A 72,089-nucleotide genomic window follows, 5' to 3' on the forward strand; every position below is an offset into this window, starting at 1 on the left:
CTCGGGGCAGATAGCGCTGTGAGAAGCCTCAGAGCAGACAGCGCTGTGAGAAGCCTCAGAGCAGACAGCACCAAGTGGTAACTCGGGCTGAACTGCATAGAGTGGCAACTCGGGCTGAACCGCATAGAGTGGCAACTCGGGCTGAACCGCATGGACAGGCAACTCGGGCTGAACCGCATGGACAGGCAACTCGGGCTGAACCGCATGGACAGGCAACTCGGGCTGAATCGCATGGACAGGCAACTCGGGCTGAACCTCATGGACAGGCAACTCGGGCTGAACCGCATGGACAAGCAACTCGGGCTGAACCGCATAGACAGGCAACTCTTCTGGAGCAGACTGGAGGGACAGGACCCCCTCTGTAGCAGACTGTAAGGGCAGCGCCCCCTCTGGAGAAGACTGTAAGGGCAGCGCCCCCTCTGGAGAAGACTGTAAGGGCAGCGCCCCCTCTGGAGAAGACTGTAAGGGCAGTGCCCGCTCTGGAGCAGACTGTAAGGGCAGCGCCCCCTCTGGAGCAGACTGTAAGGGCAGCGCCCCCTCTGGAGCAGACTGTAAGGGCAGCGCCCCCTCTGGAGAAGACTGTAAGGGCAGCGCCCCCTCTGGAGAAGACTGTAAGGGCAGCGCCCCCTCTGGAGCAGACTTTAAGGGCAGCGCCCCCTCTGGAGCAGGCTTTAAGGGCAGCGCCCCCTCTGGAGCAGGCTGTAGCTCAGGAACAGAGACAGCGGCTGGAGACTCAGGACCGGACACAGTGGCATTAGAATCAGGACCGGACACCGTGGCAGGAGACTCAGGACCGGACACCGTGGCAGGAGACTCAGGACCGGACACCGTGGCAGGAGACTCAGGACTGGACACAGTGGCAGGAGACTCTGGACCAGACACAGTGGCAAGAGACTCAGGACCGGACACAGTGGCAGGAGATAAAAAATAGAAAAATGATGCTGGGGAGAAAGTGGTAAATCAGCCAGAAAAAAACATGAGATTGATTGATTTTACATCAAATATAAGTCCATTTATTACAATACATTCAATACACCAAAAATAAATAAAATAAAGTAAAATAAAATGAAATAAAAATATCCTGAGGGGAAAATGGAGAACTAATATAAATTAATAAATGAAAATCTGCTCCTTGAGAGCTTGAACAGAGGAATATGGAGATAGATGTGTTCACATCATACTGAATCTAAATCATATCTGCAAATATATGTCCCTACATAGGGCTAAAAAATTGTAATGCCCAATAGGGAAATATCTGAATAGGTAACCAGCTTGGTCCAAACACAGAAATACTCAAAAATCAGTGTCTGTGTGTAATGGTAAATATACCTCCGTCCGGACGGCATTGTACTTAGGGAGAATATATCCCTCTGGGAAATAGATCTTACCCACATCAACGTTGGAACGAGTTCATCGTGGGAGTAGAGATGATATGCATGGTGTAGTGAGTTCACACGGAATAGTCCATTGATTGAATGATGTATACTCACTTCTTCTTGCCGTATCACAAATCAAGACAGGTCTCTACCCAGATCGTGTAGGTGCACCTACTAAACGTCCTGTCCGGAAACTTGTATAGTGAAACACAGTTCCTGCTGGCTTTTGGTTCCTTGTTCCTCCGTAAAGTAAAAAAGTCCTTAGTTCTCCAAAATAATTTCAAACGACTGGTAGCTGACGCGTTTCGTCCCTGAAGCGGGACTTTTTCAAAGCTTACTCTGCAGTGCCTTGGCTGATCTTAAATAGAAGTTCATGTAATCAAGGTAATTAGAACCAGCCATATATAATTACTGATGAATTATCTCTATTCTCTCCTAGATTCAAAGTCATTTCCTCCAATGTCCCCATCGTAAAGTAGGAATCAAAATACAGTTAAAAACATGTATTACACAATAGATATTGTTGTATGTCTCATCTCACATTTAATTACAAATAAAAAATGTAGATATACTACAATACTTAGAATAAAATAATTGAATGGTACAACCAATCTCATGATGATCACTGAATAAATATAACCTCCTGAAAATACATCAATACCTGATAAAATCCAAAATACATACCAATTAATATATAATAAAACATAATATAATAATTGAATACATGTATGCAAAAATGTTCATACACCTGGACAACTATAGAAAATTTTTATATATTGTGGGAGAAGATATATATTGTGTAGGAAGGGAGGGAAAAAGGGGGGAGGGGGGAGGGGAACAATATCGCCCCACATAAGGGTACCATATAAAGCATAGCAAACAGTCCAGGGAACTCATTGGATTAATCTAGGCTATGGTGATCTAAAGCTTCATTGAGTCCTTTCAGACTAAGGGTTCCCAGTTTGAATATCCAAGCCGACTCACTAAGACATAGTTTGGAGTGGCAGGAGACTCAGGACCGGACACAGTGGCAGGAGACTCAGGACCGAACACAGTGGCAGGAGACTCAGGACCGGACACCGTGGCAGGAGACTCAGGACAAGAGGCAGATGATGGCACCTTGGCGCAAGAGGCAGATGATGGCACCTCGCAACAGGAGACAGAGGCTGGCACCTCGCAACAGGAGACAGAGGCTGGCACCTCGCAACAGGAGACAGAGGCTGGCACCTCGCAACAGGAGACAGAGGCTGGCACCTCGCAACAGGAGACAGAGGATGGCACCTCGCAACAGGAGACAGAGGGAGTTGGCGCCTCAGGACAGGCGGCTGGAGCTGGCAGATTGGGTCTCTTCCCAGAGAACAGGAATGGTGGAGCATAAACAGATTTGAAATGCAGAGAGGAAACAACAGGAGATGGTTCAGTAAGCTGACGTGGTCTACGGATAGGACAGTCCTGCAAGAATTGTGCATTGCTGGCACAGTAGAGACACAACTTGTTTGTTATTCTGCGTTGTCGCTCCTCTTCGGTCAGATGGGGGCGTGGACCACCTGTGAACTGGGAATTAGTTACCCCATAGTTCTTAGAAAACAGCAAATTTTTGGAAGCATTTTTAAGAGGTGCTATTTGCACAGGTTCATCAGCAGAGAAGATGGATTGAGACAGATCAGCAGCTTCTGAATTAGGAGAGACAGAATCTGACAGTCTCCTGAGTAAGTCCATAAGCAAAGTGGAAAATTTAGCCAGCTGGGAGCGTAACAGGATTATGTCCATTTGTAAAGCCTGTAGCTGTGGCAATTCAAAAGCTGGTAAAGCAGACATGTTTCATAAGTAAAAGAAAAATGAATTGCAGAACAAAAAGGTCCCAGGAAAAAAAAACTTTCACCTGACTCCTAAGATGTTTTTTGGGCTGGTTATACTGTCACTGGACATCAGAGGTACTGCTGCAAACACATAAAAAGAACAAATACAAATAATAAAGTCCAAAAGGTAGGAGCTGCCAGGTGCATCATGACAAGCTCCTTGCAAAAGTTCACATCTCGTTCATTTTGAAGCAAAGACTCAATGTAGGTCTTAAACCTTGGATCAAGCACAGTGGCCAAAACGTACTGATCCGAGTTCAAGATCTTAATAACTCGAGGATCATTGTGAAGCAAATTAAGTACTTGATCTACAAGGCCAACATACTTTGCGGAATTGCTTGCTTTCATCTCCACCTTCAGTTTCTCAAGCTGCTTTTCCAATAGTCTAATTAAAGGAATGACTTGGCTCAAGCTAGCAGAATCTGCACTTATTTCACACGTTACAACTTCAAATGGTTTCAGCACCTTGCACAGCACTGAAAGGATTCCCCACTGTGCAAGAGTGAAATACATCCCCCTCCTTTCCCAATGTCATGGCTTGTGCAATATGCTTGGATGGCTTTGCGCTGTTCCTCCATCCTCTGAAGCATGTACAGGGTGGAATTCCACCTAGTTACCACCTCTTGCTTAAGTTGGTGGCAGGGCAAGTTAAACTGTTCTTGGAGCTGCTACAATCTCCTACATGCTGTGGCAGAATGCCTGAAATGGCCTGAAATTTTACGGGCAACCAAAAGCATCTCCTGCACCTCATGGTTATTTCTTAGGAAGCTCTGCACCACCACGTTGATGGTGTGAGCAAAACAGGGAATGTAATGGAATTCACCCAGCTGTAATGCTCGCACTATATTGTTGGCGTTATCAGAAATGACATATTCTGGGGAGAGTCCAAGTGGTATTAGCCATGTATCAATCACATCCAGGGCCGCCATCAGGGGGGTACAGGGGGTACTGATGTATGGGGCCCGGGCTCACCAGGGGGCCCGCTGACCACCGATGAGCTGTTTCATCACTGCTGTGTCCTCCCCAGCGTCCCTGCTGCTGCTGCTGTGAGCCTGGCAGTGTCAGGCAGCTGTGAAACGCGAATTTCATCTCCGATCCATGTTTGACAGCTGCCTGTCACTGCCAGGCTCACAGCAGCAGCAGCAGCAGGGACGCTGGGGAGGACACAGCAGAGATCGCAGGGGAATGTTGGCTCCGCCCATTTGAACATGTGACCAGCCTCCTCTTCCTGTCACATGATGGTGTGACTTCACATCACACAGAGGGGCTGCATCAAGCAACTTCTGTTTCATTCTGGACAGTGTAAGTAATTTTATTTTACTTGTAGGCACTCATCTTAAGCCATTAGTTCACACTATTTATATTTTATATGGGGTTTGTCCTATTATTTTGTTACTTGGTAGTTTCACTTCAATATTAATTTGAAGTGTTAATTTCTATATGGATATTATTCATTCAATATAGGATGTAATATGTCCTTTTGATTTATTGTGTGATAATGGTAGGATTAAGGGTATGGATATTATGATACATTAGGCAGATGTGCTAATGCAGGGGTCAGGGAACTTTTTTACCTTTTACCCCCAAATATATTTAGATACGCTGACGTTACCCCCTTGACTTGAAAGGAAGGAAATCATATATTATTAATTATTGGAATTCAAAATTTTATTGAATCTATTCAAAATTTCTTTGAAAGCGTCAACTTCAAAACTTCAGGTTTTGGAGAAATTATGTTGCTTCATTTTTGATACGAGAGCATCAATATTGGGGCATTTTGATGTCAGAGCAATTTGGATACAGTCTTCAGCATCCAATCGATTTCTCTGCTTTGTTTTTATGTTCTGGAAAATCCTTGTTCGCAAAGGTAGGTTGTTGCAAAAGGCAGCAACTTTTTGACTGCCTCCTCATGTGCAATTGTGAATGCCTTTGCAGCTGTTGACATCCAAAAATATGACAGATCTGCTTTGTTTTCAAATGCAATACGTGCTTCATTATTGCATCGAAGCTCAAGAAGTGCCTCTGCCAACCCTGGAGGCTCTTCTGGTACAACAGCAATTTCACATTTAAAGGGGTCTACAATCCAACTGACAGCATGTGAATCGGCAGCATTACCCCCAGGAATTTAATTTTTACCCCATTTGGGGTAATTTACCCCTGTTCCCTGACCACTGTGCTAATGTATCTCTTATTTATTTTCTTCACTAGGGTAATTTTGTTAATAATTAATTTAGTTGTTCACTATAGGGCACTGTATAGTATTAATAGGTTTATTTCATTTTTCTCTTCTATCTACACTTTATATTTATGGAATATTAGGATTTATATAGATTGATATGCCTTTCTAAGGGTAATATATTACTACTGAAAACGTTTTATAGAAATTATCCATTGACTTCAGGGTGATCAGGTTTGTATTTTTTTATTTTTATTTTTTACTGGATCACTCACATATGTTCCATTCCTCTAAATGTGAGGACCCTTTAAAGCCTCACATTATAGTTCTAATGCTTTGCAACTTTCCTCTCATTTAATTTTCATTATAATTTCAATGCCTTGATATTTACCTTCTTCTCATTTGCTGGAAATGAAACATTCAGTGTTGAACAGCATTTTCAATTCGTATTTACAAACATGTGGTAAGAACAGTTGTCCCCAAGCGTCGCTAGGTATGATGCAAGTAAGGGGGTGGACCTATTTCTATAAATAGCCAATAGAAGGATCGCCTCGGGCTGCCTTGAAAAAGACACTAGAGAAACGCTCGTCGGTGAGACAAGCTCGCCGCCGACTCCGTGCTATATAATTAGACTTTTAGGCAGGGTTTGACAACAGAATTACCATTGACAGTTACCTTAATTTAAACTAATAACTTCCCCCACTGCTAATTGAATATATCATGTCACAAAAAAGAATTACTAAGGGGACTTGTTTACTTAACAGGAGCCTGGGCTACGTGCTTTTAGCGGCTATTTGTCGCTATGTTAACAGTCATTAATATTTTTCAGATTCAGCATATTTTTCTCTTTTAATTATTTCGCTAATCTTGTTTTTAATAAATACATTCTTTTGCAATTTGAGTATTATATTAATGCATATCATTAAAGCTTTTTAGCATGTTATATTATATCCAGGACCTTTTGAGTGCCCTATTAGCCGCATTTTCTTTCTTTCTCTAAGATTATTTTAGGATTTCCAACAAGCACAGTGTGGGGAGGATAGAGATAGAGTAAAGTGCAGGTCTGTAAGGAAACACATATTATTATGTACTGTGTCCACCATAACAGAGAAAGTAAAAAAAACTAAATACTGTGCATAGAAAACCCTTGTCCACCACACACAGCACCACAGCTCATAGAGAGGGAGACATTTACTGTGCTTGCGGGGAGAGGAGAGGGGGACATTTACTGTGCTTGCGGGGAGAGGAGAGGGGGACATTTACTGTGCTTACGGGGAGAGGAGAGGGGGACATTTACTGTGCTTGCGGGGAGAGGAGAGGGGGACATTTACTGTGCTTGCGGGGAGAGGAGAGGGGGACATTTTTTTGGGGGGAGGGGAACATTTACGGTGATGAGGGAATGGGGATGAATGTACTGTGTTGAGGGATAGGGGGCGCATGTATGGCGAAGAGGGAGGGGGGCACATGTATGGGGAGGGCGCGCATGTATGGGGAGGGGAGGGGGGGCCCCGCCAGATTAATTAGTACTGGGCCCCACAGTTTCTGATGGCAGCCCTGATCACATCTCTTAGTTTACGTAACAAATTGTCAGCTATTTGCCTGTTAGTGAAGCCGATGATACAAAGAGTGGCCTGCCTGTGACACTTGTCCACATATCTGTGGTTAAGTGGACATAGGGCAGAATGGCATTTTTCAGCGCAATCTCTACATTTGTACAACACTTTTTGGTATAATTGTGGAATAGCTTTACGGGAAAAATGGTGTCTCGATGGAATTCTGTAATGCGGACACAAAACCTCAATTAACTGTGAAAAACCAGCTGTGTTTATTGTGGATATTGAACGCAGATCTAACACTAACATGGCAGCCATGGCGTCTGTGATTCGCTTGGCGACTGGGTGACTGCTGTCATATTTGCTTTCCCTAGCAAATGATTGTTTCACAGTTAATTGTTGAAATGTAGGACTGCTCTTTTTCTTGGCCTTCCTCTGGGCTGATGATTCACCCCCAGCAGCAGCAGTGGGACTAACGCTTTATTCAGAGGAATCAATTAAAGTGCAGGAGTCATCCACCCTTAATAAGTGGGATGCAGGGCTAACTCCGGGCGCTACTGAGGATATTGATGAGGATGGTGTTGTGGGTGTATTTTGTAGCCGTCGGGATGTCAGTGATCGGAGGGTCCTAGCTGATGATGGGGTGCTTGTAATTTTTTTGGAAGAACTTTCAGCTTTTCCCAACACTTTGCCATGAACTCTCGTTAAATGGCATAACGTAGACGAGGTTCCAAGGTGGTTAAGGTCCCTCCCTCGAATGACTGTGACTTGACATACACTACAAATGGCTATACAATTGTTGTCTGGATTTGGGTAGAAATAATTCCACACATAAGAAGTGGATTTTTTTGTTTTATGGCCAGGCATGACAATGGCCTTTTTCTTGTCACGTGCCAGAACTGCTGCTACTGGTGCAGGACTTACACAAACAACGTCATCCTCATCAACATCCTCATTAGCGCCCTCATCGCCTACACAAATCTTCCCCTCATCCTCTTCTAATTCCAAAGTGGCATCCTCAATTTGTGTATCACCGGCTACACTCGGGCTGTTCAGACACGCATCAGCAGAATTGCTGAAAGGGCCCTTCTTTATGGGTACACAAACAGAATGCTCACGATTAGACATACCACTGGTGGATGGACTCTCCACAGGGATTGTTGTCATTTCTGATTCAGAGCATACATTATCCTCTAATGCCTTACTGTTTTCTTGCAGCTCGGCTTTCACGCGTAACAGTAGTTGTACACCACTTTTAGACTCCAAATTACTTGGTCTTGCTTGGTCACGAGAAGAAGGCTCGGTAACATTTTTTGATCTGCCACTAATAGCGAAAGGCGAAGGCATCATTCTTTCTTTGCCACTGCGTGTGTAGAATGGCATGTTGGCAATTTTATTTTATCGGCAGTTAACTTTTCCTCAGTTACACCTCTTTTTTGCTTCAACACAGTAAAAAATTTTTGGGTGTGTGTTTTTTTCCCTGATTTAAAAAGACTATGTACTTTTACTTCGCCTTTACCAGATGACGTACTAGGAACATTACCATCAGGACTGGTGACAGAACCTGGTTGCTGATTCTGCTCATATGTGGACTGCTTTGAATCCATTTTAATGAGCCCAAACCACTTGTAGTGCAAGAAATAAATATCACTTTTGACAGCAAGAAAAATTATTGTTTCACACTGGGGAATATGTGACACCACAAAGAACTTGTAGTGCCAAAAATTGTATTAGATAGATACTGCTGACAAATATCACTTTTTTTTGACAGCCAGAAAAAGTCGTGTAAAACACTGGGGAATATGGGACACCCCAAAGCATTTGTAGTGCAAAAAATTGTATTAGATAGATACTGCTGACAAATATGACTTGTTTTTGACAGCTAGAAAAATTAGTGTAAAACACTGGGGAATATGGGACACCCCAAAGCACTTGTAGTGCAAAATTTTTTAAAAAAAGCCTCCTCTATCCTCCTCTCTTCCTGCTCTAACAATTGCTAATAGAATTGGTATTAATAATAGACTTGTATAGAATAGAATTGAAACAATAATGTGTACAATTATTGCACTGTCCCTGCGCTAATATAGCCTGTGACCTAACCCTGCTCTCTCCCTCTGTCAAATGGCGATGGATTGCTGTGGAGGCTGGTATTTATGCTTTTCAAATCTCGCGAGAACCGAGCTCAGAAATTCGAATACGTCACAATGACGTTTTGCCTCGATTTCGATACCGAAAGGGCGGGAGAGTACCGAGCGTGCTCGGCCTGGTACTCAGATAGTCAAAGTTCGGGTGGGTTCGGATCTCGGGGAAAACGAGCCCGCCCATCTCTAATTTAATATAGCCTATAACTTCAGATTGTATGCTGTAAGATGGGGGTTAGATTATAATGATGAAAAGGTTGCTAGGGTAGGTTCAGACGGAAGACCTTTGAGAAAAATTAAATGTGCCAGTTTGGAAAATCGGTTCAGAACAACACAAATGGTGTTAAACCCATGACTGACTGGCAATTTGGTGATGAAGTCTATAGAGATACTTGACCAGGGTCTGTCAGTATTAGGTAGCGGAAGCAAAGGACTAGAAGGAAGCTGTCGAGGGACTTTATGCAGAGCGCATACATTAAAGGCCTGAATATATTGTACATCTGAGAGGATAGTGGACCACCAGTAATAACTTGAGAGAAGAGAAAGGGTTTTTTAAAACCAGCATCTTTGGCAAATTTGGAATTGTGAGCCCATTTAAGCTTCTTGATATGCAGATGACAACTCAACTAAGAGAGTCCCACAGGGGTGGTCCTTGGAGATGTTCTCGTTAGGGCAAAGATATTGGTAGGGTCAAGAATGAAAATAGGATCAGGAGTTGTTTGGAGGTCCAAATTGTCAAAAGAGCGGAGTGAGCATCTGCCCTCGAGTTCTTGGTACCGGGCCAGAAGGTCGGAATGAGTTTAAACCAGGCAAATAATAGAGACCACCGAGCCTTTTGTGGGTTGAGACATTGAGCTGATTGGAGATTGGTGAGGTTCTTATGGCCAGTTAATACTGTGACCGGGTCAGTGGCGGAACTACCATTGGTGTGGCATGTGCCATGCACTGGGGGCCCATGGAGATAATGGGGCCTGCTGCATGGCAGATGCAGAGGGTCATGGGCCCCAGTTTCCTCCTCCCCGCCTCCATGCACCGGGGCCCACAGCTCGCTAGTTCCACCTCTCCCTGCCTCTGGACCAGAAGGTGACACCAGAAACTCTTTGTCTCCAATACCATAGTTCTCTTCACTTGGAGTACATCTTTTGGAAAAGACTCTGCAGGGGTTGAAATTTCCCAGAGGTGTCCTTTTGGGAAAGGATTGCCTTGATTCCCACAGAAGTGCATCCACCTCCAAGAAAAAAGGCTGTTATTGTTCTTGCTGCACTACAACAGTAGCTGAGGAAAATGTTTTTTTAAAGGACTGAAAGGCCAGAACTTTGAAACCCCCAGACTTAGGATGGGCACCATTGCGGGTGAGGTAGGTGATGAGCGCTATGAGTGATTAGAAGTTCTTGATAAACTGTCAGTAGTAGTTGTCAAATCTGATGAAGCATTGTATCGCCTTCCAGCCCAGTGATTTGGTCTCCCATTTCTAACCTAGTTTCTCTTTCAATCTTCCCTGTCTGCTTGTGACACTTACCTTAGACTAATTTTCAGTCATTAAACCACCACCCTTACCTTAAGTCAGTCTCTGACTATATTGAGGTATCATTCTTTTTGTGCCACCAGCTATCCAATAAGGCGAACATAGGTGCCACTTCCTGGAAATACAATAGATTCCCTATTTCTCCTATTTTAGGTGAACTACTTAACAAAGGTGATCTTAAGATTTTCTGGATTAAATAAAAAAATAAATAAATACTAACCTCAACCTTAACATAATAGTTTTAATGGTACAGGTATTAACCAGTAAGTAGACTGCATATAAAGGGATAAATGACAGTGTAAATATATGCAAAAACAATGACAGTGCAAAAATTCAATAGGCAAAATCAATTAGCTTTATTTATCTCTACAAAACATAATTGCACTGCATCTAACACTGATACATTTCTCTGCAGCTGTCCAAATTAAAATCATTTTCATGACTCATCATGCTTTACAGCTCCACCCCACAGCAACCATACGGACCCACAACTCCAGCTCTACATCACCTGAGATATCTATCTACAGATGGACAGCAAGACATCACACACTGCGTTCCACAGAGACAAACAGCTAAATATAAATGTGTGTCTAGATTTGCTTATTATCATTTAAAAAGCTTATTATGTAAGCAAAATCTATACAACTTCTCATCTATATCTATCTATCTATACCTACTTCTATATTCAGCTAAATATCTGTACACACATTAAGGCACTACTTGGTCCTTGAGGTTCAAAATTACCATTACAGCTCCCATGAGCCATTTGTAAGACCCCTTTTCTCTTTCGGGTGAAAATTTTGGTTCCATAGTCTATTTGTGCACCCTCCACATTCTCCAGATATGTGATCCTTTTGTTCTAAGATTATCCCTTTGTTATAAGTCTGAAAGTGTAGACTGGTCAGGAGGGAAAGTGAGCACAGCAGGGTGTGGAGGCAGGGCTGCCACCAGAAATTGCGGGGCCCAGTACAAATGTAACAGGCAGGGCTCCCTCCTTCCTTCTCTCACCCCACCTTCATTTTTAAATTATTCTCTATCCAACATTTACCTTCCCCCCTATTCTCTACTGTCATAAACTATCCCGGTTCCATCTAACCCCTGCAGTAGTTTACTTACCTCTCTGTATCTTCTTGCTGTCTCCTTTAGGCTCCTCTCTATTGACAGTGCTGTGACAGTCTTAATTAATTAATGTCTGGGAGCCAGGCACCTGGGGGCTGGGACTGGAGCAAAAAGCGGCAATTGTGGGGCCCCCGACATCTTGGGAATGGAGGCAGGCATGCTGCCTACAAGGAGGCCCCCCTACCGCATCCTTAATTACGCGCAGAGGTCTCTCCCCACACCAACTCTCACATCTCAGGTGCAGCTGCTGCCTAGAAATGGTGCCCGCCACTAATAAATTTGCTTGGGCCCAGGGCTGGTGGGGCCCCACTCTGCTGTTGGGCCCCGTACAGCTGTACCCCCTGTACCCCCCTGATGGCAGCCCTGTGTGGAGGTGTACATTACTGAAAGTATTAGATGTTCATCAATAATCATTTATATGGCCCAGATGCCCATACAACTGAAATTAGGCCAGAAATGTCAGGAGTTAAACATTACATTCAAGTCAATTAGCCATATTGACTATATTAACCCTTCATTTTGTATATGACACAGCATTGTAATTTTAATTCACAAGGATTGAAAATATAAATCAAGTTCAAAGACTTATATCAATCAAAACAGGTGATTATAAACAACCACATATGGAACCATTGTGTTGGTCTTACATCTCTATCTTTTGTCTAACATATCTAGGTAAAGGAGAATGATAACATAAAATGGTAGCCTAAAAGATAATATAAAAGAAATTCAGGAGACCACTAAATTCCATAAAATCCATTTTTTTCTGATAAGTGGTAGGCTTTATTATTAATGCAATGATGGTATATTGAATATTGTCCCAGAAATGATACAAGCCCAATATCAAAAAAGGGAATTGTTTTTTGAAGACAGAAGTAAATTAAACAGGCTCTTTACATAAGGCCAACATTAAATCTCAAAATGCTTTTTTAACCTATTGGTTGAATTTTACCATTTTATGATTTTACTCCCATTGATTAGATCCATTAGGGCACTGCACTGATGGAAAAGTCATAGATAAATCTGTTTGTTGCATTGATGTTGAAAATGCCTTTGAAACTGCAGTTAAGCATCACTTGCCACTTTTGTGATATCTCTGCCCAGGCTTGGATCTTGGTTAATCTGCTTTTTAAATGGGTTTCTCTACATTCATAGTGTAAAGCCCAATAACTATTTTGACTGAAGTAGGACCACTGCTTTTTGTAAAGGGGGCATGAGACTTCTCAGGAAAACAACAGCACATGATCCATAGATTGTAAGCTTGCGAGCAGGGCTTTCTTACCTTTTTGTCTGTATTGTTTATTACTGTGTTTGTCCCCAATTGTAAAGCACTACGAAATTTTCTGGCGCTATATAAATAAATGATGATGATGATTTGACTGAAAGCTTGGAGAGCGACCTTTCCCATAAGATGGCACTTGCTTACCCGTACTCCAGTTACTGTGACATTGAACTTTAACATTTATTGCTGTCTAATTACTGAAGTACGGAAAGTGTATAGGAGTACTAACAAAAAAACATTTTCAGGCTGTGTTTAGTTTCTGTTATTGTAATGGTAAATGGTACAGTGACAATTTACATTTACAATAAAACAATGACAGTGACATTTATAACTCATGCAAATATTGAGTGTCATGGTAACAGAAAGTAGTGTCACTATAGGCAACCATTGACTCTCAAGCTGCTGGTGAAATAAAATCCCAGCAAGGCTTGTAGTTTCACAACGTAATATGCTGTAGGTTATCTGCTTCTTTTTTTATTCTATAAGTATAGATGCTATTTAGTATATTTCTAATGTACAGAGAAGAAATATTATTTAAAGGTATCCCCTTCGAGATGAGTGTTAGATTTGAAAACAGTTTCAAACTGTCTGTTATGTACAATGCAGTTAAGAGAAGAGACAACAATCCTATTTGTCACAGTAACCAAACAAAAATGTGTCATTTACTGAATAGCATCTGTTTAAAAAGAATCCGCACTACAGAAATCCTTTTATGTCGATAAAATAGACATGAGTGGTCCAATCAGCTTGTATTTTTAAACACTATTTAGCCACAAAAGTGCCCATGAGAAACCACGTATTATTCTCAGACGTACCAAGGTTAACAATTTGATACACTAGCTGTTTTGTAGACCAGGATATTTGTGTGACCACACCAAAATTTTAGTCAATTTGAAGAAGACCAGGATCATCCATATTTACACATGTGGGTAATCTTCAAATTATCTGCTTCCATTTGATGGTACAATATCACTGCACTAGTGCAGAGCACAGATGTTAATTGTGCATAAATGGAAATTTTGCGTACTTACAAAGGAGACTGGACCTCGTTTACAAAGGACCAAACAATGGAGGTCCCACACAAAATTACTGTCACAATGTCATATCTCTCAGTTTGCACTGATACACTTAGATTTCCACTAAATTGCATTGGTTTGCAGATCGAGATGGAAGCATTTGCAGAGCAGCTGAAGTTTGAAACATCTGATGGGAGAAATTGGGTGGAGCAAAAGTTAAGCTGGGTACACACTACAGAATTTTCCACCAACTTTTTATGCCGATCGATTTTACATGCGATCGATGGTCCGATCGCTCGGTCCATGGATTGCATACACACTAGCCTTGTTTAAGACGATAAAGGGAAGAGCGGACGTCCTTTAGCGACTTTTTACAGCCATGTTGTCGTGACCAATAATTTTAATTTCGTACACACTGAAGCATCATTTGCGGGGCATGTAACGATATACCAAAGACATTAGCATAAATGGGCAGAGCTTTCACTATAGTTAACACCCAAAGCCGCATAAAAAGAGAAGACAACACTTGCTCTTCATTCATAAAATAGAAGTTTATTACCATACATAAAATTTAGAAAAAACATTTAACTGGTAAAGTGCAATGCAATGAAAACTGTTGCATGAACACTGTGTGGTTTATTCATGGTATTTTACAAATATTAGTTAATAAAGGTTAATATGACTTTATAAGTTTAATAGTTTATAAAGGTATAAGTTTATAAAGGGTAACTATGAATAGGTTCCAACATAGATGCAAAGGGTAATAACACACGTGCTTTATACACGTGTAATGGTCTGCAGCCAGACAGGTGCAGTACAGATCTATACAAAACACAATTCAGTGATGTGCGGATATCGCACAACGTGGGACTGGTACAGACATCACATATTTACATACACATGCCCCCCAGGTCGAGGAAGTATTGGAGGATTGTCGTGGATCGGTCGAAGTTTATACACACTACACAACGGAAACGAGATTGGAACGAAAATATTTAATGGTACGACCAACCAAATGAGGCAACAATTGTCCATTTGGGCAGACTTTCGACCATCGTGTCACTACACACACTGACCCGACTTTTGAACGAGCGGTCGTATGTCGGCTGGTTGAGCCGATTATTGGACAAAAACCCTGTAGTGTGTACCTAGCTTTAAGTATGTAGTAGACACACCAGTGTGCTTAGTTTTACAAACAATGCAATGACATAAAGAGATAAAGGAGTGGAGATGGTGCATATTTAAGGGTGTTCTGTGTTTTTCACATGGGTGTGTGATCATCTTAACTCACCAAAAACAGTTCTTCCCCGAGCTCGCGGAGATTGGGTTTTGTTATATACTTTTAATGGAATAAATTTAAACCCATAAGCTCATCTTATGTACCGAACTGGTATGTAGATGTATTGATCTTGTTTGCAAAATCCAAATATAACACATCAATTTCACTGCCAAGATCCAGTTTAAAACTTACATCCTCATAAACACTAATCAAATTTGTTAGGTATGACTAGTCCTTCATGCTGACTCTGTATTATCAAATTATTTTCTAGAACAAATTTTATGAATTTCAATATTTCATCAAATCAATTTATCCACAACTCGGAGTATCTGTGAAAATAGGTTCACAGATCTATAACTTGCTGATTCAAATTGTGTTCCCATTATAAAGATCAGTATCACATCTGCTTTCCAACAATATTGTGGCACTAACCTGGTTATGAAAGTCTGTAAATATAAGAAAAATAAATATTGGTTAATCGATAACTGAACTTAGAGCCTTCAGCACACATGGGTGGAAGGCATCTGGCCAGGTTTCTTATCTTGTTTAGGGAACTCTTCCATAAACAAATAACATTTAACGATATGCATAGGCTTCCATTGCATAACTTATTTCCTGGAATTTTTTCCTCCATTGTGAATACAGACATAAAAAACATAGAAGAGCAGATTTCTCTTTATCTTATATGGTTATTTTACTAGTTTATCATTTAGAAGCCCTGTATTTTGAGTTTTAGGTATCTTGCTGTTTATGTACTTGAAAATTGTTTTTGGATTATAATTGCAATATTTAGACATTTATTTTAATTTTTTTGCATATTTTGCTACATTCCTTGTATTCCCATAATGAATTTTCAGCAATTTCATGTTATAACAATGTATATATTCTCTTCCTTTCCCTTTTCACCTCAGTATTATGTTATTTAACAGCATATATTACCTTTTATTCCTAGAAATGTTGTTGCAGTACTGTGTGTAATTGCAACTGTATTAACAGCTTTTTAAAAAATATTTGTAAAAAAGTGTTTATATATTTTTTTAAAATTCATTGTTTGCTGTCTGTGATTTTGAGATTGAACAAATCAAATTAGTAAAAGGATAAAGGAAATATTTCTTATTCGTGTCTTCGTGTTTTAACTTCGTCAGTTTTTTAAGAAGAGAGGAGATGTAAGAATAGCTATAAGAATCCTTCAAGTTTATGGTCTAAAACATCTATGCTACCCTTTACAAGTAAACATCATATTCTTAAAGTTATGCATTTTTGTTTTTTTAAATGCACATAATTTGGGCATATGCCCATCAGTATTCAACAAGGAGCAGATCTCAAAAAACATCTCTTGTTGAATGCGAGTCTAGTTATGCAGTGGTCAGACAGACAAGCAGGGCCGGTGCTAGGGTCCATTGCGCCCTAGGCACTTTGTCAAAATCGGGGCCCCCCCGCAAAAATCGGCGCCCCCGCAAAAATCGGCTCCCTCCTCCCCCAACCCACGTCTTTCCTTACCTTGCCTCAACACTGCCGCCTCTCTGCTCCGTCTGCTCCCCTCCACTCACTGACACTGTCGGGCCGTGATGATGATGTCACGGCCCGACAGTCAGTGAGTGGAGGGGAGGAGACGGAGCAGAGAGGTGGTGGTGGTGAGCAATAGCCTCTTCCCCCCTCCCCGTGAATGTATCTTAATTAATGCTGTGCGGCGGCCGTGAAAGGTATGGTCAGCGGTCGCCGCATAGTTTTAAAGTAATTTTCATTCTGTGGCGCCCTCCAGGTGCCCTCCAGAGCCCGGCACCCTAGGCAAGTGCCTAACCTTGCCTAATGGGAGCACCTGGCCTGCAGACAAGACACTGCAATATACGTCCAATACATATGTGGAATGTAAAGTCCCAGACAAAAGAAGTATTCAATTAGGGCCTCATTTAGAGTCGGACGCAATGTGCATCTAAGACTTACATGAAAGAGTAGGAGTGGGAGCGTGCCGCAGCTTGGTAGGGTATTACGAGTGGTATGCAACCCCAGTTGCATCCCACTCGTAATACCTTACCAAATTGCCACCAGTTCCTGCAGCTAACTAACTACTTGCGCCACCTAATTCCTGACGCACTTTTTCAGTCTTGTTTTGACATGTCTTCCGCCTGCGTCTTGATCCGACTAGGGTCGTTTTTGCGGATAGACGCCCATAGTATCTGAATTTTTCACGGTCACACCTACATATCTCCGTGTTCCACCCTTTCCCTCGTACTGACACGCAAGCTGTTGCAGTGTACACTTGCATCTGAAAAGCAGGCAGAACTGCAGGGAACTGTTGCTTACTGGGCATGCCCCATCAGTGGAAATGTGCAGGATGTGCCTGAAATGGACTTTGCATCCGGCTCTAAATGTGGCCCTTAATGTCACCTGTTAATAATATACTCATTAATTACAAAAGGGTTTTTTGCCTTTCCCCCCTCCCCCATAAAATACATTTATCAGTATGTTATTAACGCCTACTGTACATAAATTGTATTTTTATAGTTGTTCCAGATTGCATGTTCTTGCATGCAGACAAAACCGTCATCACTATCACTCAGCACTTACACCTGTAGCTGGTGCAAGTGACACGACAGAAAAGCACGTACCGTAGAGATGCCCAAAGCTTGAATTGGACGTTGCTGTGTGTGCTCCCGCTTGGCACGCCTTTACTGTACATTGACTATATACATACATCCAGTCCCCTCGCTGTTCCACCCCTGAAATCTTAGGCTGTTATGAGGTTCTTTTGCACTCCAAGATGAATTGGATATTGTTGCGTTCACTGGGGTATGGTCTGGATCTGAGCAAGCACAGAGCGATTTTATGCAAAATAAGGCATTTACGTTCCATAAAGATCAGGCCCCATGCCTTCAAGTTTGCCCAATCAATTGTGTTTCACCAGTCATTTTCACCCAAGCTACAGTGCAATCCAATTGCCTAGTTTATAGCAACACTTGTAAACTAATTTCTATAGGCGGATGTTAAATATGATATTAAAATTATCATATGATAACAATTAATATACCTTATCCATAGACTTGAGACAAAACAATCATGCATCCCATGAGAAAGTTTAATTAATTGATTTTAAATATGCAAAATTTGCACACAATTTATTTTTTTCCCAGTAATACATATTTATATTATGCATCCAAATCCAGTGTGTTTTGGTTTGATTCCTTGATGTTACAGGATGAAAATTATAAGCTAATCACATTTTCTAGAGTGATCTTACAAGGCCATATTTACAATTACCAGAGCTGTATGGTTTTTAGTAATTTTATGTACCAGAACAGGTGGGTGCTTGATAGCCACAATAGAAAAACTATGCTGCACACCTTTGATGAGTTTAAAAAAAAATAGTTTATTTAACAGAACTCAAATTAACAGAATATAATTACAGCATGAAAGAGCAAAAGATAGAGACCAAGGCTAAATTTATCAAGCTGTGAGTTTCTGGCGGGTTTGAAAAGTGGAAATGTTGCCTATAGCAACCAATCATATTCTAGTTATCATTTGCTTAGTACATTCTACAAAATAATATCTGATTGTGGGCTGTGTGCTTCAGACCATTATTGTCCGTTGCTGCTGTTCATGTCTCATCATAGTTCCACAACTGCATCAATTTATAACATTACAAATGATAAAACATCAAGGGAATAATGTAGTAAATAAAATGGTATTTCTAAAGTTATATACAATTTCAATAGAGCTAATCTATCCTGCATACATTGACACATAATCAGTTGAGGTATTGAATCAGTACTGAGGCTGGCTGTCAGTTATAGGTGTGCAGCTCACAGCAAGCCCTATGGGACCTACCTCCTTTAAGGCCTTTTTCTGTCTAAATGTATATCCATTACTGGTCATCAGGGCTGCAAAGAGGATTTATGCCCCTATACAACAACCTTTTAGGTCCCCCGTCTACAGATGAGCAGGAATAGGGTTGTGTGCTCTGTGCAGTTGCGGCGCCGCTGAGGGGCATGGCCACATAGTGTTGTGGGTGAGGTCAACATTGGCCATGGCTGTGCCTCTTTGGACATGACATGTTAAGTATTAAAACTGTGTTGCTCTCAAGTACCTGTTGCTGCAGCTTTCACAATCTGGTACTGGATTCTTATCTGGATCCTGGAATGTTTGGACCTTTTTGGAAAATGTATAGGTTCATGAAATATGGAAATTGGAGCAATAAGTAAACACAGTGCATAAGACAGATCACGCAGTATATTATAATAAAACATTACATTTATCCACTTCCTCCAGGCACATCACACCACCCCCAGTCACATCACACCCTCTCAAACCTCATCACTCCTTCCCTAACCACATCACACCTGCCCAAATGAAGTCACGCCCTTCCCAGCCACAACACACCACCCTCAGTCCCATCACGCCCTCTCAAACCTAATCACACCCTCCCCAGCCACAACACACCACCCAGCAGCCACATCATACAACCCCTTGTAATCCATCAGAGTGGAAATGCCCTGTAGAATGAGCAGAGAAGCTCTTAGTCGTGTAAGAGTACCTAATCTCGTGAGATTTAGAGCTCCTCGGCTTGCTCTGCAGGCTGTGTCTGACTGTGTGATGTCACACACTGTCCAGGTACTGGGAGAAGCTAGCAGCTCCCTCCCTCTTCCTGGTTTCTTCAGCATTCACCCTTAGTTAAATAGGAAACATCTGTAAAAGAGCTTTTTGCCGGCGTTTACACCAGCATTTTGGCACCTGGCACTTAAATAAATCCCCTTTGTGGTTGAAGTAGCAGGCTATATTGCAACATATTATGCAAACAGCATTACCACTTATTCTTCCCAGTCATTCTAATATGAAACACTTTAACAATCAATATTTGTCCCAGATGTTATTTCAAACATTAAAAATAAAAGCAATATCATGTAGTGTTCAGACCATTGATGGTCAATAGATGACCCAGTAAGCTTTCATCTGCAGCAATGTTTATACCTCTGATCTAACTGCTATTCCATATAGTCAGAGCTGGGGCAATGGGTGAAACAGAAAGAAAAGATGATCAGAGGAAGCCACTTCCACATTATGTGGCTGAAGAAGAGAGAGTTTCAGTTCAGGTCACCACTACAGGACCATCCTCCTTCCTCCGCAGGAAGGATATCAATCCTGACTGACAAATTAAAAGCACTTTTGGGTAGTTTGGTATAGTGTTATTTAATTGTTAATTAGTGGACATTAGTTTATTAAAGGTTTTAGTTGTTAATTAATGGTGAGTGGTCACGTGTACACCCATTGAGGAATATGAAAAGACATGTAGGGTCTGAGTGCATGTGAGTATTTTGTGGCAAATGGGGGACTGAGTGCATGTGGGGACATTCTGGAGAAAGTCTGAATGGATGTGGAAGGTCTCAGGGGCAGGTCAAGACATTTTGGTACAAGTGACATGGGGGTGCATTTGGGGCTGTTTTTTATTACTGGTATTAAGGGTAATGTGCAGCCCATTTAAAGATTAGAGGGCCATACATGCGGCATTTGAAGTATCTCAGGTTGCCCATCAATGGTTTACATCATAACTATATTAGAAGTCACATGTTTGTCTGCTCTATATGGTCATGGAAATCCTCTGTCAATCCCAAACAGAAATGAATGAGTTTATCAACCATACCTGAAAAAGGAAGAAACAACACAGCATAGACAACATGTAGAGTTGAACGCAATTTCTGTCTAAAACAAAGGTATAAATTGCAGGTGAAAAAAGACATATTTTACACAGGTATGATGAGCCAGGTGCATCTAAGCTGATCACCATAATTATCAGTTGGTAATGTACACCAGTGGTTGAGCACCTGCAAGTTTCCCATGTCCTGACAAGTGTATGTCCATCTGAGTCTCAGTCTACATAAGTCCCATTTTCTCCAACACAGCCTTACACAAGGGGCCACAAGTGGTCATAAGTGCAAGATGTGACTCCGTCTACTGCTTTGTGGGCATGCACAGAAGTAAACTGTGTATTATATGCAGCATACCGTACTTTGCATCCAAGTCTACATGAGCACCCATGCCTTTAAATTACTACATATAATACACCAACGATTTGACCACTGAATAAGCTTGTGCTTTGGTATAAAATACCTGCGTGTTAAAGAATATTGGCTCATTTACACACCTGTAATATACATCACCAGAGCAGGTGACTATGTGAATCACTGATCTGCATGACAAATGCACCTGAACAATAATGCTTACTCTCGCTTATTGGGATGTTTAACTCCTTGCTGCATGCTTGAGCTCACAAAACATTGTAGAGTGGCCATCATTTGGATGATGCCTATAGTCATCTAGATTCATAGTGCATATGCACCTTTATAAAAAAAAAAAAAATTCAGTCACACTGTATGTCTCTACAAAGGTTTAATAATCTGTGCAATTGGAACTAACAGTGGGTCCACATGCTATTTATACAGGACTGCATAATTTGTTTGTGTAAAGCTACTGTAGAATACCAATCAATAAACAAATTATTAGTCATGCATTAATATTATTTTGCACATCCTTGTTCTTAAACACTCCGGCGCTGCACTTCCAGTAAGAATTCTACCTGTTGATTACAATTTAGGACATCACTAGATGCTAGCATGTATATTGCAGTAGGTACTAAATATTTGTAAGCCAGGCTCCACATGGTCAGAGAATTTAAATTAACTATATAATGTAAATAAATAGGACTATTTTTTGCAGTGCCAACAAAATAATTGAGCTGTACAAGAAGTTAGGGTAAAATGCATGAACATTTAGGAATAGGTAGATCGTATAGCATGCATTCCAGCTCCCTCATCCTATGAAGAATATATGGATCTTAAACATGCAATAAATGCAAACATGTCCTGTTTCTCAAATGATTGGTTACTAGTGGCCAATTCTATACCAATGCACTTTTTACAGAGCAGTGACACAGACTATATATAACTATATAAATCACATCACCAAATGATTAGAAACATCCTCTCTCCTATAGGATGATCTGTGAAATATTTTAACATTATTACTTTTAAGCGACTGTATCATTAAAATGAAAATACCCTTTACATTATTATAGCTGAATAATCTCCTTTTAATTCTGCGGTAATCATATGATGAAAAAGATTAATGTTGGTTAAACACACTTGTATTATATTGACTGCCGAATTACGTTTTCTGAAGAAAATCTGTTTGATTAGTTTGATGCTGCATAAAGGGTTCTGTAGATGCCCAGTAAATCGAACCTTGCGAGGTCCCCTTGTACGTGGGCATTGTATATAATTATGCCTTACGTTGCAATACAGAGAGTGTGAGAATTCCCTTAGCAATCGTAGATCCCCTCCATTTAACTCTTATGGCGGAGAAACTCTTGAGATCAGTGCTCCTAATGCAGGCAAAGCTGTCAATGAAAGGGATCAAAGTGCTGCATACCTTCCCAGCCAAACCCTCTCCAGGACGACCTCACACCAAGCTCTTACAGTATATTGGTTCTCCTTAGCTTTCACTAAAGAGGTGCAAATGAAACGAGATTAGACTTTCTCTTCTGTAGTGGCGGAGTCCCTTAGCAATTGTCATGTGATAATGAAGAGGCAGCAGCGGGGGTCTTAGCATCTCTGTGATCAGTACAAAACCAGGCACGGCCAGAGCTACTTCATCTCCTGCTCCTCTGGCAGAGCTTTACTACAGAGCATCCATTCTCAGCATATTGAGGAGGATGAGACTCTCTGCACATGGGCTGCTCATAGGGATCTAGCCTGCTGATAAGAGTCATTTAGCCGCTTCAGCTTCATGAACTCTACCATTGATTCATTTCAGTCACATTCCAGCAGGAGTCTAGGAAGACTGATACACCGCATCCTGACGTGTGCAAACTTTTGGCTTCTTTTTCTTCCTAAACCGGTTGCTAAGAAGACAACTTGACATAAACTTCACTTCTGCACAGATATATTAGCGCTGCCTCTGGATGTTTTATCTACTTACTTGTGCTATAAAAACCATAAGAGTTTGGTCTCTGCATAATACAGACATCATAATAACGACTTTAAACAACGCAAGGAAGCGATTGTCAATTGAACTCTAGTGAAACTCAAGCATGCCTCGACCGGGGAAGAATTCATATAGTGACCAGAAGCCACCATACTCTTATATATCTCTTACTGCCATGGCCATTCAAAGCTCCACTGAGAAAATGTTACCTCTCAGTGACATCTACAAGTTCATCATGGACAGGTTTCCCTACTATCGGGAGAACACCCAGAGGTGGCAGAATTCTCTCAGGCACAATCTGTCCTTCAATGACTGCTTCATCAAGATCCCGAGAAGACCTGACCAGCCTGGGAAAGGCAGCTTCTGGGCTCTGCACCCAGACTGTGGGGACATGTTTGAGAATGGCAGTTTCTTAAGGAGGAGGAAGAGGTTTAAGATACACAGGTCAGAACACTTGGCTTCAAAAAATCACCAAATGATTCATTATTTTAATCACCAACACAATCCAGCCAAACTAGGACTTGCTACTACCGAGAGTGTCCCAGTGACTGGCATTGGGAGACTCCCTCATTTTCAACCATATAATCTCCATGGAAGTCAGTCCACCGGATTTAAGCACCCCTTTGCTATAGAGAATATTATTGGCAGAGATTACAAAGGGGTGATGACTAGTGGCCTTCCATTAGCTTCCATGATGCATCACCTGGGATACCCAGTCCCTAGTCAACTCAGCAATATGGTCAGCTCCATGTGGCCACACGTTGGTATGATGGACCCTATGACAAGTATGACAATGCCACAAGAGTATGGACATTTCGGAGTGCCCATGAAAACACTTTGCCATGCTCCAAGTCAGACAATTCCAGCCGTGCCTGTGCCTATAAAACCAACAGCGTCTCTCCCACCGGTGTCTGCAATCCCAAGCCTGACTATAAACCCCTCTAATATGTGCTCCAGTGCTGCCACACAGGCGGCAGTGGCTGCGTCACTGCTGGAGCAATCTCCGTCCAGTCATACAGAGGGCAAGGGCAGCATGCTGCACTCTGTAATGGTCCACTCCTAGACATGCCAGACACACCGCGGCACCCTGCACTCCACAGCATATATACGACTGCACGTCTGATGGAAGAAAATGAAGGAAATAAACGAACAATTGTTCCGGGGAAGCACGTTATTGGACCTAATATGTGTGTATGGTATATATATATATATATATATATATATATATATATATATATACACATACATACACAATACAAACACATACATGCAAACGCATAGTCAGCTAAGTTTATTTAGAAAGTACTGTAGATTTAATAATTTATTATAGAATTCTTATTTCTCTATTACTTTTTATTTTCGTGTATGTGGCAAACTTACCACAAGCAAAGTTTGTTTTAGTGACTTAGGAAAAGAAAAGCTTTGAATTCTCTTAAAACTAATGTCCCGTTATCTCGGCTAATATGAGTAGGCCGGGATGATTAGTGTTCCATTGTCAATTAGAATTATTACACTTAAGAGAATCGATTGTATCATCTACTAGATTTGTTTGGAGTCAGTTTTAAATTTGTTCATCTGTCCCTTTTTTCTTCTGGGACGAGTCCTGTGCACACATCAGATTTTGTCCTTTCATCGCGAACAAAAATGTTTAATTTACTTTTGCTTAATTCTGGCGTTAATTATAAATACATCTCTGTATGTTTTCTGAGCAAGTAAGCACTTTATTGTACAAAATAAATATCTGCGGCAATGTACACTTCATTATTTTATTTATGCACTATGTCAATGTATGAATGGAACGTTCTACTAAACTGTATTAATGGCTTATTAAATGTAATTTCAAACAAGCATTTTATATTGTTTTATTTATATTTTATCAAATAGACTATTATGTACTTGTTTATATCCAAATATGTCGAAGTATCCCAGCATGTGTACCATAACGTTTATCGATTTATAGATGATGACTCTTTCTCTTCTCTGTACATGCACAACCAATCTGTTGCGTTTCTGATGCAGTGTTTGATTTCAAACAGATACTGTAAATTATGCAGGAAGAAGCATCCCCTGGTTTGTTGCCGGCCTCCTAAAGTCAAGGATAATTACATATTATTCATGTAATATATATATATATATATATATATATATATATATATATATATATATATATATATATATATATCTTATATCGTACCACTTACTGTAAACTGTAAGGATGTTAAGATTCAAAGAAGGGTTTTTTAACCACATACAGTCACAATCCTGTAGGTCAAAGGCTTAAATACATGTCACTGATCTCCGTAATGACCTATAATATCCTTCTAATACCGGTAACCATACAATTGTGGTGCGCTATACTTTTGGAATTTTTCTAATAAACACAGAACTGATTAGTGATCACATCAGAACTCACCAATTTCAGCCGAAGATATCACAACTCGAAATCACAGACACGCTTTTAGAAATACAACAGGTTGTTAGGGAAGATACAGGGAGGATGCTAAATATATATATATATATATATATATATATATATATATATATATATATATATATATATATATATATATATATATATAGTACACAGTATTGGGTGGGTTAATTATTCCCAATTATATGAATATAAGCTGTATAATATCTCTAGATTTTTATAAAAATGCGTCAAATACATTGTTGTTACATAAACAGCAGTTTGAAGTCAGCAGCATACAATAAATTACAATGTTGTTGGCTTTATTAATGTACCAATTTACTCATTACAGTAAGCAATGATGTGTTATAATCAGGATGCCAGCAGCTGAAACGATTTATGGATGGACAGTTTTTCTTGTCCTGTGAAATTGGCACTGGAAGTTGGATCAACATGAAATGATTTTATCTTGCCAGAAAGTACACAAACAGAAACCAAAAGAACCCTAAAAGAATAATGAAGAAACGGAAACAAACTAAACGATTTACCCGAGATCATTTATATCACAATGTTATATGTATGCTTTTGGCTTGAAAACGGATAGTGTTATGTAGATAATAGACTAAAAATTACCACAGGCATGGAAACACGAGGGAAAAGTCTCGCAATCAAATTTATAAAGTTCAGCCTAACAATACATAACTTTTTACCAGAATCTGACTTCAATACTGAAGTATATATTGTAGATGGAATATGGGGTCAGCGCAAGCTGTATATATCCGGTGGTACTTACTATTCATCTTGAGTTTAGTACTATCATGTTTTCATTAGCATTTTGCTATTTATTACCTACCAAATATTAACCTTCTTTTGCACGTCTTGGTTCTTCACATGTTTTAATTTCTTCCCCATTTCGTTGTTCCCATGTACAATAAAACAAGATACAACAAGCACTGCTCGTGATCTATTGTATATAAATGACATAAATTCTATATACATATCCAGTCATTAGGGGTGTCATTACAGCTGCCAGATACGTAGGGAGCTTGAAAGGGAAATAGATGAGATCACTCAGATATAACTCTATCAAAAATCCCATACAGCTAGGGAGACAAATGGCAAAAATGATAAATTGATGCTTAAACAAGATACTGGAAGCAGAATCAAATCAAAATTTGGCGTTAAACCCTCCACTGTGTGATTTAATCTACCTACTGTCATACTTCAAAGGTAACAGGTTTAATGCGACCTCCTTCAGAGATGTAATTCATTAAATATCCTGTCCGTGTCTTTTCATGTATTGCTGACTGGAACAGTTTGTTTTGTAAAAGAAGGAATTATTAGGTAAGTTATGGGCTTGTCAACATCAGCTACCAGAATAACTAAGACTACAAACGAAATGCGAATCATATATTTCTGAGTATTAATAATAATGTTAACACATAAAAATACAACATGATAAATACCTGAGTTTTTAAATAAAAGAAAACGAACAATTTTTTGAGATACACATAATATGTTACAGCATTTTGAAATTCAGTGAAGTTTGAGGCTAAGAACTTAGAAACACTTGTTGCATGAGATTTGTCTTTTTTTTTAAATAAATCTATAGTTTTACAAAATTGTGGGGTGATTAGAAAATAATTTCATATTTCTGTTAACGCTGGAAAACAAACATATTTTCTAGGACTCTTGTATAGTTTGATAGTAAAACTCGTTTATGCAAAATGGGGCTTTGCTTTTGACAATTTGTACAGATTATTGCCATCTGTTTCAACTTTATTTAATAAACATTGTTTCATGGTTTTAGGAGATCATTTAATTCTGTTGGCGGAAAGCTAACGCCAAAATATATTAACGCATACGTGCTCTTTGTTATGGCGCAGACATATATCATTTTTGAGATACTTTTTAATATACGTTTTCCGCCTTTTCTTAAATTGTGTCTATATAATTATTCCCATTCTTGCATGTAGACGTAAATGTAGTGGCATAGCACACGTGTCCTGATGCTTTGCTTCTGTAGTACACTAACCGCATAGTTGTAATCACTCAGAATGCCGCATTAAAGTGAAATCGTTTTACAAATTTGACTATACACCCTATCTATAACTAGGAATTATGTATTTCCGGTTTTCCCTGTTGCAGTGTAATCTATTTAGCGATCTATACATGCACTTAATATCTGATGTATTTAGTATTCATAAAATTACTTCATGAAAGGCTATCTCTTGATATTTTATTGTAAAGAAAAAGGGTTATTGGTTTTTACTTAAGTTGTACTAAATGAGTGTAACTAACTCGTCGTCCTCCCTGTCCCCCTCTATCACGTTATATCTAGTAATATAGATAATAAAGTTGACTTTTTCACATGACATATTCTGCATTTTAAACTATTTGGCAATTTATTTCTACTTTGTATTGCAAGTCAACGTATTTTTCACTTGTACTTGCTATCTCTATTTGATTTGTATTTGTTTTGTTTAGTTTTATTGTTTGCTTTTAATGTACACTTGGTCCTGATATTTTGTTTTGCTCAACAGCGTCCCTGCTTTATAATTGTTAAGTATCTGCACAGTACCATTTTTTATGTTTTAGAAAGTACTTAAGTGGTTTACTGACATGGGGGAATTGTGCAGTAACCACCAGCAACCAATTCTCTTTATTCTATGCAATGCGGGTCATACTAAGGAGAGACAGATGTCTTATCGGTTACCAGGGCTTACTGTACTACAGCCTATTAAGACATTGCTCTCTTTATCTGATAAATGGTGCCACCCTTCAAGAGAATATGTCTTTGCCCAGATGGAAATGCATCTGTTAATTGTATGTAAACATGTAAAAAGGTCAAATATAGTTAAGTATGTACTAATATAGTTAAGTACTATAAATGATTTGTTTGACACTAGTTTTCGTCCAATTATATGAAATTGCATGTAGCTGATGTTTGCAAACAAACAAATCCATCTTATTTCTATTAAACAAGCATATGTTAGTTGAGAACATTTTGGCTGATTTAATAACAAAGTGGTGCAACATAAACACGTGTAACCTACAGCAACCAATCAGATGTTTGCTTCATTTTTTAAACTGTACTGTAATGACAGAATGTGATTGGTTGCTATGGGTTACATCACATATGTGGATATTGCATTTTTTACTAAATAAGCCCCACTCCCGAAAAATGTTGTAGCTAAAGTAGGTATTTTTAGGGTTGTGACACATTGCAGTGTCTAAACCTTGTGTTTTCTCAGCTAGAGCAGTACAGTGTTCACAAGAGCTGACTCACTGCCATAGAAACACATTACACTGCATGCAGCATTTTCTGAGCTGAGCCGCTCCTATGTAACAGGAGAAAAGGACGTCACCAGGGCATTGGTTCAGCTGATATGAACCCATTGTTGTTCTTGCTTTCAGAGAGACAACATCTATATTATATAAATATCTCTATCTATCTATCTATCTATCTATCTATCTATCTATCTATCTATCGTATCTATTTATCTATCTAGGCATTTTTCTGTATGAAATTATTTGCGTTTGCTCCCATACTAAGGAAGTAAGGGGTGAAATTACAGTTTAGCAATCACAGACCTTCCAACGTGACTTGTTCCATCTGGTGCAACATGCTCTGCTCTAGAATTTCCCACATATTTCCTGATTACACTTACCTGGGCTGTACTAAATGATTGATGAGACTGATGTTTTTAAACATCAATTAATTCAGCTCCCAGAGCATTTTCTACTGGATGGAAGGGGTCCTGTAGGAGGGTCTACATTACTGTTAGATAATATGTGTGGTCAGACCACACTCATATAGTGAGTTCCTACAGAAAAAGTCTAGCCCTGACATATTTAATATATGTAGACATAAGTGGACATTTGATATTATTCCATGGATCGTTCACCCAACTCGCATTTAGCTGGGGAATATTGCATGTTTATCCAGCGGAATATGCCCATAAATGTTTCACACAGAATTTCCTACGGATTGTTCCATAATTAGTTCTGTTCTGCCACTTCCAAATCATGACATATCACATCTCAAGCATGCAGTATAAGGCTTTTGTGAATAGACAACTTAGTACAGATTGGAAAGCAGAATGATAACGGAGACGCAGTGTGATAAGGAAGGGAAAACATCAGATATATTGTTCAAAGAAGAGGGAGAAACATCAGAAAAAAGATAAAAAATGTTAATAGTAGTGTGAGTATTACAAGAGTAACGGGTCTATTTATTATTATTTATTATTCTATATTACAGAGATACGAAATCTTTAATTGGCAATTTATTAAGAAAATGTCACCAGAGGACTGGCTGGCAGCGATAAGTGGAGTTTTACCATTTCTCAAGCCAGTCCTGGGATCCTTTACGTCAATAGGACCCCAGTTATGGCTACCCACCTTCAACAACAGGTGACAGCCTTCACCGTCTGGGAACTATGGTAAATAGGGAGAAGGCCTAAATCCTGAGAAAAATCCCCCTTTTTTGCTGGATTTAGAGATTATCACCGTGTAATAAATAGACCCTTTTGTCCTATAACAAATAGAACCCTAAGTGTCAGAATGAAGAAGAATGATCAGATCTGTTTTTTCATCTGGTAGGAATTCAAAGTGCTTTCTCAATTTAAACTCTTCTACTAATTTAAATGACATAAATACTTTTATAACTACTGTACATCCAAAAATAACATAAAATATACCCTTATTGCAAAAAGATATATAAAGCAGTCTTATTAATTAATATTCAGAAAATGACTTACGATAAATTCACAAATCATATATATTGTAAACTTGTAGTGAATATAGAGCAAAAAAACTATGCCAGACCAGTTCATTAATACTTTCATTGATGCGTCTGAATTAAGCATGTCCACAGCACCCACAGAGTAGTGACTTATGTCTGAGCAGGTGTAGTTAAATAGACAACTTAGCTAGCTAATTGAAGTACTTGCCTTACTTTGTCTTGTCAGTCTTTTTTTCTTTTTTTTTAAGGGATTGTCTAGATAGGTTTCAAGAATATTACTTACAGAAGTTACAGCTATAACAGAGCCTTTTCCCTGCTGATATCCTCCCTTTCTCATCCTACCCCTAAAAATCAAAATGTTATCACTGTATTATAATTATTACTTGACTCGACTGACTTATCATCACCACCAGAAATATATTGACCGATTAAAAGGATAGCTGGTTTATCATTGTTACCATGACTAATGGCACTGGCAAACAATGCAAAACAGTAATAATACAATTGTCTTCAGAATCAGGACCTTTCATTAGCTTTTCAAAGTGGGTAATTGTACACTTTCAGCTGCCAATGGTATTAACTTTTTTAAATCATTGACAAGTGTGCTTTGTATATACTAGAAATAATATTACAAAAGGGTTTGTTTTTATTACTATATACTGCCTATGTTGGTGCCTGTGATTTTGTGTCAACATCAACAGGGACACTATATGAGGGTATGATATCTTTCTGATGTTTAGGTGCTGCAGCCACTAAGAGAGGAAGTAGGTTTGTGTTCAATATTTTAATACTACAAGTGTGTAAGTCAACTTGTTCAATGAAACTTTTGTCCCCGTTGCAGAACGACATTTTTTGTCCTTAATATTTTCTCATCAAGGGTAGGTGGATTGTTGCTAGAACAGTTTAAGCTACCAGTACAGCTATTACAATCGGGAAGTATAGAGTGCCAAAACAGTGAATAATGACTGCACACTGTTGTACAATTAATGACTTTAAAACAATGATAATTATGAAGTGTCGCAGAACAAGGGCACAACAATTTCACAGTGATCAGTAGGTTTTAACTAGGTGAGCAATAAAGAGGGTGAAAAATGGAATTGTAAGGGTGTTTTTTTTTTTTTTTAAATAAATGTATGTGTTTTTCATTAATATTTTTCCCTGGTACACTACAGGTGCCAGTGGGCCTTGGGTGCCAGTGGTGCAATCCCCAGCATTTCCAAATACATAATGACAGCCGGGGCATTATGGGACCTGTAGTGCACCATGGAGAAAATGTTTTTTCATCTATTTTTAAACTATTCCGCACACCGACAGCACCAGGGTTGTGGGAAGAACCCTAGTGCTTTTCAGAACAGGGCTGGTTATACGTAGGTGTGACACTATTTTTGCAGACCTGATCTCCCTAGGGAATCCAGCCCCATGATGACCAGCCTAGGGTTGGTTTGGCATTATGGCAGGGGGATCCCACACTGCGAGTATCCTTGCTCTAATGCCACCTGGCTGGCAAAATCTACTGCTGGCTCTAGTTTCTCTGAGTTTGCTAGCACCAGCCTAGGCTGGCAGCACATGGGGTGGTTAAGCTGTTTGGGGCGAGGCATGGTGATTTTTTTAAAATAATTTATTTATCTGCCCTACCCAGGGCCGGTGCTAGGGTCCACGGCGCCCTAGGCATTTTTTAAAAAGCGGCGCCCCCCCGCGCAAAAATCTCCTCCCCTCCACTCACTGACACTAGTAAGTGGAGGGGAGGAGACGGAGCAGAGAGGCGGCGGTGGTGACAAAATAGCCTCTTCCCCCCCTCCCCGTCCATCTGAATGCTGTGCGGCGGCCGTGACAGGTATGGTCAGCGGTCACCGCACAGTTTTAAAGTATTTTAGAATTCTGTGGCGCCCTCCAGGCGCCCTCCAGAGCCCGACACCCTAGGCAAGTGCCTAACCTTGCCTAATGGGAGCGCCGGGCCTGGCCCTACGGGGTCGCTGCCACTAATACGTTTAAAGCGTAGCAGATGCTGGTGAAGTAGGATGTGCTTTAAAAGTATCTCACAAAATGTGCGCCATTTGCATACAATTCCGAATCGCATGTATTTTTAGATACGTGTAGTTTAGAATTCTAAATAGTTTATGGGATGCAATTTACACTTACACTGTAAGCATAACTGGCATTCAATTCTACATAAGGCCCAAAGTGATCAATATATGTATTAGCCACTAGCCTGTGAGCAAAAATATTATAAAAGTGTTCTAGAAATATTTATTTTGATACAAGAAATCAAGGTCAATTCAATTATATGAATTCCAGCTGCTGTATTCTTTGTTGTGGTAGCCCTCCTACCTTCCTCCGGCCGAACCCTGACAAAATCACAGAGCAGAATTTAATGACTGTCGTCAACCGTCTGTTTTTATATAGAGCCTGATTCATTAAGGGACGCATATTGGACGTAATGTGCATTTTTTAAAAAAACACACTTTATCGGGTATCCGCACGTCCGAATTCAACAAGGAGCGGAGATCTAAAGATACATGTGGTGATGAATACAGGTGTAGGTCTGCTCTGCTCTACAAGACAAGACATTGCAGGATATGTCCAATACCTATGTGGAATATAAAATCACAAAACAAAGCACAGAAAAAAAATCAATTAATGTCACCTGTTAATAATATAGGCATTAATAATATAACATTAAAAAATAAAAAAGCATTTTTTCCCCATGAAATAAATTTCTTAGGATGATATGAATGTTTACTATACATAAAATATTTTTTTACAGTTGCTCCTGATTGCAAACACATTTCCTAGCATACATACGCAGCTGTCATCACTAGTAATCAGCACATAAACTAGACCTGTAGCTGGAGCAAGAGATATGGCTGAAAAACAAGTACCTGAGAGATGCCCAGAGTTTGAATCAAATGTTGCTGCACACATCCCGACCCCTTCCCTTCCTGAAATTGTAGGCTGTAGTAAGTGTCTTTTGTGCTGGAAGATGAATTGAACTTTGCTATGTTCTGTGGCATATGGTCTGGTTCTGTGCACAAAGTAATTGTGCAGATTATACGCTCAAAATCGCCATTTACGTGCCTTGATAAATCAGGTCCATAGACTATAAATTCTGCGCAAAAAGCAAAATTACAAATAGAGTACGGAATGGCACTGCCCACGATGGTGAACCAAAATCAAAATTTGAAGATTGTGTCACCAGACTTTGCACCTGCGACATGGACTGTTCTGATGCAAAACTTTATTTACACAACATTTCGCTCATAACTAATAAAAGGATAAGTTTTGTGGATTCTAGCAAAAATTATGTATACCTGGGAGTAAAAATAAAAAAAAGATCGGGGCCTTCGGATTCCATGCTATTTTACAGCCGTGTCTGTCTGTTTTTCTTTGAAGCCAGCAGGACAATTATGTCATTAAGGAACAATATAGTTTACCAACAAAATAGCATGCAATGCTTCCAGCATATAATGATAGATTAGTTACTTGCAAACAAATGTTAGACACTAGTGGGTAAATGTATCAAGCTGAGAGTTTTCTGGCGAGTTTGAAAGTGGAGATGTTGTCTATAGCAACCAATCAGATTCTAGCTATCATTTTGTAGAATGTACTAAATAAATGATAGCTAGAATCTGATTGGTATTTCAAACACGCCGGAAAACTCTCAGCTTGATACATTTACCCCTAGATGGCGCTGGTACATATATGCATACATACGTTTCTGTATTCTTTATTGCAAGGTCTACTTAACCAAAGTATGGTCAGAGTCCAAGTCCACCATATGTTTAAACTTGCCTACTCTCCCAGAATGGGGAGTCTCCACCCTCCAAGATCCCATCTAATCTTTTTGTTAAGTGGGCACTGTATGGCAGGGGATAGGGCCATGACCATGCGAATCCTCCACTCCAGGATCACCGAAAAGCTAGGAGCTATAAAAAGTAATCAAGTATGCATATGACACTTCTAAATGAGGTATACAACTGTTGAGATGAGTGTCCATGTTATGTATGTACTATTTTCTTCTGTGGATCTTTGTATTCTACTGAGTAACGTCTATATTTGTCATGGTCAGAGTTTGCAGTAGAGATGCTCAGGCTCGGTTCCCAGAGAACCGAACATACCCGAACTTAGCAGATCCGAGTACCAAGCCGAGTCGGCTCGGTACTTTCGTGCTTTTTTGGAAATGAAAACAAGGCAAAACATCATTGTTACGTCGTCGGATCTCGGGAGTTTTGAATCCTATACGTACTTCCCTCCATGGCGATCCAGCGCCATTTCACAGAGGGATACAGAAGGGGTAGCACAGACTGTACAGCAGTTGGGCAGCAACATAGGTAGAATAGAAAGAGGAGGGGGTAGCAGTGTTTTTCAAAGTCTACAGTGACATTCAGGAGAGCTCCATTGCTCCATTGCTAATTGTCATTGCTGAAATAGAATTAATAGGGTAGGCTTGGTCTTCTAAATCTGCAGTCCCATAATGTACAGTGTTATATAGGTAACACACAAAGAGGAGAGCTCCATTGTCCATTGCTAATTGTCATTGCTGAAATGCAAATACTAGGGCTGGCAGGCTTTCTTCTGACTTTGCAGTCAAATTGTGCCGTGTTATATAGGTTACACACAAAGAGAAGAGCTCCATTGCTCCATTGCTAATTTTCATTGCTGAAATACAAATACTAGGGCTGGCAGGCTTTTCTTCTGACTTTGAAGTCAAATTGTACCGTGTTATATAGCTTAAACACAAAGAGAAGAGCTCCATTGCTCCATTGCTAATTGTCATTGCAGAAATGCAAATACTAGGGCTGGCAGGCTATTCTTCTGGCTTTGCAGTCAAATTGTACCTTGTTATATAGGTTACACACAAAGAGAAGAGCTCCATTGCTCCATTGCTAATTGTCATTGCTGAAATACAAAAACTAGACCTGGCAGGCTTTTCTTCTGAATCTGCAGTCAAATTGTATGGTGTTATATAGGTTACACACAAAGAGAAGAGCTCCATTGTTCCATTGCTAATTGTCATTTCTGAATTACAAATACTAGGCCTGGCAGGCTATTCTTCTAAGTTTGCAGTAAAAGTGTACGGTGTATCTGTGAAAAAAATAAAATTGCCAACATGCCATTCTAAACATGCAGTGGCAAAGAAAGAATGTGGCCTTCGCCTTTCTCTATGAGTGCGAGTTCTGCAACTGTCACTGAGGCATCTTCTTGTAAGGTCAGTCGTGACCAAACAAGGCAAAACATCATCGTTACGTCGTCGGATCTCGGGAGTTTTGAATTCTATAAGTACTGCCCTCCATGGCAATCCAGCGCCATTTCACAGAGGGACACAGAAGGGGTAGCACAGACTGTACATCAGTTGGGCAGCAACATAGGTAGAATAGAAAGAGGAGGGGGTAGCAGTGTTTTTCAAAGTCTACAGTGATATTCAGGAGAGCTCCATTGCTCCATTGCTAATTGTCATTGCTGAAATGAAAATACTAGGGCTAGCAGGCTTTTCTTCTGACTTTGCAGTCAAATTGTACCGTGTTATATAGGTTACACACAAAGAGAAGAGCTCCATTGCTCCATTGCTAATTGTCATTGCTGAAATACAAATACTAGGGCTGGCAGGCTTTTCTTCTGGCTTTGGAGTCAAATTGTACCGTGTTATATAGGTTACACACAAAGAGAAGAGCTCCATTGCTCCATTGCTAATTGTCATTGCAGAAATGCAAATACTAGGGCTGGCAGGCTATTCTTCTGACTTTGCAGTCAAATTGTACCTTGTTATATAGGTTACACACAAAGAGAAGAGCTCCATTGCTCCATTGCTAATTGTCATTGCTGAAATACAAATACTAGGCCTGGCAGGCTTTTCTTCTGAATTTGCAGTTAAAGTGTACAGTGTATCTGTGAAAAAAATAAAATTGCCAACATGCCATTCTAAACATGCAGTGTCAAAGAAAGAATGAGGCCTTCACCTTTCTCTATGAGTGCGTGTTCTGCAACTGTCACTGAGGCATATTCTTGTAAGGTCAGTCGTAACCAAGCAAGACCATGTCATTCGGATTCCAAAAGTGGTGCACAAATACTTTTACATGTAAAAGCCGAGCTGGAAGAAAACAGTAAGGCATTAGAGGGAAATGTATGCTCAGATTCAGAAATGACACAAATCCCTGAGGAGAGTCTATCCACAAGTACTATGTGTAATGGTGACCATGCTGATAGAGTACTCATAAAGAAGGCCCCTTTCAGTATTTCTGCAGATGTGTGCCTGAACAGCCCAAGTGTAGCCGGTGATACACCAATTGAGGATGCCACTTTGGAATTGCAACAGGATAAGGGGAAAATTTGTGTAGCCGACGAGTGTACTAATGAGGAGGTTGATAAGGATGATGTTGTTTGTGTAAGTTCTGCACCTGTGGAAGCAGTTCTGGCACGTTATTAGAAGGAGGCCATTGTCATGCCTGGACATAAAACCAAAAAATCCACTTCTTATGTGTGGAATTATTTTTACCAAAATCCTGAGCTGTCTAGCTATTTGTAACCTATGTAAAGCCACAGTCAGCCGAGGTAGGGACTTTAACCATCTAGGAACCTCATCCATGTTACGCCATTTGAAGTGAGTTCATGGCAAGCTGTTGGGAAAATCAAACTTATGCTCAAAAAATAACAACAAGCAGTCCATCATCAGCTAGGTCCCTTCTCTCACATATATCCCGATGCCTGCAATCTACACCCACAACACTGTCCTCATCAAAATCCTCAGTAGCGATCGGAGTTAGTCCTGCATCCAAGTTGCTAAGGCTAGATGACTCCTCCACTATCCTGGATTCCTCAGAAGAATTCTTGAGTGTTAGTCCCACTGCTGCTGCTGCTGCTGGGGGTGAATCTTCATTCCAGAAGCAGACCAAGAAGAAGACTACTTGTAGTTTACAACAATTGACTATTAAACAATCCTTTGCAAGAGTAAGCAAGTATGAAAGCTGTCACCCAGTCGCAAAGCGGATCACAGACGCCATGGCAACTATGCTAGTATTAGATCTACGTCCAATATCCACTATTAATGCAGCTGGTTTTAAACAGTTACTGAGGTCTTGTGTTCCCGTTGTTACGAGCCACGGCGGCTCTGGGCACCACCGCCACTCGCTCCCCTCTGCTTCCGGACGTCCCGGCTGTCATCATGATGACCGGGATGTAATTTCCGCCTTACCCCGACCATTGCCAAAGCAACGGTCGGAACACTCCCCATATGTAGCGCCGTGTCACGGCATCCAGGGCAGCCGGGCGCGTGTGCAAAATTAGAAAATAGCAGCTGGCCCATTAACCTCCTGTGCCTCTGGCATTTCTATTGGCCAGTGCTAGTATTTAAGGCAGAGAGGGGCAATCCTCCCCCGCCGGTTATAGTTCCTGCTTGCTGCTGACTAGCCTGCTGTGTTCCTGGTTGCTGTTACCATTGGATAGATTTCTTGTTGCCGACCTTTTGCCTGACTCCTGACTTTGTTTGTTTGCCTGTGCCCTTTTGACCTTCTTGCCTGGACTCCTACGCTGCTGATTTGCCTGTGACCCCTGACCCCGGTTTGTGTACTAGATATTCTGTCTGCTACCGGCCTCGACCCTTGCCCGGACCTCACTCTGATACTGCTCCTATCCTCTATCGCTGGGTTCTCCCCAGTCGGCGCACAATTCACGACCCTCAGCTGTCTGCGGCCAAGTCTGTCCCCACCACTAGGGGCTCCAGCGAAAACCAGACTTCTGAGTAGACTCCGGGTTTTGTGTTGCTGGCTGTGGGGGTTCCTAACACCCGTTACCAAATTCCATCACCATTTCAGTAGAAAAGCTATTCCTCACCTCTACCAAAATGTAATTATTGGGCTACAAAATGCCATTCTACCCACTGTACACTTAACCACAGATATGTGGACAAGCAGAAATGGTGCTTCACCAGCAGGAACAGCAGCAGCATGTACCAAAGTACATTACATTTGTCAGAGGCAGGCTACTCTGTGTATCACCAGCTTCACTAAGAGGCATACAGCTGACAATCTGTTACAAAAACTAAGGAATGTCATTGCAACATGGCTTATCCCACTTGGATTCTCCTCAGGATATGTCATTTCTGATAACGCCACCAATATTGTGAGAGCATTACAGCTGGGTGAATTCCCTCACATTCCCTGTTTTGCTCACACAATAAACTTGGTGAAGCAGAGCTTTTTAAAAAATGACAGGGACGTGCAGGAGATGCTGTCTGTGACCTGTAAAATATCTGGACATTTCCAGCATTCGGCAACAGCGTGTAGGAGATTGCAGCAACTGCAACAGCAATTTAATTTGCCCTGCCACCAACTGAAGTAAGCGGTGGTGACAAGGTGGAATTCTACCCTGTATATGCTTCTACGGATGGAGGAACAGCGAAAAGTCATCCACACTTACTCCACAAGCCATGACATTAGGAAAGGAGGGGGGATGTATTTTAGTCAAGTGCAGTAGAGAATACTTTCCTTGTTGTGCAAGGTGCTGAAACCATTCAAAGTAGTCACCTGTGAAGTGAGTTCAGATACTGCTAGCTTGAGTCAATTGATTCCCTTAATTAGACTTTTGGAAAAGCAGCTTGAGAAACTGAAGAAGGAGATGAAACAAGGCAATTACGTATGTCGGACTTGTATATCAAGTACTTTATTCGCTTCCCCAGGATCCAAGAGTTATCAAAATCTTGAAATCGGATCACTACATTTTGGCGACTGTGCTTGATCCTCGGTTTAAGAGATGCAAGGAGCTCCTGGTGAGCAAGATGACAGCTCAAGTGTTACGTGACAGGACGGCGTCTCCTCCTTCAGTTTCTCACTCAACTGCTGCTAGGAAAAAATTTAGCTTTCACAAGAGACCCAGGTAGGATTCAGATGACTCAGCACCAAATTTTGACATCTGGTCTGGTCTAAAAGAATTGACCAAAAAACGTGAAACCTTTGCCGTAACTACACCTGATCCTACTATCAACATCCAAAGGATGGTGGAGGATTATTTTTATGACTGCATAGAAATAGACACATCAGACAGTCCCTTTACATACTGGGAGGAAAAAAAGGGAATTTGGAGACCCATGTACCAACTCGCTTTGCACTGCCTAAGCTGCCCACCCTCCAGTGTGTACTCGGAAAGAGTTTTCAGCTATTGGCGTAGGAGGCTACTTCCTCAAAATGTGGAAAAGATGATGTTCATAAAAATAAACTTCAAGTTCCATGAGGAAGGCCTTTCCCGCCAATGAGATCAAAATACTGAGACTTCTGTAATGATGGATTCCAGCGGTGATTAATTAATAATGCGTGAGGATGATGTACACACTGATGACGGTGAGGATGAGGCTGAAGATGATGACAACAACATCTTGCCCCAGTAGAGTTTATTAAGAGCCCTGTTACCTTAGGTGCTTTAAGCCCATTGTTACCTTGTTTTGTGGGGGCCCAACAAACCAAGCACTTCAGCCACAAGGAGTGGCACTTTTGTGCCTGAAGTGCTTGGTTTGTTAAAGTGTGCATGTCCTTTTTAAGATCCAACATAATGGTGGGTAGGAGGGCCCAAGGACAATTCCATATTGCACCACTTTTCTTTTCTGCCACTGCTGTGTGACAATGTGTCCTAGATGTGCTAGGAACTGCCGTGTGTTTGAGTCATTGGTCTGTCGCTTAGCATCAAGCCAGGTCACAGCAGTCTTTGTCCGAAAGTGTATGAAAATAATATTGTGACCTATGAGGTAGTCAAAATTGACCTCAAATTACTTGAATTTAGTGTTATTGAGGTTAATAATAATGTAGGAAGAAAAAAAGAACAAAATTATGTGATTTTAGCATATTTTAGCAATTTTTCTAAAAAATATAGGTCCAAAACCAAAACACACGAGGGCAGCTTTGCCAAAACCAAAACACAAAGCTAATCCAGATTCAAAACCAAAACCAAAACCAGTTCACGGGGTTCAGTGAGCATCTCTAGTTTGCAGGGACACTTTGCTGCCGAACGTCTAAGCAGATCATGCACAATACTTTTTTGGTGGATGTTGGAGCACTACAATCCCAGTTATGTCATATTTACTGATTGTAATAATATTGTTCTTGTTATAGAAATGGTAAGGTCTAAAGCCTAGAAAGAAAGGATAGATGGCAAGAAATGTATCTTATATGCAGAGAGAGATAAATTGTATTGTGCTCTTAGTCAATAATGAAAACAGAGACATTAACAGGGACAAACATTTCCAGTGACAAGTCTTTAAAACCTGGGACACTGCTTGGATAGTAGGGATAGTTGGAACTTGGCAGGTATGCATTGTGGGCTGACGTAGATATTGAAAGTCCAAATTCTAAGAGCAAAATGCACTGTTAATTACTGGGCATCAACAGTAAAAGAGCACAAGTCTGTGTGCAGACTTATGCATAGCTCTGAGCTGCCCCTCTCAATGACTAAAAAGACAATCGGGGGAGGGAAGGGGTGGACACGTGTAGCTCAAATACAGTAAGGGCGCTTCACATACGTATTGATGATGATGCTGATGATGATGATGATGTAACACATTAATATATTTATTTTTCCTACATTCAGAAATTGGCCTCAATAATTGTACTTTCAATTAACCTGAAGTAGACTGTGAGTGACTAGTTAGAAACATGTGTAACAGCCCACACGATGATAGTGTATAATATTTGTGTGGAATATATATTTGGAAGAGGCATACCACACACAGCCTACCTATGAGACAGATTTCTGGAGTTATTATAGCTAGTCATGTAATTAGCTGAAATATATAGAGGAAACAGCTGTCAACACAGTCAAGCAAATTCATAGACATAGATGATTTATTTGTGCTTCATAGCAAATCACCTTCTGAGATGAGGTTTAAATATACCCTATATATTAGCACATGTTAATGCTGGGAAGTCCCTTGATTCATTTTCTTTGCGTTTTTATAAAGTGTAAGCGATCATTTTATTTACGCTGTACATCTGTTTATTCTGTGCAGACATGAAATGAAGAGTTGAGATCCTTCTGAACCCATGAGTCATGCCATAATAATATGAGCAGGGGATATTGTATATAAACACATAATAATATTACAGTGGGTGATTTCTAAATATCCACATATGTAACTTGTAAACTGTTAGCTTATTAATTAATCTTATAGTTAAATTTTATCAATGTTGACTAATAATATATTAATTTGGTTCAACTGAATTTGATTAAATGCAGTAAATGAAGCTGAAAGCAACAATCCACAGGAAACTCAGATTAGGTACAACTGACTCCAGACAGTGTTGTTTACCAGCTGCAGATTTAGCAAGAAACTCCTAAAGAAATAAATATCATAGTCCACATTGAACAGGGTAAGGATCTAACAACAAGGGGCTGGCTGGCAAATTTTAGCCTAGGGGGAGAGTGCAAAACTCTATCAGGAACATTTTAAAGGAATTAAAATGCACGTGGCCGAGTGACTCAGCCCAAGGTAGTCCATATGGGACCGGCCAGGTGGTAGATACCCCCCTGCACCCCAGTCCAGGTCAATTAAAGCTAGTTTTAGGGAACCCTGGACTGAATGAGAGACAGCGGTCCTCTATTCATTTTGGGACAGTTCATATCTTCTGGTTTGCAAGGTTGTTTAGTAACTGCATTCAGAAGACAATAATAAATGGGTTTGATAGCCTCCAAGCTGTGTGTCACTATCTGGGAACAAAAGCAGGGCAGCTAATCCTGTGACAGACACTTTTTACTGTATGCTTCATAAAACTAGCTGTTTGCAACTGTACTGTGTGTGGGCTAGATAGGAAAGCTTATATGTTAATAACAGCTGGACAGGCCAGCATTGGCTGCTTTTGTTATTATATGCCACTACTTACTCGAGGAAATGGCAGCTACTGCCTATTTCCATTTATATTTGGGTATATGTACAGTATATACATGTACATGGTAAGTTCTTAGAAAGTAAACCACTCTACCTCTTTACACCCCTATTTCAATGTCACACCTTATATTCTTTATGCCATGCCAGACTTTCACCATGGTATGTTACTCAAACTATTACAACTGTGGTAACTATAGCATCTGTAAAAGTACTTTAGGAGTGGCCGTATGCAGTTGTCCTCATATACAAACTGCTATTCAGAAATAAGCGTTCATTGTACAATCACATTGCAGACGCTATTGACAGCCATTGTATTATTAAAAAAAAATATCTGATTTTTTCTTTGTTTAATCATTGTGAAGCCATTGGTGCTTCAATACTTCAAATCATTGTATATATGGAATATGTATGATTTTCACTGGCAAATTCACAGAGGCTTCTATTCCATAGGTTCTACACACTAACAGTTTGTTTTAATCACAGCTAACATGAAATAACCACTGTCACTGAGAAAAGGGGGGACAAAGGTTGAAGAAACCTGGTGCCATGGAACTGTGGTCGGCATGAGGTTGCAGTGTTGTTCACAAAGTTGTGCACATTGGCATGGGACTGAGTTGGACATGAAGCTATTATTTTTAGCATGGGGCTGCATCTGGTAGGCATAGGGTTGCTATGCTGTGCACCAGGATGTACATGGTGGGCATGGGGCTATATATGTTGGGCATGAGACTACTGCACACAGTATTTACTTTTTTGTCATATCATGACACTAAGGATTTACATTTTCACTATAATATGCACCATATCATGCACAGCATTTTTAATCATCAAATTTTACTTTACAAATCACAAAACAACAACATTTATAAACATTCGATATCTCATTGCTTAGTTTTTTCATAGTAGTACAGGTTCTAATACAACATACTTTCATAAAGGGCAAAAGTAAGGTCAAATGGAGCTTCTTGTCAATACACACCTAAAGACAGTCATTATATACACTACATTTCCCATGATTTCCTTCTCCTTATGTTCTTCACTCACCTCTATATACTCTTCCTTCTCCTCCTCTTCCTCTTCCTTAAACTACTCTTCCTCTTTCTTCACATCACATTACATCTCTTCTGCTTACTTTTCAGTCATATTTTTAAAGTCACTGTATTTCCCTTAATGCTATAGCTAAGATATGTCATTGACATGTTATCTAAGTGATTTGAAAATAAAATGTACATAGCCTTTACTGATTAGATTAGAAATATATTAGAACCTTAGCGACCTTTTAACTACCGTATATACTCGAGTATAAGTCGACCCGAATATAAGCCGAGGCACCTAATTTTGCCACAAAAAACTGGGAAAACTTATTGACTCGAGTATAAGCCTAGGGTGGGAAATGCAGCAGCTACTGGTAAATTCTGACAGTCCTCAAATAGAAAACTTGTATAGTATAAACTGATTAATAATAAGACAGTCCTAGCACGGAATCCTGAGTTTCCAATTCTCTGAGTAATGAGTAGTAAATGCTACTAGTATGTTTGATGACTCGAGTCCTCCTCGTTTAACCGATTGAGTCCTTATCACCCACGAGCTAAGTTATTGTGATCTGTGTATATTTCAGTATCAGAGGTTATAACCAAACTCGGTATTAACAAAAAGTTACAATACAGTTACATCAATAAGTAAATACCGTAGGTTCCCTCCGTGAATAGTGGGCAAGTGTTGTTACTCCGCATAGACTGGCCGGTTATAGAATCTGTGCCGCCGTTACAGCTCAATTGTCAGATAGCGCTGCGAGTCACTCTCCACAATTTCCTTCCATAAACTGGTCAGATGTTGAAAGACATTGATATCCTCCACAATGATCCCTGAGGAAGTCGCCAGGGCAAAACTCGTTGGATTGTATTCATTACGCAAACTCACAGACTGTGGACTTTTAGCTTCACAACCGCTTGATCTGCGGCACCACGTCACACGCTTGCGCATGCGCACTTCCACCACTGGAGAATCAGGACGTCCGCCCGGCATCAGGACGCTTGAGCGTTTTCCAAGGTAACAAGTCGTACACAGCGCTGTGGCTCGGTGTGAGTCGTCCTGCAATAGTCTAGACCGCCGTTGCTTCTCAGTTCTCAGGTGAGACTGCAAGTCACTCTCCACAGATTCCTTCCGTACGCTGGTCTGGTCTTTCATTGTGGTCCTGGAGCATGACTCGAGTATAAGCCGAGGGGGGCTTTTCCAGCACAAAAAATGTGCTGAAAAACTCGGCTTATACTCGAGTATATACGGTATATAAAAGCATTCAGTCTATTGCCTTTTGCCTTGTTATGGTCACTGAACTCTGTATAGCTGTGTAATCTACAGAACTGGAATTATTATCCCCTATGTAGAATATTATTTGTCAATTTTGTATGCAATGGAAATCATATGTTAAATGGAAAAGGTAGCACTAAACCTAATGTCAGGCTAAAATAAAAAAGTGAATTGCATTGACCATAGAAAATAAATCAAAATTACAATAAATAACTGTGAATAACGTGAATCAGTCATGATGGCTAGAACTTTGCCATGTGAATGGATGGTTAACTAAGTGATACAGATATCATCTTGCCTTCCACTTATCCTCTTATTGTGTCATGAAGATCACTCCCACTTAATAAGAACCTTAAAGACTTCATGGGATAACTGACCTCCTTAAAACGGGCAATTACTACCCAGTAGGCTGAATTTTGAAGGCTTTGCCCAAAATGGGAGGTCGCTTGTTCACTGGGGCAGTAGTGACATTATAAAGTGATCCAAAGCATTACCAACATTTGCTTTTATAGTTTCAGTGAATGTTATTACATATCAGCAAAATAAAATATTAACTATAGGATTGGAAACATTACATGACTGCCCCATACATTAGTGGTAATTACAAGATCTGAACTAAATTAAAGATCTTGTATAGTAAATGAACTCAAAGTAAAGATTAATTGATGCTTACTGCTTTCCAGGAGACATATTTTTAGGGTCTGTATATACAGAAATTAGGTCAATGGAGGCAAACACCTTACATTGATTATTTGATTCTTTTAATTATTGCTAGATCCAAATCGAGCCTGGGAATCTTAAAAAAAATCTGCAGTAACATTTTTGAAGAACTAGTAACACTGCAAAAGATTTTGCATTGATATAATTACATTTTTTTCAAGGGCAGATTTATATATAATTTATAATGTATGTGCTTTTATGTGGGCATATTTATATATACATATAGTTTAAAAAATGCAAATTCAAGCAATATTCTACATTTACTTTTGATATTGAAGGTTGTGCACTCAGATTTTGAGGTCAGCATTTGACTTTTTTTAAATGTGTACTGTATAGATTATTACATTTAGTTTAATGCTATTTTAGTTCAATGCTGTTTATTACTACTCCTCTAACATTGTTACAAATGTAATGTTTTTGGTACAAATAGATCTAAGTATCTGTGACTCTACTTAGTATATGACACAGAAGAGTCTAAACATGAAGAGATCATCTGGTAATGCCATACTCTTTGCTATTACATTTTTTATCTATTTAATGCCACATTATTAACTTAGAACTATATTTACATGGTGTTTTAGCAGAAACAGTTGTAATGGCAATTAACTGTTCAAAGTTATTACATGCAGTCAGTCTCATTATATGGATCTGAATAAATTTAATATATGCCTTTCCTGGTGCAGTGATTACATTTTTCTTGAGATTACAGTGTCAATTATTAGTTGTAAAACTCTTTACTAACAGCTTTGGTAGAGTGGCTTGAGAAAACAGTCTACACAACAGCAGTTCACAAATGTTAGTTATGTATATACATGCTAATGCTTTCAGATGTGGAGGGAGTATTAACATATTAATTTGAGGAACAAAGACTTCAAAGCCTAAAAATAAACTTTAAATATATCAGGAAAGATTATAGTATAATATATAAATATATAAACCTATGTCCCGCATTTCCTCCCTAAATATCCCAAGAGCTGAATGCACCTGCACCCTTGCCTTTGAGAGGGGGACATCAAACATGGACACTAGATCAAGTTATTTTATTATCTAGCTCCATAATCCTCTCTTTGATGTCACCAGCATCCAGACTCTTAAAACGGAGAGCAAACGTTGTAAAACGAGGCCCAGTTAATTTATATATGTAAGTGCCGTTGTTCCAATTTGACCAATGCCCCTTTCCATTGTTTTCTACTTTGCATGCTAAAGGCAATCTTATACTCAGTAATTATGAATGGCCTCTCTGAGCAAATAATGGAAATGTACAAGTTGTGTGTTCTAGGGAAACAATTAGAGGGTGTCAGATCATACATATTCAATCCCACAACTTTTGTAGACGTACAGGGCACAACCTAAATTCATTATAAACATTGCAAAATCTGAATGATTGCTATGAGTTATAGTACATTATATTCCCAGATTGCACATATGTTTACAGTTATAAATAGCTGTATAAAAGAGTACCTTAAAAGCCTATGTTTGCAAATGAAGGTCTGGGTAAATTGTGATTTATTGAATGGTTATTTAAAGTACAAACTTATTTTGTTTTGTCCTGTTGATTCTGCTAAGTGGTCATGTTATTTCTATGATTAGGTGCCTACTGTTGTACACCCGCTGTCAACAAAGTGGGACATTTATGAAAACTGTTCTACAGGTAACTGTGAAGAGATGGCGATGATGACTATAGCAACTGATTATATGTTTGCTTTCATTTTCTATATTGCACTAGAAAAGTATCAGCTAAATAATACTAGTTAGGGGCACCACCTTTATTTCCCAGTTACCTGTGAAAGAGTTTTTTATTTATGTCTCAGAGCACTCCTGGAAATAATTTTCAATGTTGTCAACATCAGTAATGGTCATATGTTAAAATGTAAGATGGAATGTGTTCTAATGTTTTACAGACATAGGTAAGAAAAGGAACTTATTATACTTCTGTGACTGAACCATATACACCGATCAACAAAACATTAAAATCCCCTGCCTAATATTGTGTAGGACCCCCTCGTGCCACCAAAACAGCTTTAACTCAACGAGACATGGACTCCACAATCCCTCTGCAGGTGTCCTGTGGTATCTGGCACCAAGACGTTCACAGCAGATACTTTAAGTCCTATAAGTTGCAAGGTGGGCCTCCATAGCTCGGACTTGTTTTTCCAGCACATCCCACAGATGCTCGATTGGATTGAGGTCTGGGGAATTTCGAGGTCAAGTCAACACCTTAAACTCTTCATTATGTTCCTCAAACAATTGCTGAACAATTTTTGCAGGGTGGCAGGGCGCATTATCCTACTGAAAGAGGTCACTGCCATCAGGGAATACCGTTGCCATGAAGGTGTGTACTTGGTCTGCAAAAATGTTTAGGTAGGTGGTATCAGTGGTAGTCAGTTTCACGATACTGACTACCCCGACACCATAGAGAATAACACGAGGAGCCCGATTTAGTACTACACTGACCTGCAAAGAAAACTATTTACCGGAAAGATTACTTCAGATCCCGACTCACTGTGTTGCCGACTGCAGAAATTGACAAAGAGTGACTTGGCTTAAAGCAGCGCTGGACGGACCCACCTGTCATTTCTGTCCTGTAAGTATATTATGTTAGGTGTTAGGGGTATTAACACCTTCAATAACTGATTGTTCAGTTGCTGCCTAATATATCCCACCCCTTTAAAGGTGCTATTGTAACGAGATAATCAAACATATTCACTTCACATGTCAGTGGTTTTAGTGTTGCGGGTGGTTGGAGTATATACAAGCAGTTATTATACCTCTGTGACCGAACCATATTTCAGTGTTTCTGTGCCGGTTCCATAGAAACTAGATTATTTACCCTAGTAAATGTCACATAGTAATAGGACATACAGCGATTTAATTTGGCAGCATAGTGAAATCAGTCATTATTATAATCCATCATTTTTCCACTAGCTTTAACCCAATTAGTGCAAACCCATAAAGTTTCACCAAAAAATAGTTCTTCTGAGAATAAGAATACCAAATACATAGGCGAAATTTATGACATGATGCAGTTATAGGACCTACAAACAAAAGTATATTGATTATTTATTTATTTTAACCAAGGAGTTTGTCTCAGATCTCACCTATTGACAGATTTGGTAGATTTAGTGCCACTGTAGTCACACATGACACGTCATCCACTGTTAGATCTAGGTTACACAGAATCTATGCCTTCTGGGGGAGACAGGACATATCCGAGACAGTATTATTATTACTAACATTGTTATAACAGCATGGAGCCATGCATGATGTTCAGTTTGATCACTTTGTACAGCAAATATGTGGCCAGGTGTCACTCACCGGACCGTGAGTGTCTCTTCCCGGACATTTAGGAACCGTGGCCGTCCGCCATCCTGAGGGTCTGCGCATGCGCAGCCCTTTTCTATACTTCAGTGTATACCCCTTTAACTTAATTGGCAGATCAGGCAACCTCCCTATATTAAGCACCTGTGGTCAACACCACGTTGCCTGATCTTGGAGTCTCATTCCTCATGAGTCTCTGAAGGTGTTCCTGTATTACTCGTGTATTCAGCGCTGCTGATTCCTGTGGTTCCCTAACCACTTCTGCTACTGTGGTTCCTTACCACTTCCACCATCAACTGTATCATCATGACTGTTTGCTGATTCCTATCCGCTGCCTCTGCGCATTACAGTCTTCTACACCACTTCATCGTTATTTTACAGCTAAGTGACTGTTTACTCATTGCTACCCGCTGCCTCCGTGTACTCCTGCTTTTACCTCACTCACCTGCTTCTCATCAAGTCTGTTTGCTGGTTTCTATCCGCTGCCTCCGTGCACTACAGTCTCCTGCTTGCAACTCGCCTGTGTTCAACCTCGTGACTGCCAGCTGTCTACTATCCGCTGCCTCTGTGCACTACAGTCTCCTGCTTGCAACTCGCCTGTGTTCAACATCGTGACTGCCAGCTGACTGCCATCCGCTGCCTCTGTGCACTTCAGTCTCCTGCTTGCAACTCGCCTGTGTTCAACATCGTGACTACCAGCTGACTGCCATCCGCTGCCTCTGTGCACTTCAGTCTCCTGCTTGCAACTCGCCTGGGTTCAACATCGTGACTGCCAGCTCATTACTATCCGCTGCCTCCGTGCACTACACTCTCATCTCATCTTTGTTGTGTCCTCCTCGAGACTGCCGCTTTTCATTACCATCTGCTACACTTCGTGATCTACAGCTCCTGCCCTGCGCTGCACTCCTGTTTCCCATCGCTGTTGGTTCCTGTGGTTGCTACTGGTTACCTCCATGTGCCGCTGAGTCCTGCCGCTGTGGTCAGCGCTATCGTCCATCTCCTGCTGATCCTCTCTCCACGCCTTCACGTGTTCCTCTGGCCTCTACCCTCCTGTCAGCATTGGATTTGGATCTCTTCCACTACCCTCTGCTGGATCATCTCCATTCTCCTGGGTTTCCTATGAGTCCAGTTCCACGTGTTGCTGACTCCTGTGGATTCGTGTCCCTGTCGGTCTACTCACCTGTGCGCTGCACCTGCTAGACCGCTGCTTCTCCTATCCAGGGACTTCCTATCCAGTCGGTCCCCAGCCGCTCAGGTACCGCTGCTATCCCATCTGACTGCTACTGCTGAACCACGGTATGCATACTTCTCATTGACTGTGCTGTGTATTGCATATCTTGCTGGACTGTGTTTGGTTCTCTCTGGAGTCTGCTATCCGCTGAGTCTATTGTCATCATTGACTGTGTTATCATTGTGCTGGACTTCTTCAAGAGACTTTCTAGATTGCAGACCTGATCAGTCATTTTCATATATATATACCTATATTGTGCATATTACTGTGGATCGTGTATAAGGTGCCTGTATATATCCTGTGTTGCAGTCTTCCCCCGTGCACCTCCTCACATATATATGCAGTGGTACAACTTGCTGATGTCAGACCACTGATCCCTGTTTCCGGTATCACCTGTTCCATTATCCTCTCACATAGCAGTGGTACAACTTGCTACCGCAGACCACTGACTACCTGGATACCTCCACTTGGATTCCATTCCTTCACTCAGACAGCGGTACAACTTGCTACCCGCAGACCGCTGACTCTCATCACCTCCTTGTCTCTGTTGGACATTCCTTCTCACTATAGCGGTGGTACAACTTGCTATCGCAGACCACTGACTACCTTCACGTGTCCTTGTCCATACAGTTCCCTGTGTATCATTACCTCATTATTACCAGTGTTGCTAGTCATAGACTTTCCTGAGCATCTCATCGGTCATCATTTTATGTTCCGTGATCACCCAGCTACCAGAGTACCCTATTACCATCTACATTGCTCTGGTAAGCCTACCATCTGGTGATCCCTGGGTAAAGACTCCTAGTGCCCGTGACAGTAAGATCAGGCCATGACAGACCCAGATGTGGAACCTACCGCCAAAGAGATGCTGCAACATCTGGTTAGCCGTGTGGAGCAACAGGATGCCCGCCAACAGCTGTTACTTCAGTGTTATCAGTCATTAACCTCCCAAGGAACATCTGGACAGACGGTGACAGCTACTACTGAGGCTCCTGTGCTTTCCTCCGTTTCCCCATTGCCATCCCAGGTGTCTATAGCTTCCACACTTCACCTGCCTACTCCGTCAAAGTATGATGGAGACCCCAAAACTTGTAGGGGTTTCCTTAACCAATGTTCAGTCCATTTTGAGCTCCAACCTCAAAATTTTTCTACCCATCGTTCCAGAGTGGCCTATCTTATCTCTTTGTTTTCAGGACAAGCCCTGGCTTGGGCCTCCCCTCTGTAGGAGAGGAACGATCCGATATTACAAGATAGTGCCAAATTCATTTCTACATTCCGAAGTGTGTTCGATGAACCAGGTCGCGTGACCTCCGCTGCTTCCAGCATCCTCCGTCTGCGACAAGGATCTCATACTGTAGGCCAGTACGTCATTCAATTTAGGATCTTAGCCTCTGAACTTCAGTGGAACACTGAAGCCCTAGTTGCCGCCTTCTGGCAGGGGCTTTCCGATAAAATTAAAGATGCACTGACTACCCAAGAGCTTCCTTCGTCACTTGAAGATTTGATCTCTCTATGCCATCGTGTTGATATGAGATTTCGTGAAAGAGAGGCTGAGAAAACGACTTCTGCTAAAGCACCTTTTCGCTCTAACCCTCAATTTCGTCCAGTGTCACCCGCTGTGATTCCCATGGAGATTGGACGTTCCAAGTTATCTTCTGAGGAGAGGAAACGAAGAGTCAAGAATAGACTCTGTATCTATTGTGCTGATTCCACTCATGTCCTCAGCTCCTGCCCTAAGAGATCGGGAAATGCCAGGCCCTAACTAGTTCTGGAGAGGTGAAGTTAGGGTCCCTGGAGTCCTCTCCATCGTCTATGAGATCTAAAGTCTGCGCTTTTGATGTGACTATTTCCTTTGCTACCAAGACCTTTGAGTCACAGGCATTGATTGATTCCGGAGCAGCAGGAAATTTTATTTCCAAATCGTTAGTTAATCAATGGTCTCTACCAATGATTACCTTAAAAACTCCCATTACTGTGACGGCTATTGATGGATCACGTCTCATCAACGGTCTCATCACCCAGAGTACGTCTCCAGTAACCCTTCAGATTGGTGCCCTGCATCATGAAGAGATATCGTTTTTAATTCTTCCTGTTACGACAAGTCCGATTGTCCTAGGCCTTCCATGGCTTCAGTGTCACTCTCCCCAGATTGACTGGCGCACCCCTCAAGTCACGTCTTGGGGCCCTGAATGTCATCATCATTGCCTTTCCCAAGTCATTCCTCTCAAGGTACAGCAAGCTTCCATTTCAGCTATTCCACCGGGACTTCCTCCTCAATATGCTTCATTTACCGATGTTTTTGATAAAGCTCAGTCTGAACGTCTTCCTCCTCATCGTTCTTGGGATTGTCCGATTGATCTTCTTCCTGGCAAGACTCCTCCTAGAGGCCGGGTCTATCCACTCTCGTTACCTGAGACTCAAGCTACATCTGAATATATACGGGAGAACCTCCAGCGTGGGTTCATTCGACCTTCCACCTCGCCCGCTGGAGCTGGGTTCTTCTTTGTCAAAAAGAAGGATGGATCATTACGCCCTTGTATAGATTTTCGTGGACTCAATGCCATTACTATCAAGAACCGGTATCCCATTCCGTTGATCACTGAGCTATTTGACCGCATCAAGGGAGCCCGTATTTTTACTAAGTTGGATCTTCGTGGTGCTTACAATTTAATCAGAATTCGTTCCGGTGACGAATGGAAGACGGCGTTTAACACCAGAGACGGGCATTACGAATATCTGGTAATGCCTTTCGGGCTATGTAATGCCCCCGCTGTTTTTCAGGGCTTCATTAATGAGATTTTTCGGGACTTATTATATGTATGTGTAGTCGTCTACCTGGACGACATATTGATTTTTTCACAGGACCTGCCTTCTCACCACCAACATGTGGCAGAAGTCCTCTCCAGGCTACGGAAAAATTCATTGTTCTGTAAATTAGAAAAATGTTCATTTGAATTACCCCAGATTCCATTCTTGGGGTATATTGTTTCCGGAGTTGGTCTGAAGATGGATCCTGACAAAGTAAATGCTGTACTACATTGGCCCCAGCCAACTACTCTTCGTGCCATCCAGCGTTTTTTAGGTTTTGCCAATTACTATAGACGCTTCATTCAAGATTTTTCTTCCATTGCATCCCCTATTGTGGCCCTGACTCGAAAAGGGGCTAATCCTAAGCAATGGTCTACTGAGGCTATTCAAGCCTTTCAAACATTGAAAGAGTCCTTCTCTTCGGCTCCAATCCTTCGTCAGCCTGATGTGACACTCCCTTTTTTCCTAGAAGTAGATGCCTCTAATGTGGGCTTAGGAGCTATTCTCTCCCAACGCTCGGAACAGCAAAAATTCCACCCTTGTGCCTTCTATTCTCGGGGTCTCCTACCCGCAGAGAAGAATTATACCATCGGAGACAAGGAATTACTGGCTATCAAAGCCGCATTAGAGGAATGGAGATACTTGTTGGAGGGAGCTCGCCACCCGGTGACGATCTTCACGGATCATAAGAACTTGTCATATCTCCAGTCTGCCCAATGCTTGAACCCTCGTCAAGCAAGATGGTCTCTTTTCTTTTCCCGTTTTGAATTAATAATTACCTTCAAACCAGCTGCCAAGAACAAAAAAGCTGATGCCTTATCTAGAGCCTTTGCTACGTCCTCTGATATAGAAGAGGTTCCCAACCATACCATTCTAGACCCCAAATGTATCTCACTGGCTGCTTCATCCACCAAAACGCTACCATTTGGGAAGACCCTCGTGCCTTCTACTCTAAGGAGGAAAATCCTTTCGTGGTTCCATGCCTCTCGTTTTTCTGGACACGCCGGTGAACACAAGACTTTTGAGATCCTCTCTCGAAGTTACTGGTGGCCTTCAATGAGGAGAGACGTCAAAGAGTTCATTGCTTCCTGTGAATTATGTTCGCAATTCAAATCCTCCCGCAGAACCCCAGCAGGGTTGCTGCGACCACTACCCATTCCGTCCAAACCATGGACCCATATTAGTATGGATTTCGTTACTGACTTACCACCTAGTAAGAACCATAACACTATTTGGGTGGTAGTGGACAGATTTTCGAAGATGGCTCATTTCATCCCTCTGTCTGGTTTGCCTTCCTCGTCTATCCTGGCTGAACATTTCATTAAAGAGATCTTCCGTATCCATGGATGTCCATCTGAGATTGTGTCTGATAGAGGAGTACAATTCGTGTCCAGATTCTGGCGAGCCCTTTGTAAAACCTTGGGCATACGATTAGCACTCTCATCTTCTTACCATCCACAATCCAATGGACAAACCGAACGTGTCAATCAAGATCTTGAGACTTTTATAAGGATATTTTCATCAGCCAACCAAGACAACTGGGTAGAGTTACTCCCTTGGGCTGAGTTCGCCCATAACAACATGTACCATGAGTCATCATCCAAAACTCCATTCTTTGTGGTTTACGGTCACCATCCGTCTTTTCCGGAATTTCCTGCCCTCCCGCCCACCCAAGTTCCTGCGGTGGAGACTGTTTGTCAGACCTTTAAAAAAATCTGGTCTCAGGTTAGAACCTGTTTAAAGAAGACATCTGTCAAATATAAATCTTTCGCTGATAAGAAGAGGCGGGCTATTCCACCACTAAAAATTGGAGATCGTGTCTGGTTATCCACAAAAAATATTCGTTTGAAGGTTCCATCCATGAAATTTGCCCCTCGTTTTATTGGTCCATATAGGATCATTCAAGTTATCAATCCAGTATGTGTGAAACTCCTTCTTCCTAAGAGTCTTCGGATTTCTAATGCCTTCCATGTATCTTTGCTCAAACCTCTTATTATCAACCGTTTTTCAACTCCTCCCTCAGCTCCGCAGCCAGTTCAAGTCCATCAGGAGGAGGATTTTGAGATTACCGAGGTACTAGATGCAAAAATTTCGTGAGGAGTCCTCCACTTCCTCGTTCATTGGAAGGGCTTTGGTCCTGAGGAGCGCTCTTGGATCAAAGCTGAAGATCTTAATGCTCCTGCCCTTTTGAAGAAGTTTTACTCCAAAAATCCGGACAAGCCCGGTTCCAGGCGTTCTGTGCCCACCTTTAAAAGGGGGGGTACTGTCACTCACCGGACCGTGAGTGTCTCTTCCCGGACATTTAGGAACCGTGGCCGTCCGCCATCCTGAGGGTCTGCGCATGCGCAGCCCTTTTCTATACTTCAGTGTATACCCCTTTAACTTAATTGGCAGATCAGGCAACCTCCCTATATGAAGCACCTGTGGTCAACACCACGTTGCCTGATCTTGGAGTCTCATTCCTCATGAGTCTCTGAAGGTGTTCCTGTATTACTCGTGTATTCAGCGCTGCTGATTCCTGTGGTTCCCTAACCACTTCTGCTACTGTGGTTCCTTACCACTTCCACCATCAACTGTATCATCATGACTGTTTGCTGATTCCTATCCGCTGCCTCTGCGCATTACAGTCTTCTACACCACTTCATCGTTATTTTACAGCTAAGTGACTGTTTACTCATTGCTACCCGCTGCCTCCGTGTACTCCTGCTTTTACCTCACTCACCTGCTTCTCATCAAGTCTGTTTGCTGGTTTCTATCCGCTGCCTCCGTGCACTACAGTCTCCTGCTTGCAACTCGCCTGTGTTCAACCTCGTGACTGCCAGCTGTCTACTATCCGCTGCCTCTGTGCACTACAGTCTCCTGCTTGCAACTCGCCTGTGTTCAACATCGTGACTGCCAGCTGACTGCCATCCGCTGCCTCTGTGCACTTCAGTCTCCTGCTTGCAACTCGCCTGTGTTCAACATCGTGACTACCAGCTGACTGCCATCCGCTGCCTCTGTGCACTTCAGTCTCCTGCTTGCAACTCGCCTGGGTTCAACATCGTGACTGCCAGCTCATTACTATCCGCTGCCTCCGTGCACTACACTCTCATCTCATCTTTGTTGTGTCCTCCTCGAGACTGCCGCTTTTCATTACCATCTGCTACACTTCGTGATCTACAGCTCCTGCCCTGCGCTGCACTCCTGTTTCCCATCGCTGTTGGTTCCTGTGGTTGCTACTGGTTACCTCCATGTGCCGCTGAGTCCTGCCGCTGTGGTCAGCGCTATCGTCCATCTCCTGCTGATCCTCTCTCCACGCCTTCACGTGTTCCTCTGGCCTCTACCCTCCTGTCAGCATTGGATTTGGATCTCTTCCACTACCCTCTGCTGGATCATCTCCATTCTCCTGGGTTTCCTATGAGTCCAGTTCCACGTGTTGCTGACTCCTGTGGATTCGTGTCCCTGTCGGTCTACTCACCTGTGCGCTGCACCTGCTAGACCGCTGCTTCTCCTATCCAGGGACTTCCTATCCAGTCGGTCCCCAGCCGCTCAGGTACCGCTGCTATCCCATCTGACTGCTACTGCTGAACCACGGTATGCATACTTCTCATTGACTGTGCTGTGTATTGCATATCTTGCTGGACTGTGTTTGGTTCTCTCTGGAGTCTGCTATCCGCTGAGTCTATTGTCATCATTGACTGTGTTATCATTGTGCTGGACTTCTTCAAGAGACTTTCTAGATTGCAGACCTGATCAGTCATTTTCATATATATATACCTATATTGTGCATATTACTGTGGATCGTGTATAAGGTGCCTGTATATATCCTGTGTTGCAGTCTTCCCCCGTGCACCTCCTCACATATATATGCAGTGGTACAACTTGCTGATGTCAGACCACTGATCCCTGTTTCCGGTATCACCTGTTCCATTATCCTCTCACATAGCAGTGGTACAACTTGCTACCGCAGACCACTGACTACCTGGATACCTCCACTTGGATTCCATTCCTTCACTCAGACAGCGGTACAACTTGCTACCCGCAGACCGCTGACTCTCATCACCTCCTTGTCTCTGTTGGACATTCCTTCTCACTATAGCGGTGGTACAACTTGCTATCGCAGACCACTGACTACCTTCACGTGTCCTTGTCCATACAGTTCCCTGTGTATCATTACCTCATTATTACCAGTGTTGCTAGTCATAGACTTTCCTGAGCATCTCATCGGTCATCATTTTATGTTCCGTGATCACCCAGCTACCAGAGTACCCTATTACCATCTACATTGCTCTGGTAAGCCTACCATCTGGTGATCCCTGGGTAAAGACTCCTAGTGCCCGTGACACCAGGGAATGCTTTATAAATGTTGGCTCAGCAAAACACTGACTACCACCATTAGATGTACACAAAAAACAGACAGCAACAGATCAACATATGTGAGAGCCTTTATATTAGTGAACTAAATAATAAACTTGTAATAACTGAGGTTTGTATGCTTGACTTAATCTGTCTAGAGTGCTGTGTGCTTTAACTTTTAGAGAAAGCAGTCATTGTAGAGTGGGGTGTATATATTTTGCAGTAGTGCAAAGTCAGAGTTTGCTTTATTGGCTAAAAAGTTTCCAAGGTAAAATGCACTGTTCAGAAATTGCAGATTGGATTCATACACAGGGGCAATGCCAATTATATCATATCAAGCAAAGCTGGCTGCATCACTTTCCATTAAAACTTGCTTTTCTGTATTAGATATTATCTGCCCTAATGATTTAGTGCCCTTGATATGTGTCACGAGCCATGGCGGTACGCCACAACCTGGCGTGATCTAGCAGCCGCGCGTGTGCATTGGTTACAATGCACTGTTATTTTTCCTTGAGCTCATCTTTGTGGCATAGAGTAGGAGGGTGTAGGGACATCCTCCAACACCAGGGGGAGCTCTCCTATTATTTAAATTGGCCTACCGCTACGGTTTTGTATTACCAACTCACACTACATCTGGAGTTAAGTCCTGGGGGAAATCTGAGTACCGGTGTGCGTAAAAAGCTCTAAGGGAAAGGTGGCTGCTATAGGCGAAGACCTCCGCCATCTTGTTCTGCGAGTTGGTGATCAGACCGTCAATCTAACAATATGTGGCACGAGGCTTCTGTAATTGATGGATTTTCCAATTCCCACTAATGCAGTGGAAAGTCAGTTTCCTCCTTTCACTGCTGGTTTTAAGGGCTGAGTATCCATTGCAACATGAAGGTGTCGCCAATTAAAGCAGTGTATCATCAAGCGATGGAGCAGGAGATTGGACAGTGGGAGGTCAGAGGTGAGAGGGTTCTAAATGAGTTTAATTTGAGTTGGTGGTGAAGGAAGAAGAAAGGAAAGACAAACGATGAGAAGAAAGCTTAGAGGTTTTAATTTGAAACAGTGTGGATTGGTGGATTCATATATAGTGGCAGAGCCAGTTGAGACCTGAAGGTAAAATACATTGTTCTGCTTTCAACTGACATAACACTGCATCGCTGTAAAAAAAGTAAATCTTAGTTTCCTACTCTCCCGGAATGTCCGGAAGATTCCTGAATTTCTGGGAGACTTTCAGGAGAGCAGGGCAGCCTCCCGGATCCCGTCCAGTAGCAAACTGGGAGACTCCCGTGAGGTTGCCCTGCTATACCTTGATGGGTTCACTATGCAAATAAATTACAACAACATGAAACAAAAGGCAAAGATGGCTCTACTGGTAGTGGGGGAAGCATGTGTGGCTACAATAAAAGGTGTTAATATTAAAGCCATCATTGGCGGCTAGCATTTCTGTGCAGCTACCGGTGGTGTGGTAAAGTTGTAATGAAGGCAGATAGTGGAAGATGAAGAAATGAAAGATGAAGCAGTAACTATAGAAGGCAGTCAGTTGGATAAACCAAGGAGAAAAAAATAATTTTATTATTTTTTATTTGTGTAAGCCAACCATTATTCAGGGTCAGTAGGACTAATTACTTTCATATCCTCCAGAAAATTCAGTTGAGACCTACTGCTAAATGGATGAAAGTATGGAGGAAAACCATAAGGGATGTTTTATAATTCGCCAAACAATCCTCCATTTTTCACTCAAGATCTGAATTGTATTTTAGTTGTCTTTACATCACACCATTAAAATAAGATAAGTATTCACCAAATCAACATCAAGTAGTCCAGTGCTGTATTCTGTCAGTGCTGTTACCGCCACCCTGCCCCATGTAAAATCTGATACATTCCTCATTCCCATCTACTTCTCCTTCTACCACATTTCTTTCAATTTAGCACACTCTCTGTTTCCAGGTATGGGAGACAATCTTGTTTCTTCTCTCTATACATGTCCCTTTTTGAAAAAGAAACACATAAATGCACATTACAGTTAGTCCAAAATTAAATTTGCTATGTAACCCGTTTGAGGTGAATTGCCAGTATTTTCAGTTCTATATGTCCCTTTAAGTGGTGAAATACAGTACAGAACCGTGCTATATTGATGACAAAGGAGTTTTTAATTTTAGATGAAAAGAGAATAGAGAAAGTCATGTGAAAAGATGTGGTAATCTGCAGGATGCACCAGAGAGGAGATCGCTGCCTACTCCCTTGGCAGACCTCTTGGCTGTCAGCCATGATATATGACATTGTGTGAATGTGGCTGACTAAAGTAGAACCATGGCATGCAATTAAAGCTTACAGAATTTCCTAGATTAACATATTTATAATTACCCCAGTTGTCTTTGATGTATGCATTTGCATTGTTAACCAATAGCTTGCTAAAGTAGCCCGTGAAGGTCTCAGTCAGCAGAACTGACAAACCATCTCGGACACACAGTGCTGCCAGTTATTCTTGTAGTGGTAAAAAGTAAACTGTAGTCCACATCACCAGTCACACAAAGTATTATAACTGCATTTTCTAGAGATTAGTGAACACTGTAACCATGTGACATTGACATAGTGGTTACTACTGCAAGACAGGCCACATATGGACTTAGTCTACTATAGAAGAATAAGCTGAGTCACTGGTTGTGTACATTGCAGTAATGGATGCTTGTTCCAGAGCCCATGTACTCTTTATTATGTCCCTGCTATAGCAAAACATATTAATAGACGTGTCTTACAAATAATGAAATCAGAACTTTGTGACAATACAAAAAAAAAGCTCCTTTGCAGCAAAGAGTACTGTGTTAGCCATTGTTAAAAACAGGAGAACTGAATTATTTAACTAGATGATGAAGCAGATTGCAAATACAATCTTTCAAGACTACCTGTCTCTTAGTCAGTAATGTAGTTTAGGAATTCCTTATTTATAAATATGCCAGAAAAATAGAATAAAATACTTATTATCATGACATCCACATGCAAAATATATGCAAAAAAAGTAACATAACCCAACTGAGGTATCGCGGTGTGCTGAACTTTTTACATTCCAGCAATGCGACAGTTAACATCCTCCTCCAGCTAGTAATGATTGCACCTGTGCTGTTGCTTTATAACACTGTCTCTCATAGCTATCACTGTTGACTATAGGTTCTGTTCCTGTCCCCTGCTATGTTTTGTTTTGTTCACTGTTGCTGACCCTGTGCTTGGACTTGATTACACAATTTGCCTGTCGACCGCCACTGACTTGGACCTGATTACGCTATTTTGCAAGCCACCTGCCTCTGTTCCTGTGTTTAGACCTGACTATGCAACCTGCCAGCCACTTACCTCTTACTTTATGTTTGGATCAGTTTCCACTGGCTGTTACCCTCTTTCTGACCTTCACCACAAGTTAGCATTTACTCAGTTCCTGTACATCTGGACAACTGCCTGTGAGTGACTTTTATTATCTTGATTATTGTTTATCCAATATTACACTTCTTTTTGTGCCACATAGTTGTGCTGTATACTATTACTACTTGCTTAAGTCCTGGGAGCAGCTGAGCACGGAAAACATGTGTAAGTTCTATTGGAAAAGGGGTTCCTATAGGTGAACATCACAATTAGCTTGGTTGTAATATCTTATCTCAGCACAGACCACCCCTCTCCTTGAATTATAACCAGCCCAAACCAGTCCTGCTAAAAACAATTACAGTGCGACCCACATACTTGGGCTTTTGAGTCTGAACCCCAAAACCCTGCTCTATCCTGTGTAGATGTGTGCTTTACAATGATCTTGGAAAAACTTCTTCTGCTGAGTCACACTTATGTTCCATTTGTCTGGAAAGCCAGTTCTGAATTCAGAAGCTGAACAATTGAATGTGCTTGAAATGATCTGGCTTTACGAAGCCTATACTACCTTGTGTTGTCTGAATAGATCATGGACTACCTAGTGCAGTATCTCTCTGCTGAGTCCTTAGAAAACCATAGTCGCTTAAGCTATCAGGCTAGACCCCCATCTCAAGGAAACTGAGAGAATACACAGTTCCTAATACTTATAACCCTTCTATCATAACTAGATTTTAGGAAGGTTCCTCTAGGCCTACAAACATTCACCACCAAAAATATCCTACTTCTTCCTGTGAAGTTAACCTATGATCATGATAATGTAGCAGCAGTTCTTTTGCATTTGGGTTTAGCACAAAGATTTGACTTGCCAATTATTAAACTTGATGCTGGGGTAACTATTTCTGGATTAGAAAATTCTCTCATATCTGGTAAAATCACTGATTGTTTGACTGCAGAACTTGCATTTTCTGTGGAAGGCCTACATTCTAAGAAGATCTTGTTTTCCTTAGCCACTCACTCTTTATCCCTTAGTATTAGGCTAACTTTCGTTGTGTAGACACAATCAAGTTATTGATTGCACATCTCATTGGAGTAGTTATTGTATATGCTCCCCAAACTGTCTAGTTGCTGTTGAGTTAAAATCCCTGCCTATTCATTATAGGGAGTTTTCTGACATTTTCTGTAAAAAGTCTGCTGATATGTTTCTTCTCTACAGATGTTTTGATTGCCCCATTGACATTTTGCCTGGTGCTAAATTCCCTAAGGGTAAGCTATATCCCCTGTACATTCCTGAATCCAAATCTATGGACATGATTACATTAAGAAAACATTGAAAACAGTTTTATTAGACCCTCTACACTTCCTGTGCGTGCGGTTGCCAAATAAAGACAATGATTTGCTCCACTGTATTGATTATCGGGATCTCAGCAAAATAACCATGTCTTTTGGCCTCTGTAATTCCCAAAAGGCATTATTTTATCTTCCTCCCTACCAAGACATCACAGGTTATGTTGGTATTGTAAAGTTCAATTATATACCAAAATGGAAAGATGTGTGTTTGAAGTTTTAGAGTTGTCCTTTCTAGGATACATTGTTTCCATTAAGGGTTTATCTATGGATTATGAAAAAGTTCCAACAATTCTGGATTAGGAGTACCTTACTAATATTAAAGCATTAAAAACATTTTGGGGATTTGCTGACTTTAAAGGTATATTTATCAAGTTGTTATCTTGCTCTATTGTAGTACCAATAACTACCTTAGCCAAGAGGGAAGGGAACCTCACGTTTAGGTCTGTCGAAGCGTTATCTGCCTTTAAAGCCTTTTTTAACAATTTAGGATTGGATGTTTCCTTTACCATTATTGTTGTGCCTCAATTTGTGCAGGTCCACCTAGCTTTCCACTGAAGAACATAGGTTTCCATAGTCTGTTCACTGCACCTGCAATGGTTAGAACTCGAAGGAAGTCTTGTTCTGGAACCTTGTGTTGTATTTATAAAGTGCTCACAGCAGGTCTCTCTCAGGTTGGGATTCTGCTTCTGTTTTTTTTATTTTCCAACTCTGCTTTATTTTTTTACTCACTAATCTGTTTGCTGATGTGAGTGAGTTTTCTATACAGCGTTGCGGAATTAGTGGCGCTATATAAATAAATGAGGATGATGATCGTTCCCTGTAATCTCGATTTTTATCACCGAAATATCCATCTGTAGACTGTCATTGTTTTAATTAGCTTTTTCTCCCCTGTCACACTCTGTACCCTTATATTCTCCTTTATCGTGTCACTATTTCTATCATTCTACTTGCTGATTTTTTATTCATAAATCCTGTTAGTCTCTGTCTCTTTATCGTCTCCACCTTTAGCCTCTCCCTTTCTCTCTGACTGCTTGTTGCCCCCCCTTCTGGTCCCGATAGTCTACATTTATCTTTGTATTCTGCCTTATCCTTCCACTGTTTCTCTACTTGTTCTTTCCCTTCAGAAATCCCCTTAATCTGCCTCCCTATATTCTTCTTTATTCAATTACTCTTTGACCCTCTATTTACTCAAATATTTCTAGCTTTCCAATGATTTCCTACTCACATCTAGAAGTATTTATAAATTGAGTACATTAGAATAATGCATCACTGGAAGTTTTCACAGAATTACCTTGCGTAAAACTGAAATCTAACAGCATCTTTAAATTCAAACCAATAGTACCATGTATTCACAAATTCCAAATATCTATCAAGAGCTAAAAGGGTAATGACTTACAGCTCCTTATATTTATCAATTCTTGTAAACCAGTCTTGCATGGGCAGAGGTTATAATGATTTCCAGTATATTCGAATAATTGCTTTAGCTGCATTACTAACGTGTCTAAGGATTTTTTGCATTTGGAGATGAGTTTATTAGTGACATTAAAGGGCTAGAGACCAGAGTCAGAGGTCATCTCCTCTCCTAATATTTGATACATTATTGGTTGCCAAAATGAAAGGAATGGGACTGGGGTGGACTGGGGTGCCAGGAGCTTGACCACACCTCCAACACTCATTTAGAAGTCCTGGAAGCATTTTGTGTAAGACACTTGGGCATCTATATAATCTATCTAGCAATTGTTTTCATCTTTTTTCAGTATCTGTGAATGAGAATAATCTCACGTCCCAATCTCAAAGACCACCCCTTTAAAGGGGTGGTCTTTGAAATTGGGACCTGGTCAAATAAATAAAGTTTTGTGGTGTTGTCCACTGTCTCTATGCTGGTACAAATCCTGTATGAATGATATCTGTCAATAATGTTCTAAGACAATTGGCTATAATTTTCACATTTATGTTTAATTGAGTCTATTGTTGGAGCACAGGGCTGGATGCTTACCCTCATTTGGGATTAAAATCACATGTGCTTCCAGTGCGTGTGATGTTTGGGTTATGCAATGGTGTTTAAATAGATAATTCACATTTTTATGGACATTTGTATTGAGTTTCTAAAGATTTGATTTAGATTCTTTAATCCTTTTGTTTTTCTTTTGTTTCTTTAGCATTAACATTCTTTAACATTTGTGTAACAATGCTGGATGATTAAGACACAAGTGCTAACCCTGATTGGCACTGACCGACCAGAGGTGTGGAGTCTAATGAGTTCCCCGGTGTTCACCTAAAACCGACGCAAGGCGGGATGGGCTTTGCTGCCGAGAACTCGCAGGTCGCAATCCACTGGCCTTCCTCAGGATGTAGCACTGCAGATTGGAAAGAAATGAACGCCGCACAGGGCAGCTGCACACAGAGATTGAAGGGAGCTTAGTAAAACAAACCAAATATCCATACCCGTGCTGGCAGCGAAATACCCCACGTCAGACAATAGAGAGGTCAAGATAAGCTGAGTTTCAGTACACATGCGGACAGAGCAGGACTGGTGCAGTAGACAAAAGCGGAGTCAGGACTAGCAGAGTTAGGTACACATGTAGTCAAATGGAGATCACACTGAGGAGAGGGACTGGAAACAGGCACAAGAAAAAGAAGATCCAGAAGTCGGACACGATGCAAACAAGTTGCTCTGAAACCGCAAGAATGTCAGAGCGAGGTTTAAATAAACAGCCCAGTTTGAATTACCCAGCCCAACAAGTGATCATGTGACCACCGATACCCAGAAATGCCATGCAGCTGAGAGAGAATTGTGACAATTTGTGGGCTTTCCAAAATGTAGTCTTTGACATTCCAGGGCGTAAATGTATGAAGCATCGATTTCTGCAAGTCGCTGGAAATCGGCAAATTTGCAGGGGAAATTTAAAGCGGGCTGGCTTGTAAAGGCAAGTTTGCCTTTACAAGCCATCACTGCTTTAAAGTTCCCCTGTAAAGTTGCCGATTTTTGGCGACTTGCAGAAATCGACGTTTCATACATTTATCCTCAGGTGTACTATTTGGAGTTATGTAATTATCTAATCTTGTCTTTCATCTTGCAATTTAGATTTTGTAATAGAAACTCAATCAGCCGCCAGGTCCACTGTCTGGGTATAAATTGTGGGATTTCCAGGACACAAGAAACTAGGACATGATCAGACCATCTGGTTTTTCCTATAGTAGATTCCTTAAGTAAGTGTATATGTCTATGGCTTATGAAGAGATAGTCTAATCTTGGTAAATGAAGTATGGTTGTGAAAAAAATGTTAAATCAAGTTCTACCAGTGTTGTAATCTTCAAATGTTGATGAACTGGTGGTCACGGAACAAATGTCTTACCTTATGAAGAGTTTGAAAAGACAGTGTGGGTGAGCTGTAAGATGTGTCCAATGCTGGGTCAAGTATCCAGTTTAGATTACCACCTACTATCTCAATGTCTGAAGACTACGTCAATTGTATCTGAGTAAAAGGAACGTAATGCTTGTGATCTTTTTTCTGGTATGTTTAAACCCTTTGCAATGATGGTAAGAGTCACAACTTAGTGTCACTACTTAATGAAATGTGTCTTTAAGAGTGAAGGAATTATTGGATTTATTATTAATTGAAGTAAGCTTACAAACGCCACTGGGGTGCGTGGGTTTGTATATATAAATAATACCATAAGGGAACAGGAGAGGGGTAGGGGAAACAAGGAACATAATTAAACCAAAACAACAACATAAAGACAATGCCATAACAATGTAAGATGAGTTCTAGATAAACTGTACATTGCTGGATTTCCCATTAAATGGTCAGGCCCATATGTTTGCAGCTAGTAGGTATTAACTAGGGGTTAACTCTTTGATCTAGACAAATCTCCTAAAACATTATCTTATAACTAAAATGTAACCTTAGTTTTTAACTTTGATTTTACATTTAATCTTTTTGAAATTTGTTGATTTTTATTTAACTATTAAATTCACCTGTTGCAGACCAAGTTTGTTCACTTACTGACTACTGTGGACTAAGTGATATGTATCCAGGCCCGGCACTCCCATTAGGCAAGGTTAGGCACTTGCCTAGGGCGCCGGGCTCTGGAGGGCGCCACAGATTAAAAATTTCTTTAAAACTGTGCGGCGACTGCTGACCATACCTTTCACGGCCGCCGCACAGCTTCACATACATCCACAGGGAGGGGGGGAGGGACTATTGATCATCACAAACGCCGCCTCTCTGCTCCATCTCCTCCCCTCCACTCACTGACTGTCGGGCCGTGACATCATCATCACGGCCCGACAGTGTCAGTGAGTGGAGGGGAGCAGACCGAGCAGAGAGGAGGCAAGTTAAGGTAAGAAAAGACGGGGGGGGGGCGCCGATTTTGAAAATGGGCCTAGGGCGTCAAGGACCCTAGCACCGGCCCTGTATGTATCGGTTAACTGTGTCAGATTTATAATAGTCACAACTCATATAACATCTTCCCATTTATTACATGGTGTTTTCTTATACAATTGGCAAGCATTAATTTACCTCTTTGTCACTGTGACTATTCTGAGATATATAGCCAGCTGTTTTCCCTTGAATGGAAAATAATTCCAGCTTTTGTTATATAATTTTTCACATATAATAACCATCTCTTCTTATGCTTTTTCTAGCTTAAAGAAGTTAGATGACTTTAGTTAGATTACAGAGCAAACAACTCTATTTTAAAACTTTTTTTGCTAATCTTATAACCACTGTATAAAATAACAGTAAATCTGGAATAGCATTTATTGTCCAGCTAATTTGTTCAAGTCAGTTTGGAACTTTGCTTACTTCTCCTGGCAGTCTGAAATTGTTCATTTTATAACGATGATTGAGGGTCCAGACTGGAGAAAAATAGGAGCCATTCTGGCATTGCCACATTTTTAAAGCAGAGAATCTGGCAAAAATGATCCAAGTCCGTTGGTTCTTGCAGAGTTGTTTGTGTTATTTTGTGCGGTACTTGTATGCTGACCGGGAATCCCCATCTTTATTTCATATAATTAATCTCAAGTTTTCAATCATGAGTTTCACTCATCTCCTTCGAAGTATGTGGCATGACAGGTGTTGGAATATACAGATATACTTTAGATATAGATAGTTTATGGCAATTAAAGTCTATACCTTCTACACATTTTACTTTTTGAAAAAATTATTTTAGGCTGTATAGTACTGAAACATGCAAACTATATCTTGGGGGTGGTCAGGCTGTGAACTCTGCAGTCATAAAACTGTATGTGCCCTGACAAAGATTATCTGTGTGTCCATTATTCCTTTAACGTTATATCCTCTGGTATTCCTCTAACCCTTAACTTATTTCTTCTGCCTCTGTTATCCAGATCATCTAATCAGGTCTAATATTAATACTAATACTCAGGGCTTTTTTTGTCATAGAACACTCAGAACGGCGTTCCGGCACCTTTTTTCCAATGGGTTTTCAACGTTTAATTAACTTTTTAACATCTTTTTTTCTCTGCGGTGCTGCTACAGTGCAGCACCGCATCTTAGTGTGTGTCCTGCTTTCGGCTCACGATGCTGCCAGAGGGGCCGTGATCAACCAAAGAAGCCAGAAAAGAAGCATAAAAGGTAAATACAGACTACAGAAAGTGGGGGAAGGGTGCAGAAAGAGAGAGCTACAGAAAAATGAGAGGGCAGAAAGAGGTGAGTTCCAGCACCTTTTTTCTTTAAAAAAAAAAAAAGCACTGCTAATACTAATTTTAGTTCCAGTGCCTGTTTAAAAATATCCTTTCATTTTTGATATGGATTATCAGTTTGCTCTTTGTTTTCCTCCAGTGTTGTATGCCTTGACGTTACACGTGAGATGTCTGCTTGTAAAGATTCAAGTTTATAGCTTACTTAATTTTGTTCCAGATTTTGGAAGTCTTCTTTCATAGGCAGAGATTTCAGATATTATAGGATTTTTCCCAAATCACTTCTGTCTCTGTTGTTTTTATCTTTGATCCATTGGCTCCTATTTTCTACAGTGTGGCACAGGTCCTCTTCTGTCAACTGTGGATTACCTCACTGACAGCTAACGGCACATGACTATCTTTTTGTTTTCCACTCTGTGGAACCTTGGGCACACTACACCACAACACATTGAACCTGTGAGTTGTGTAGATTGTGAATGACACATCAAAAGTAAAAAATAGGAGTAGATGCAGTAAACTATAGAGCTGATGTATGGTATATGGTGAAATTGGTTAGGACGTCAACTTGTCAGCACTTGTCCAAATCAAATGTACTCCATCTGTATCCATACATAATTATAACTTATAAACCATATAGAACGCTTATTGTAAAGATGTTATTTCATTTGGCACAGCCCCATCACAAGAACAAAATAAATCTTTATAAAAACTCTACATCAGTATTCTCTAACTCTAGTCCTCATGCACCCCCCACAGCTCAAGTTTTCAGGATTTCTTTTATCATGCACATGTGAGTTATTCTACTTGGCTGGCTAAATTAATAATTATCCTCCTTGTTTGAACAGGCAGAAATATTTAAAATATGAGCTTTTGAGGGTGAAAGAAGACTGCAATTATGAAACACTACTCTAGATATATCTTTCTATTATACATAATTTCCTTATTCTCCTTATCCTTATTACCTTACAACACTGCCCTTTCAACTGTCAAGAAAACATACTCCCTTTTTTAATATCCACCCAGTTTTTAACTCCAGGCAACTCTTTGCAACCTTCAACTGCTTTTCTGTCCACATTTACCTCCTCCCTCTTCTTCCCTCACAGCCAATGCTTTTGCCATCTACTCCAAACTCAAAATTGACACCATTCGACAAGGTATTACTTCATACCAAATCCTACCTACCTTCTCGTTCACTCCCACCTCAGTTCATTATCTCCAGTAAACAAAGACAAAAATCTCAGTAATCATCTTATCATCTTACCCTACAACCTGCCCCCACAAACCTATTCACTCTCTCTCCCCACTGCTTCCCTACCTCTAGCTCATCTCTTTAATCTGCCTATCTCCATTGGCACATTTCTATACTGCTTTAAACACACCCTCATCTCACTAATCCTAAAGAATCCATATCTGGACCCAGCCTCTCTCTCCATCTACCACTTTATCGCCCCCCATTTGCTTCAAAAGGGTCACTTTTCCATACTTCTAAAACTTTCTGCTGCCTTCGACATTGTTGATCACCCCTCACTCCTGCACACCCTTCACTACATTGGCCTTCATGACATTGGCTTTCTTTCTTGGTTCGCTTCCTGACTATCAAACCACTCCCTTAGTGTCTCTGTAATGGGGTGGATGGCTGGCATCCCAAAAGCAGTGTAAAGAAGGATTCTACCGGCCCAGTGGTATGGTAGAGAGGCAAAGGTCCTCCCCTTAGTGTTGGAATAAATCAAGGAACACAGGACTAAAACTGCATACACTTGTGGGTTTATTCGCTTTGCTGTAAAACACATAGGTTACTTAATAAATATATCTCACTTTGAATTTAGACACTGTGCTTCAGTGAAATGGGTTTCACTGGATAAATACTTTTAAGAGACAACTGGTTGCTAACGGATTAATTAGACAATTACACTAAATGTTGCTGCAGCAGATTATCTAGACAAATCAATCACGATGGACGTTTACTGAAATTATACAACGCTTATGACACAAACCCAGTAGAGAAACAAGGATTAATCCAACTTGTTCAGGTTAGATACTTTAGAAGAAGTGACTGTAGACTACGATCACTTTATAGTATACCGAACTCATGGGGTAAATTGTAATTCACAGGTTAAAGCAAAGTTTCAACTGGATAAATGAAACTTATTTACTTGTACAAGATGAAGTCAGTAATCAATTTGACACATGCATGACCCCTGAGCTCAGTGTAAACAACAATAATTCTACACAATAAAACATTTCCAGTATAAGGAATACAATCTTTATTCCCTAATCCCTCTAATAGAATAAGCAGATCTCTCATAGCAACTGTAGACTTTAAAAACTTGCAATTCTCTTCTCAGGAAACATTTAAGACAGTTTCGGAATAGAATCAAACTTCTGATGTAATATAGACAAACTCTTCTTACTATTACTAAGTATTTTGCTCTATGTCCCTTGCACACTGCTTTTGCTTGTAGATAAAAATGAAATAATTTAAATAAAGCAGATTTGGCTGGAATAAACTCCCCCTTCAGATGGCACCATAACCTCTCATAAGCAATGTTATCTCACTTGTTTCACTTAAATAACTCGAACATAGTAAAGCAAAATAAACCATAAATGTATATGTCTTCATACGAGTCCAACTGACATCTCCTGGGCAGTGACAAGCTAGGTATTTTCCTGTACTCCAAAGATGCTACTTTCTGGGCTGGCTTTTACATCTGGATCTGACTTACTAGCTTCCACCTGTATGTTTTTGCTACTCTCTATTTTTCCCAAAGAATCTCCTGAAGCCTTCTAGTACATACTGGCACCAACATGCCCATTTTGCTTGCTTTGTGTAACTTATTGAGCTGTCTCAGCATGTTTCTAGTGCTGTCTGGGACAGTTTGTCCACCCCAAATTGGCAGACGCAATTTGCAACGAACTTTCCAGAGGCAGTCTCATCCATCTATTCCTGCTTCAATCCACTTTCAATGAGCAGCAAGACTAATATTTCTTTTTCGCTGCTATACTTCTGTCGTCCCACTCTTGTCCTCCAGAATCCACTTCAAATTACTCACCTTTATCTACAAACTCCTTAACAACATCACCCCTTCATACATCTCAAATCTCATCTCAAAATACTCTCCCTCCTGTCCTCTTAGTTCTACCTCTGGCATGTGCCTCTACTTGCTCCTACCTACAAGACATCTCCCATGTCACTAACCACTTATGAAATTCCATACCATGTTCAATCAGACTCTCCCACAGCCATCAAATCATTAAACACTCTCTGAAAACCCATCTCTTAATTAGAACTTACCCTACTCCCGCCTATATCACACTCACAGCTAAGCCACACTTGACACACACCCTTACCTTGATTCACCTGTGCCCTCTTCCTCTCTACTCTTTGTTTTCATTTATTTTCTCTACCCTAAATGTCCCTGTTTTATGTCGGACGCTGCGAAGCACTGTGGCACAAATCAACAACAATAATAAAAATTCATCTTGCTTTTTGAAGGCAGAGCAAGAACACACTGAAATAGAGAAACAGTACAGGAGGGGGAGAATGAAATAAACTACTCACATTTTATAATATATAGGGGTATATTTACTAAACTGCGGGTTTGAAAAAGTGGAGATGTTGCCTATAGAATCTACGTTTTCTTTATAGAATACACTTAGGAAATGCAAAAGTTGTCCTATAAAATATTTATGCCTCAAAAAATTCAATTTCCACCCCTTGAAATTCAGTGGGATAACTCATTCTTCAAATTAGTATCTAATTTTTACATTTGGGTTTCAAGCATATTACAGCAGTTAGAGTGCAGTCAGCTAGGGATGCCACAAACTGCCCAAGCCAGACAGAGAAATATTTGGCTGCCCACCAAGTGACCACCAACTTAAACCATGCAAACACATTTAAAAAGCCTCAGCAATTTTCCCCATTTTAAAAGTTAAGGTTTGCTTGGCACCACAAATTTTTTCACACTTTGCAGTTGTAGTAAATACTTACAAATACGACTGGGAGCTAAAGCAGTGCGTTTGAAGAAAGAGGAAAGGAATATCCTTTTAGTGGCTACTGCAAAACTTTTTTTTTTATATAAAATTCCACCTGCTTTCCAATTTTAGTTTGCTTCCAGGATTTCAGTCTCCATGCCTATGGAGGAGTAGGAGTAGATGTCTAGAGCACTGTTTGAGAGTGGAGAGAAAAGAAAGTCATATGCTACTTTTATTTTTTTATCAGAATGATGTGATCCTTATGTACTTTGCCACACCAGCCGAGTGAATCGCTTTACAGCCCCTCACTGATTTCAATAGAATACTGTACTCTATCTCAGAGTCACAGCGAGTGAGGCAGAAGACACATGGAGGAAACAAAGTCGGCAGATGTGAGACAAGAGTGTGGGAAATATGTTTATGCAAAGTGGTGAAGAACCATAAGTGCCAGCATGCCTGTTGGCAATGTGAAAAATCTAAAAAGAAATACACACACACACACTGAAAAAAAGAAAAGTTTAACTGAAATAAACCCCACACTACCCCGTTTAGAGTCCTTTATTTCCTCACCTCTGTCCACCAAGTGCATTTAGATACCTGGGGGTAAATGTATTAACCAGCACATTCTGCAAATCACTGATGCTCGGTGAGTTTGACTGCCAGTTTAAAATGGCATATTTGCATTTAATCACATTGGCGTTTTAGAATTAGCTGTCAAACTCGCCAAATATCA

General features: G+C 40.8%; 1 protein-coding gene across 1 annotated transcript; it reads left to right on the forward strand.

Annotated features, from left to right (window-relative positions):
• The first annotated feature begins 23,020 nt into the window (after window positions 1-23,020).
• FOXB2 (forkhead box B2) lies at window positions 23,021-24,474 on the forward strand. Its single transcript, XM_075191738.1, has one exon. It carries the CDS (start codon window positions 23,407-23,409, stop codon window positions 24,361-24,363), a length of 957 nt encoding a protein of 318 aa, XP_075047839.1. The 5' UTR covers window positions 23,021-23,406; the 3' UTR covers window positions 24,364-24,474.
• Window positions 24,475-72,089: the final 47,615 nt, after the last annotated feature.

The sequence above is a fragment of the Mixophyes fleayi genome, chromosome 1, assembly GCF_038048845.1.
Source record: "Mixophyes fleayi isolate aMixFle1 chromosome 1, aMixFle1.hap1, whole genome shotgun sequence".
Taxonomy (NCBI): Eukaryota; Metazoa; Chordata; class Amphibia; order Anura; family Limnodynastidae; genus Mixophyes; species Mixophyes fleayi.

Bases quoted from the DNA above. Each gene is read 5' to 3' on its own strand.
- FOXB2 (XM_075191738.1), top strand. From the start codon at position 23,407: ATGCCTCGACCGGGGAAGAATTCATATAGTGACCAGAAGCCACCATAC.